Source organism: Schistocerca piceifrons, chromosome 2, assembly GCF_021461385.2.
Source record: "Schistocerca piceifrons isolate TAMUIC-IGC-003096 chromosome 2, iqSchPice1.1, whole genome shotgun sequence".
Taxonomy (NCBI): Eukaryota; Metazoa; Arthropoda; class Insecta; order Orthoptera; family Acrididae; genus Schistocerca; species Schistocerca piceifrons.
The window spans coordinates 220,243,450-220,315,538 of NC_060139.1; the positions used below are offsets into that span (position 1 = coordinate 220,243,450).

At 41.5% G+C, this 72,089-nt stretch overlaps 1 protein-coding gene across 2 annotated transcripts; it reads left to right on the plus strand.

Annotated features, from left to right (window-relative positions):
- Nucleotides 1-15,634: 15,634 nt before the first annotated feature.
- LOC124777053 (chromosome transmission fidelity protein 8 homolog) lies at nt 15,635-56,166 on the plus strand. 2 transcript variants are annotated; one of them, XM_047252321.1, is made up of 3 exons: nt 15,635-15,751; nt 38,541-38,658; nt 55,761-56,166. In XM_047252321.1, exons 1-3 carry the CDS (start codon nt 15,732-15,734, stop codon nt 55,965-55,967), a joined length of 345 nt encoding a protein of 114 aa, XP_047108277.1. In that variant the 5' UTR covers nt 15,635-15,731; the 3' UTR covers nt 55,968-56,166. The 2 variants fall into 2 exon arrangements, with proteins under 2 accessions (XP_047108277.1, XP_047108278.1); XM_047252322.1 differs by lacking the exon at nt 15,635-15,751 and adding an exon at nt 15,860-15,968.
- The last annotated feature ends 15,923 nt before the right edge of the window (nt 56,167-72,089 follow it).

Here is a 72,089-nt window from a genome sequence, read left to right on the forward strand (position 1 = left end):
GTGTTAGGCGTGTGCAATTGGAGTGATATGGGATCCCTGATACGTCTAGATACGACTCACAGCTGACGCGTACGTAAGCCCGTCACCTGGATCCATTCAAGTCCATTGTGCATTCTGACGGACTTGGGCAATTGCAGCAGGACAATGTGCCACCCCACACGTCCATAATAGCCACAGGATGGCTCCGGGCACACTCATCTGAGTTTAAACACTTCCGCTGGCCACCAAACTCCCCAGACAAGGACATTATTGAGCATATCTGGGATGGCTTGCAACGTGCTTTTCAGAAGAGATCTCCACCCCCTCATACTCTTACGAATTTATGGACAGCCCTGCAGGATTCGTGGTGTCAGTTCCCTCCAGCACTACTTCAGGCATTAGTCGATTCCATGCCACGTCATGGTGCGGCACTTCCGCGTGTTCGCGGGGGCCCTACACGATATTGGGGAGATGTGCCACTTTCTTTGGCTCTTCAGTGTACTATAGCAGCTCTTCTTCATCAAAATAATATATTAATTTTAAAACTAATTATGAAACTTCTAAGTAAATGCAATCTTATCCCTTAAAATCCTACAAGATTCCTATAAATTCCAAAACATTGTTTTACAGGGTTAGCAAACAGCCTCTTGTCACGGCCATTGGCTGTGTCGCCCTGGGCAGCGGGCAGCTTGGTCAGCACTCCCGCAAAGTGGTGCTGGTTCAAATGGTTCAAATGGCTCTGAGCACTATGGGACTTAACATCTATGGTCATCAGTCCCCTAGAACTTAGAACTACTTAAACCTAACTAACCTAAGGACAGCACACAACACCCAGCCATCACAAGGCAGAGAAAATCCCTGACCCCGCCGGGAATCGAACTCGGGAACCCGGGCGTGGGAAGCGAGAACGCAACCGCACGACCACGAGATGCGGGCAAAGTGGTGCTGACACAATCCCTGAAGCAGGACAATATGGAGCATAGGCGGCCGCGCCAACTAGTGTGAGACACACTGGAGGGTGCGGAGTCAAACTGTGGACCCCAGGACGGACGGCGGCAGCTCACAGTGGCGATGTGTGCCCGCACAGGAAGTGGCGAACAGTAACAGAGTGCCTGCAGAGGCGATGGCGGCTCGGTGGCTAGGTGGCCGAGGAACAAACCACGGTCTCCCAAGATAGGCAGCCAATAGGAGAACGAATCAAGTCAGCAGATGGCCCGCCAGTTTTTAGGCACCATGTCAGGGGCATTCGGACAGACACCAGGCCTGCAGCTAATGGAGGCAGTGTCTGTCGGTGGCAGCTTGGTGATCCATTTCTTAGTAACACCTGTCGTAGTCTTCCAATCGTAGCTTCTGACTGAATATTAACTATCTGAAATCAATAGATTTTTTTTTTCCTTCGTAGCGGGTTCCACAGCAATTAAGTTATTAAAATTAGGTCACATTTTTCATTTTTGGTATGTTTATTTCATTGGCCACGACTAGATTCTGCCTTTCACCATTCTGAGGTGATTTTCTGTATAAAGGAGAATACACTATATTACTTCCATGAATAGAAAAACTGTGATATGAATTTGTACATATTGGAACGATGTTCTGTTGCAGTAGAAAAATGTGCCATATCTATTGAAATATCTATTAAAACTTACGTTTTCTATTCGTGTTGGTCCACATACGCTGTCTTGTTGGTTTGACAGCTTCCCATTCACAACGGTGAAAATTTTAAACTTGGCTACACTCATCAGTGATGCACATAGAAACTCGATACAGTTGGGAAGTAACATCCGACCAGTTGTAGAATTGAAGGTCTATTAAACCTTTACCATGACTTCGACAAAGATAAATTTGTCTTCTTCAGAAGGAAAATTGACTCATAAAATCATATATTGACATAAACGGATGCTGAAGCCATAAGGCATTTTGTCTAGTACAATGTGCATGTCACCCACAAATATCAACAGTTAAAATGATAATTGAAGGCAGCAACCCAATGCTGTAGGGCTTTGTCTTAAAAGTTTAAAATAAAATACATGTGACATTGACCCCACCAGACATGGCACATACAAGGCTTGTGACATGAGCTGACTAAGATGTGCGGGCACTGGCGACAGGTAATTATGGTAGGTGGCGATTACTCCGTGACCGAGTGTGCACATAGCCGCACTGAGCAGCCATCTCAGCTTTTTTCTCCAGGCATAGTAGAATCGAGACACCAGGAGTGGCTGTTAAGCAACCAAGACCACTGCTCCAGTTTTTCCGTTTTGTCAGCAGGTTCATCGCCCTGGTTGTGATGTTATAGTGTAGTATTTTCTCCTTTCAGAAGCCTAGCCTGGTACTGCTGCAGTGTTAGCGTAGCCCGTATACGGCTTTTGTCCAAAGAACACCTGTTCACCCCCTTATGCTGAGTTTTCGTGGATCACCCTTGCTATGACGTCTCCTTGTAAGTCGGTCACACGAATCCGTTGTTACTCCAGGCGAGGCAATGGCACAATACGACTCCGAAGAACGCGGACTGAGCACCACCTGGGTGGCATCGCCTCTTCGGAAGCAGGGTGAGCGCAGGAAAAGGAAATGGAGACGTGTTCGTAAAGTCAGTGATTGGGCTGGCAAGGCGGAATCTTTTGAAGAGGGTTCGCCTGAGGCTCGGAATATCGCTCGCAGAAATAATGTTATGAAAAAGCATATCAAATGGCTCTGAGCACTATGGGACTCAACTGCTGTGGTCATCAGTCCCCTAGAACTTAGAACTACTTAAACCTAACTAACCTAAGGACATCACACACATCCATGCCCGAGGCAGGATTCGAACCCGCGACCGTAGCAGTCGCACGGTTCCGGACTGCGCGCCTAGAACCGCGAGACCACCGCGGCCGGCAAAAAAAAAAGCACATCTCTGGACTCGATACGCTAAAGTCGATGGAGTATTTTCGATCTTCTTTTGTAAATCGCAAGGAAGGCTCACTAAGAATTCTTGCACTTCACTTAATTTCTTCTCCTTCTGCTGTCTAGATGCATGCAAGGAAGAGGTATTTGTAACTTTAAGTAAACTGAGAATAATAAATTTTCTGATGATTTAAATAATTCGTTGTTCATTGAATTTATTTCTTATAGATAATTTATTATTCCCATTAGCATATTTTATGGTTCAGCTTACGAATTCCCCTGGGAAGTGCAAGTTTGGTGATGTGACGATTACGCTCTCCTTCCGCGTGTTATCAGGTGCGTATTTGCGTCCTCTCTTCCAGAAGCTACAGTCCAATATTATTTACAATACGAAGTCATCAGTTTCGTTAGGGAATGCGACATATTTCGTCGCATTGTGTTACATTTTAACACAGTCAATCATCACCCAACTTACCGCTGTCCTATAGAGATCTCTGCGCCTATCGTCATCACAACAGGAAAAATAATGGTAACATGCGCGGATTCAGGTATAGTGAAAGTTTACACAAATCTTCTAATTCAAAGCCAATCAGATCATTTCATCTCCCGCTGTAGCTCTTGTAGTTCTGGGTGTATCAAAAAGAATCATCCGATATGGCACGTCTATACTTCTAAAACTAATAAACATATACAACGAATTTTCTTTTTTGATGAACGGGAAACTCAAAAAGTTTTTTTCATATCTTTTCATAGATGTTCAATATGCCCCCCCCCCCCTCCCCTTGAGATGCACAGTATATATCAACGCGGTATTCAAATTGTTCCCACACTACGGTGAGCATGTCTGAGTTACAGCTTCACAGCTGCTGTAATGCGATATCCAAGTTCATTCATTGTTGTTGGTAACGGAGACACATAAACAGAGTATTTTAAAAGTTCTCACATCCAGTCAGGTCCAGTGACCTTGGAGGCCAGTAATGTGAGGATGAATCATTTTGTCCAATTCGAGCGATCCATTGTTCTGTAACCGTTTGATTTAAACACTCCCGCACTTCCACATGCCAGTGTGGCGGTGCCCCATCCTGTTGGTAAATGAAGTCGTTCGAATCAGTCTCCAACTGTGGGAAAAGAAAGTTCTCAAGCATATCGAGGTATGTGCTTTCTTTAACAGTGTTCTTGGCAAAGAAAAATGGACCATACACCTTCCGTGAAACTACACAAAACACATTAAATTTTGGAGAGTTCCTCTCATGTTTTACAACTTCATGTTGTCGTACTGTACCCCTTATTCTCACATTATGATGGTTCACCTTTCCTTTTAAATGGAATGTTGCCTCGTCACCAAGCACTAAGCGTGGAAGAAAACTATCTTCCTCCCTCTTGCCAAGAACGAAATTACAGAAATCGACACGTTGTTGTTTGTCACCTTCACGAAGAGCTTGTAGTAGCTGAATTTTGTACGGTTTCATGTGTAAACGTCGACGCAACACACGTCAGATGGACATTAATGGCATGTTGAGGTGCCGAGCTGCACGGCGAACGGATTTCTGCGGAGTCCTTGTGGAACTATGGCCGATGCGTTCGATGTCTGTGACAGACACTCGGGGACGGCCTGTCGATTTGCCTTTACACGAACAACCCGTTTCTCTGAATTGTTCATGCCATCGTCTAATGCTCTGTGTTGTAGGACGATCCGCATCATGCCTGGTACGAAAGTGACGCTGAATAGTTGTTACTAACCCACACTGTGCAGAACGTAGAACACAAAACGCTTTCTGCTGTCCCGACACCATTTTTACTAGAACTGATGTGGGTGCACACTACTACTACTACCTAGCTGGAACCACGTAAAATTCGAGAGTTTGCTCTTTCCAACAGTATGTTGTTCACGCACATATTTCAAATAACATAATAGTTATGATTTTTTTAAAATCGGGTGATTCTTTTTGATACACCCTGTATTATGCGTACATCTTTGTTGTTCATATATGTCAAAGTATATAAATGTGTCGAAATATATAGATAAACTCTCAAAATTTTACTGTCCTATAGAATTCGCTGTATGTAAGGAGCACACCCTGCCATAGCAGGGAAAACAAGGGAATCCGCGGAAAAATGTTCCTGTCGGAACACCAAAGAGGCGAATACATTCTTCTTTGATAGACTCTTACAGAAAAGCTGCCTCAGTCCTCATTTCGCCCTTACTCACCAAAAAAATTTGTCATGCAAACATATTCGCCCTTTTTTGCGTAGAAAGAGAGTAGCAGACAGACAGTGACGGTGGAAGAGAGAGGAGGCATTGCCAGTGGAAGAGAAAGAAATAGGAATTAGCGATGATGGAAGAAAAAAGTTGCAATGAAAGAGAAAGAGAGATGGATGAAGATAATCGCAGTGGTAGCTGAAGAAAGAGGGGCTATTGATGGTCAGTGGGAGGCAGTGCAGTAAGAGAGAAAGAGAAGTGGATGAACATAAAAGCAGTGGGAGGAAAAGAGAGAGGAGACAGTGGAAATGTAAAATATATATGAGTTGAAACCATACATAGGCCTAGGGTATGAACCTTCCCAGACCAGCGAACTTTAACACATATGTACGAGGATTGGAACTTAAATGAAACTACAATTAAATCAATACCATTAGCTGCTGACAGGCGTTGATATACATCAACGGGGACAGTTGAAAACATGTGCCCTGACAAGGACTCGAACGCGGGATCTCCTGCTTACATGGCAGACGCTCTATTCATCTGAGCCACCAACGGCACAGAGGATAGTGCGACTGCAGGGATTTATCGCCGGCACGCTCCCTGTGAGACACACATTCTCAACTTATAGTCCACACACTACATTCGTAGTGCCCCTGCCATTATACCCATTACTCGCGGCAGACAATCCACCGAATCTCGTAAGAGTTCAGGCAAATCGTGTGCATCCGCACTGAAGAAGATCATCAGCCGATTAGCCTTAAACGTTATGAAGATGGCAACTGTTCTTTCGGATATGTCTGAAAGAACAGATGCCATCTTCATATGGAACTTAAATAGTGGCAACTATTTATTCACAACCGTTAGAAAAGAGTTACATGTTTGCACCTGTTACTGTCCTTCAGAGTAGTCACCAGCGTTGTGTAGAATCCGTTGCCAGCGATGGGGGAGGTGTAGTATACCGTTAGCAGAGCCTGTTCTGTTGATGGTGCTAATGGAGCGGTCTACTGCCTGTTGAATCTCTGGAACTGTTCTGAAGCGAATGCCACGAAGTGGTTCCTTCAGCTTCGGAATCAAATCAAAGCCGCAAGGACTTAAGTCCGGGGAGTGTGGTGGATGGTACAGTACTTCCCATCCGGCCGGGGGGATGGTTCTAGGCGCTTCAGTCTGGAACCGCACGATCGCAGGTTCGAATCCTGCCTCGGGCATGGATGTGTGTGATGTCCTTAGGTTAGTTAGGTTTAAGTAGTTCTAAGTTCTAGGGGACTGATGACCTCAGATGTTAAGTCCCATAGTGCTCAGAGCCATTTGAACCATTTGAACAGTACTTCCCAGTCCCATCGAACGAACAGAGCAGCCCGCGCATTGTCGTGCAAAATGATGGGTAGGTTGCGCAAAAAGTGTTGCCGCTTCTTTCGCAAAGCTGGTAGCAGATTATGCTCCAAAAACGAACAGTAATACTGTGCATTGACGGTCTGCCGTGGAGGAATGTAATGCATTAGGATAACACCATAACAGTCGCACACGAGAATCACAGTAAGTTTCACTATACTGGGGCTGTGATGCACTTTTCGCGGCGACCCATAATGACGCCATTTGTTGGATTGGCGTTTCAGTTTTGGCTTGTACGATGTGGCCCATTTCTCATCCAGTGTTACGATACGGCGTAAGAAAGCCTCTGTTTCGCGCTCATAGCGCTCCAAGTGCTTTTGGCAGCGTCGTAACGCATCCATTTCTGCATTTTCGTCAAGTCATGCGGAACCCATCGTGATGCAATTTTTCGCATGCCCAGGCTTTCCTTCAGGATGCGAAGCACAATCGTATACGCTAATCTGGTTTCGTGGGCGAGCTTACGAATCGTACGGCGTCGATCACTGTCCACTAACGCGGCAACAGCATCCAGTTCTTCTTCAGAGACGCTACGATGACCTGCCCGATGCATGTCTGCCAGTTTGCCGACCTTCGTTGAAGGGTTTTACCCAACGTGCTACTGTTCTGTAGGGCAATGCCGATTCCCCGCACGCCTCTTGAAGACCTTGATGACACTGTCGTGCTGTACGACCTCTGGCTCATTCAATCATGATCCAGCTCCGTTCTTCCTATTTCGAAAACATAGTGACACCATTACGTTAGACCGCTCGCTCACAAGTGACTGTGTTTCCCTTGACTGTGCTCATGCCGGTGACGTGGGACGGACGAGTGCATTTGCTCGGAGGTAAGGTAGGTATGTCAACAACGTGTGCTATCAGCGACAATAGTTGATTCCATTGCACAGTGTCTCCTCAACACTGTTGCCACTATTTAAGTTCCAACCTACGTATAAGGGAGGGCGCACTTTGTTCCGAAATTTGAACACGTGAATATAGGAAAAAAGAAAAATACAGGGTGTACATGAAGTCTGGGAACACTTTCAAATAATTATTGCACAAGAACTAAACATTGTACTGATGTCATACATAATGCATTTTGAAGAGAAACTCTGAAAGTTTTTTTTTCTTCAAACATTCGATATGCGAACCATGCATGACACGGCAGATGTCAATACGGTAATCGAATTCTTGCCATACCCTTCCCAGCATGGCATCGTCGACTGTGGCAGTCGCTTCCCGTGTTCTCTCCCAGAGCTCTGCTACATCACGTGGTAGAGGCAGTATATATACCAAATCTTTAATGTGTCAGCACAGAAAAAAGTCACACGGAGTGAGATCTGATGATGGGGGAGGCCATTTCATGAAACAGCTGTCCCCTTCTGTAGCATGGCTGCCATGTTTGCGACTAGCGCTGACTATCGGCAAATTACCAAACTACGCTGTGGCGGTATACACGAAAAAAAAACTTTCAGGGTTTCTCTTCAAAATGACGTATATATGATATCTGTACAATGTTTGGTTCTTGTGCAATAAATAATTGGAAGTGTTCCCGGACTTGTACACCCTGTATGTTGGACCGCCCAGAATTTTTGAGCTGCCAAGGTATGGTGCAGACAGTGTCAGTGGGAAAAGAAAGACATAACGAGACAGTGTAAGTGAGAGTGGGCACAATGGCAGTGGGATTTGCAGTAAAACAATTGGAGAAAAAGGAGACAATGGGAAAGAGACATACACTGACGGAAAAAAAAATCTCAGTGCTGAGAAGAAATTGTGTAACACTAACGAAAGTTAGCACTCGTGTTTCTGTATCTCAGAGATTATGTGTATTTAAATTTCAAGTCATTCGCAAAAGAGTGGTGCTAATGGAGCGGTCTACTGCCTGTTGAATCTCTGGAACTGTTCTGAAGCGAATGCCACGAAGTGGTTCCTTCAGCTTCGGAATCAAATCAAAGCCGCAAGGACTTAAGTCCGGGGAGTGTGGTGGATGGTACAGTACTTCCCATCCGGCCGGGGGGATGGTTCTAGGCGCTTCAGTCTGGAACCGCACGATCGCAGGTTCGAATCCTGCCTCGGGCCACTATAAGGATGCAATCAGGTTGTTTTAAATGCACGCTGTAACGGTCGTGAGCGTTAGTTACCTTTGAGATTGGACATGCTGAGATGACGTTAGTCAAGAATGCCTTTAAGGAGACAAAGGCGCCATTCTCAACACTGCACTGAGTTTCAACGAGTTAGTGTAATAGGGCTACGAGAAGCTGGATGTTATTTCTACGATATTGCACAAAGACTTGGCAGGAATGTAGCCACTGTACACGATTACTGGCAGAGGTGGTTACGAAAATATACGGTCGCAGGAAGACTGGTCTCCAGGCGGCCACGTAGCTATACCGAGAGGGACGAACATCGTGTTCGGCCTAGAGCTCTGGCGCATCATACTACTTGTGCAGTAGGAATCTGAGCAGCCGTTGGTACCACAGTGACAGAACGAACTGTTACAAATCGGTTACTTCAAGGACAGTTCCGAACCAGATACCCAGTAGCGTGCATTCCACTGGCCGCAAATCATCGCCATTTGCTTCAGTGGTGTCAAGCGAGAGCTCATTTGAGGGTAGAGTAGATCTGCTGTGTTTTCCGATGAAAGCTGGTTCTGCCTCGGTGCCAGTGACGGTCGTGTGTTGATTAGAAGGAGACTAGTTGAGCACCTGCAACCAACCTGTCTGCAGCTTAGATACACTGGAGCAACACCTGGAGTTATGGTCTGAGGTCCGATTTCGTATGACAGCAGGAGCACTCTCCTTGTTATCCCACAAACCCTGACTGCAAATTTGTACGTCAGTCTGGTAATTCGACCTGTTGCACTGCCATTCATGAACAGCATTACAGGGAGTGTTTTCCAACTGGATAACGCTCGCCCACATACCGCTATTGTAACCCAATATGCTCTACAGAGTATTGACATGTGACCCGCTCGATCACCAGATCTGTCTCCAATCGAGCACATACGGAACATCATCAGATGATAACTCCAGCGTCATCCATAAACAGCATTATCCATCCCTGTATTGACCGGCCAAGTGCAATAGGCACGGAACTCCACCCCACAAACTGCCATAAGCACCTGTACAACAAATTCACGCACGTTTGCAACTCCAGCGTCATCCATAAACAGCATTAACCGTCCCTGTATCGACCAACCAAGTGCACCAGGCACGGGACATCACCCCACAAACTCACATACAGCACCGATACAAGCCAATGCATGCACGTTTGCATGTTTGTATTCAACATTCTGTCGGTTACACTAGTTATTAATGTACCAGCATTCCACATTTGAAATGACTTATCTCGCGCTTACATTAACCTGTGATAAATAATGTTAATCACTTACATATGTTACCTAGACATATGTATTCCCGAAATTTCATTACTCTACATTAATTATTTTTTGGTGTTGCTATTTTTTTCAGTCGATGTATGTAGACTGTGGCAAAGAGAGGGAGATGCTGAGTATGAAGGCTTAACTACAAAGAGGGACCTGGTAAAAGGATTTAGAATGCTCTTTGTTAAAAGAGCGCGAATATGTCCACATGGTCAAAGTTTTTGGCCAGGAAGGCGGAATGAGGAATGAACCACATTTTCTGTCAGAGTGTTTTAAAGAACATTTCACCATTTTGGGTGTCCGACAGGAGCATTTTTCCGCAGCTGATCACATATTGGAGTTAATGACATTTAACTCAGTCAGCCTACATATCACTCACAGTGCCTTTTTGCTTGACCAGAGAAACCAAGAAGCCCATTTGGGCTGAGAATGTACTGACGAACGTTGGAAAGTGAATCGAAAGACGACTCTCGATTTCTAGTTCGCGATGGTCCTAAGATACTGAAGCCACCAGATTAGAGCCTCCACTCCTGAATACAAGGTCAGGTTGCTTAAAAGTGCGTCATCATTTGTCCTAGAGTACAATGCTGTTTTGAAAAAAAAATCTAATAACGTAAAAGGCTGGTGCTATGGTGTTCATTTACTTCTCAGAAATGCACATACTACTAACATAACGTACTCACTGACATTAATCTCCATAATGAGATTTTCACTCTGCAGCGGAGTGTGCGCTGATATGAAACTTCCTGGCAGATTAAAACTGTTTGCCGGACCGAGACTCGAACTCGGGACCTTTGCCTTTCGCGGGCAAGTGCTCTACCAACTCAGCTACCCAAGCACGACTCACGCCCCGTCCTCACAGCTTTACTTCTGCCAGTACCTCGTCTCCTACCTTCCAAACTTTCCAGAAGCTCTCCTGCGAACGTTGTGAGTCGTGCTTGGATAGCTCAGTAGGTAGAGCACTTGATCGCGAAAGGCAAAGTTCCCGAGTTCAAGTCTCGGTCCGGCACACAGTTTTAATCTGCCAGGAAGTTTCATTAATCTCCATGTTTTCTAGGCTTAATGAATGATCCATTACATTTAGAACAGGGATGGCCAACCCGCAGGCCATGGGCCGCATGTAGCCCACTAAGTATCAGTGCAGCCCAAGAAGTGAGCATCTATTAACCTGTCGGTAAGAAATCTATAAAATCCACAAAATTCCATTTATGAAAAGTGATGATAAATTGAATATTTTGAATTTGGAACTCCGTCACACGTCGCTGTTCTCTCATTGGGACATCCCACTCTCTCTCTCTCTCTCTCTCTCTCTCTCCCCCTACCTCCTTTTTCCCTCCTCAGCGCCCAAATTTTTTTTCTTCCAGTGTCGCCCAGGTAAGCCAAAACGTTGGACGATCCTGATTTAGAGCGTGTCCTATATTTTCGCCATGTTCCTTTCGTCATCTTCTCACTGAATTACCAAACTGAAGCTACTGCATTCGTTCTGTCTTTTTACATCCGTGGACAGCATCACTGCACATGGGGCCGCAGATACACAAAGTGCCAGAGACGTTTGGCAGCAAAGAAGTATGCAAAAACTGAATCTGTGGTTAAATGATCACACAGTTTTAGAATATCGACATATCATTAGGAGCTGCGGTGCTTTCTTCAATAAAGTAGTAAAAATGTCTCCAGAGTGCAGCTACAGTATTTTTTTAAGTAAAACTCGCAAATACATCTGTAAAGTTTGGCTCCTATAATTGTGCCATGGCATCTCTCGCATAGCGGACGAAAACAAATGGCTTGCTCAGCAGGAAACTGTTTCCGTGGTCTCATGCAAGAAGCCTTGAAAAGCAGCAAGCTGTGTGGCTGGTCTCTTTCATTCATCATTGATAAATAATTTGACCGTAAACGAGCTGACTTAGATGGGGTCTGATAATATAAATTTTGATATGGATTAATACAGTGGCTGTATGCACTGATGTCATCTCTTCTTTTTAACATTTTCTAATTTAGTATGCTACTAGCTGTTTCAATGGCTTTTATGAGGGAGCTTCAGCATTGAGACGCGCTGAGGGTACAGGACAGGAGAGTCGCAACAGTGTGGTACTGAAGTTGATCCCCTTCGGGATGAGGGAGTGCGGCCTTTGTAGAATTGCTAGTGGGGGGGGGGGGGGCGGGAAATCGACAGATATAAGCTAGCCTGCTTGAATACTGCTCAGCAGTGTGGGATCCGTACCAGATAGGGTTGATAGAAGAGATAGAGAAGATCCAACGGAGAGCAGCGCGCTTCGTTACAGGATCATTTAGTAATCGCGAAAGCGTTACGGAGATGATAGATAAACTCCAGTGGAAGACTCTGCAGGAGAGACGCTCAGTAGCTCGGTACGGGCTTTTATTGAAGTTTCGAGAACATACCTTCACCGAAGAGTCAAGCAGTATATTGCTCCCTCCTACGTATATCTCGCGAAGAGACCATGAGGATAAAACCAGAGAGATTAGAGCCCACACAGAGGCATACCGACAGTCCTTCTTTCCACGAACAATACGAGACTGGAATAGAAGGGAGAACCGATAGAGGTACCGTCAGGTGGCTTGCGGAGTATGGACGTAGATGTAGATGTAGCCTTGCGTTGTCTTGGGGAAAATGGCCTTGGTTAGCGTCATACTGGCACCCAGTCCATTGTGCACATATCCACTTTGGACAATCAAGCTGAAAGCACTTTTTCTGGACGATGGAACTCGGCCTGGCAAGAGATGAGCGTTTCGGCTATACTAAGAAATGTGTAATCAGCTGATAAACATCTCTCGGGTGACAAAAAAGCATGGAAAAACAACTTTGGCGTGTTACAGGTTTAGAGAGAGGAAGTCTTACACAAAGTTTTATAGCTTTTCCCGTGATCTGTGATGCAAGGCTAGCTGCTGCCTCAGAGGGCACTGATTAGTGAGACTGATGTGACATCAGGAGGACGTAACACAGTTTGCGAAGTTTTAAGCAAAAGTGGGGAGATGTAATGTTGCTTCTGTAGATGGAAATACGCTATATACACGTTTTGTGCTGCTGAATTACTGGACAAGATAGTGGCAGGGGTTTTGGGCTGCTGAACAGAAGGGAAGCATCATTTTGTGTTCATTATAGATTTCTGTATTTATGAAAAGGGCGTTCATCTACAGGCTTGTAACCTGGGTCGAAAGACCAGTGGATTCCATTATTATGTTTGTTTGACAAAGGGGATAAATCAAGACGCTTGTATTATATTTTATAAAAGTAATAATTTTGGATTTATTGCTTTTAAAGATTCTTGTCTCGACATTCTGCTGTCTTTGATTATCTGAAACTATGTTATGGAAGTTAAAGATTAGAAACTGTTTTTTAAAAAAAAGTTTTGCTGCAGCAGTTCAGTTTTTAGTAGGTTTATCCTGTTAGTAATTCTTATGTTAATCTTCAGTCATTACGTTACACTAAATATGCTGTTTGTACTCGAGGTCTCTATAAAAGCAATTTGTCCTTGTGCTACATACTCAATCAATTGACTCTGTGAATAATTGTTTTAGACCCCAAGTCCTTGCTTCCATATCAACTTAAAAGTGGATTGGAAAACATTTGTATGCAAATTTGCAAGTGAGCGACTTCGCACTGCCATTATATTCACGTGGAAATGTCTGTATAAATTTGAAATAGTTCTCAATACACGATGACAAGAATCCTTGAATTTCCATTCAAGTTTTGCCATTAAACTGACTGTTTTTCTCCTTGATTTTTTCTATTAAAAAGCAATGTGTCATCCGATTATTTCGAGAGTTTTGCTAAAGAAACGTTGAGTTTTTCTCACTATCCGTTCAATTATTTAAAGTTCGTTGTGTGCATATGTGGAGCCATGACCAGTGGAGAAGAAGGCCAACTGAGAAATCAAGACTCCTTTATAAGACACAGGTAAAGCAAACTTCTAGGTGGTGAATTAGGTAACTTGCAGTCACATTGGGTCTTCTCTTTACAAATTGGTTAAGATAGCCCTCCTAATGCAACAATTTGGTAAGAACATCTTGCAGTATCAGCATGTCTGACGCAGTAATGCATCATGACAGGAGCATTTCGTATCTCATGCTAATTTATTTATTAGTTATGCAGGGGTAGGAACTGCTGTAACACTGTGAGAAGTCCATTATCTTCGTAAAAGTGATCCTCAAATGAATAAAACTACTACTCTTATTTTTATTAATACGCTAATGACACAAATTTCGAACATCCTAAACTCAAATCCATCTGTTCAGATCCATTAGTTAAACTGTGACTGGAAGAGTTTTTAGAAGGAGTCTTGATGTGGAAATGCTGCTTTGTCCACAGATGCATTGCAGAGTTTCAAGACTAGCGATAAGAGTTGAAATAATCAGATATTTCTGTGTTGCATTTAAGGAAGGTATTGGTGGTTCATGATTGTATAACGTTGGAGAGGACAGACCAAAATTTCATGGACTTGAGATGAACATAGGACTAGAAAGGAAGCTGAAAACAGAAATCAAGTTAGAGGGTTTAGAGTTTCCGATAAGGATTGAATAGTATCATTTCGATGGAAATATAGCTGACACTGATAAGAGAAGAGGGATTAAGATATAAAATTCTGTAAACGATTACATTAGTAGAGACAGAGATCAAATTCAAACAGGATGAGAGTGGGAAAAGAAATCCACATGTCCTTTACATAGAATTCTGCCTGGAATTAGTCTTGCTCAGTTTAGAGGAACCTTGGGAAATCTAAATTTGGATTGTCAGAAGACGATTTGAAGCGGAAGAAGGTTTGACGCGCATTCCTACCAATGTGTGTCCAGCACCGCAACACCCTCGTCATCCTATGTGGTAACATTGGCGAGGATATGATTGGTTGGACATAGGCTTTTTAGGTGCAGTGTATGTTGAAGGCGTGTGTGACACATCCGGTTTTAGGAATCCGTGGTTTTTCTGTTGAACAGCTACTCAGCAGGAGGGGAGGGGAGCAGAGGATATGTGTTGTCAACTACTCAATTTCTTTCTCCTGCTCCCATTATCGATAGCGCCAACAATCTGCAATAACAGTCATCTGCTGTGAGCTGTTTGACGCCAAATCACTCTGAATGAGAGCCACTTGTTCAAGAAACAAAAGGATACCTAATGAAAGTGTATAACTTTGAGAGAAGTAATGATTCAACATTAATTGTGTATAAATTCGAAAAAAACATTGTCACATGAAGTTACTCGTTAGTAGAAATTATACAAACAAAAGCAATTGCATACATTAACATTATCACAATAAAGAGAACCAAAAGCCAGTGAACTGCATTGGACGTGTTTACAAATGATACTACTTATCGAACACTTCGGACTGAATGACATTAGTGCTACTGATGTAGTTGCTTGATGGTGATAAAATAAATGGACTTTGTCAAGCGTGCATTAGTTAAAGGGCAACGGGAACTGTAGGTAGGACTGAGCACAATATTTTTATAGGTGAAAGTGGTAAAAATCGTAATAGGTGCATAACTTTAATAGTGCACTTTATTTGGATTTACCGCTAACATGCATTCCATTAGCCTTCATTGGGAAAGGGCTGAAATTTGTATTCTTTATATGGCATACAACAGTTCTACATCTATATTTGCAAAGCACTGTGAAGTCAGTGTATTTTTCCAATTTCCTTGAGAGTATATGCTTAATGTATATAAGCTCATTAAAAGATTACATCTGCTGTAACGTTGTATATGTGTTCTAAAATGTATAACACGAGACCCAAAGAGGTATATAATCGTACGTACACACAAGTGTTCCCTGTATAAAATTCACTGATTCATGCGAGTGACGAAGTTCTTTGCGCATGTAACTACTGTTCATCTTTGCTACGGCTATTCTGCATTTCCGCCAGAATTGTTTTTGGCGGGAAGTGTTCAGAAGTGTTGACGTTACTTATGAAATATGCAGATACCAGTGAAAATGTAAGTTTCTTATTATGCAGAATGCGGCTTGATTTCCTATGTTCAAATTGAAAACGTTTTATATTTAAATAAAACGAATGATCAGTATTTGAAATGAATAGCATACAAGTTGTATAGGACATCTATGTAGATGTCGCATTGTGTACGTTTACCATGTACGTAAATATTTTTCCTGGCAAAATTTACTATTGGGTCACCCTGTGCAATCTCCCATGAGGTAATAACTTAACCATTTTAGGATTTAATCATATTTGGTGTATGTCTTAATGTCTTCTTGATTTTTTTGCTGGAATCTTTACATACCTGGTAGCAATCTTAAGTGCAAAGAAGAATATCCTGACTGACCCTATTCATTAGCAAAGACCAACATGAAAATACCATTTACGCATACCACCCATATTCAACACTGCCGCGAATTGGTAAATAAAAACCATGTGTATTCCTTGAAAACTTCTTAAAATGTTTGTGGTTGACCTGTAGGTCTGATCTGTAACCAGACGAGAGCGGAAAACGGTTATCAGTCATTTTTATTAATGTATATGTAGTATCTGATAGTTAAATGTCTTTTTAGTGTAAAGAATTAGGCTCACACCTTGGGTGCACAAATAGAATGATATATCCTTATTTTGTTACTGTAAATTAAAAAGACATCGTGTATGAAATTAAATAAAACATTGCAAGCAATATTGAGACATTAATATATCTTTTTACGTATATACTGTTACACATAAACATAGATTCGGCAAAGAACAGTTTCATAAACAAATTTAAATATAAAGGAGGAAATGATATTTTAAAACAGTACCTCCATGCAGATAGCATTGTTTTTCTTGACGTCTTGATCCAAAAATGACATAAGTTCATTTAAAGGTGAGAGACAAGATCTCATAGCACTTAAAGTTTGTACAACTATGCACTGTCACTTTGTAATGATGGTACACTGGAGAAGGGGACCCAAACAGCATCTTTTCCACGGGGGCCATGAAAGGCACTGTTGTTCAGTGGGAGACATACAGTTAATCTCAACATCTTTAAATTCGTATGATATGAGTACTATCTACCAGTTTTCTGCCTCACTCTCAGCTGTCCTGACTAGGTGTTTTCATGAGGTGCCGTAGCAGCAGTGGTCACATTTGTATCAGTTGAAAGTATCGTAAAAAGCATGGCGTTAGTAACTGACTAGAAATGTGCAGTACAATCATGTTTCTAGAACTATTCTCCCTGTGCTGTAGCTCATCAAATTTGACCCTTTTTTTTCCAAGTCGAGTCATGTTTAAGTGAAGATAAGAACTATTAACTGCCAATGCCAAATATTTTTCATTATTATTTGTACTTAATACTGGTACTCAGCACAAGCAGAGGTCTGCACTATTACTTTCTACAAAGTTGTACCTTTGTAAAAAATCGCAAATTTAAAGCACAGCATGGAAAATGTTTATTTTTCATAATAAATCCACATGATGTACCCTACTTATTATACATTCTATCAGCCTGATGGCCTATGTGCTAGATGCATAAAATAGAGGTCTGTAGGTCAACCCATTACTAAGTAGTAAATCTCTGAACACAGGGGAATTGGTGGCTCAGTAATGACCAGGTACACACCCTTATGCCTTTAGACTCGAATTTGTCAGTGATAATTAGTTAGGGCAATCCTATTTGGCAGCTTTACTATTAAGGCTTGTAGGTATCCATGTAGCAAATATGAGTAAATTCTGAAATTGTCACCTTAGGCTCTATCAAAATATCAGTGAGTTTACATGGTATGAGCCCATAGATATTCTTTGTCTGTTAGTACATGTTTTTTCAGATGCGGTTTTGAGTTATGTGGTTAAGTGTTACTACTAGCAAAAATGTTCAGTGTCATGCAGATAAATACCGTTTTCATATTGAGATAATCATACTGTGAGAGAGTGGTTGCTGGAGCCTTGGGTTCACATCACAGGATGCATGTTTTTCACAGAAGGAGCAATAACATTTCTTTTTTATAAATTTGCATTCTTTGACATATATTTCGGGATTACAGAAGTGGCCAATTCCACCCATGACGGAAATGGCTATTCTAAGCGTCTCCAATATGGCACCTATGACGTCATAACACACGCACGACAACAAACATGAAAATACATGTAAATAAGACAATAATATCTCCCTCCACAAATACAGTCAAACTAACGCGACAACCGTGGGAAACTGGAGGTTTTAGGGTGAGGACAAGCTAAATACAATCATGCTCATAAATTAAGGATAGTTGCAGAATGTGGTGCCATGCAATGTGGCACTACACAAAACTGGCGTTAATAGCGTAGGCACATAGGGAACACACACGACACAGATTTGTAAGTCCATGGTATTGGAGATAAGTTGAGAAAACCGTCTCGAAACACGTGCTACAAAACGCCACTGTTTCCTGCGCATGTACCCCGACATCAATATGGGATATGATCACTGTGCACGTGTACACAGGCCGCAGAACAGGTTGACACACTCTGGATCAGATGGTCGAGCTGCTGGGGTATAGCCTCCCATTGTTGCACCAGTGCCTGTCGGACCTCCTGAAGTGTTGTAGGGTTTTGAAGATGTGCAATGTGCAGCGATATGTCGACCGAGAGCATCCCATACGTGCTCGATGGGGTTTAGGTCTGGAGATTAACTCCATTCGCCTGATATATTCTGTTTCAAGGTACTCCTCCATGATGGCAGCTCGGTGTGGCCGTGCGTTATCATCCATCAGGAGGAAGGTGGAACCCACTGCATCCCTGAAAACGTGGACATACTGGTGCAAAATGACGTTCCAATACACCTGACCTGTTACAGTTCCTGTGTCAAAGACATTCGGGGGTGTATGTGCACCAATCATAATCCCATCCCACCCCACATCATCAAACCACGACCTCCATACAGGTCCCTTTCAAGGACGTTAAGGGGTTAGTATCTGGTTCCTGGTTCACGCCAGATGAAAACTTGGCGAGAATCACTGTTCAGACTATATCTGGAACCGTCCATGAACATAACCTGGGACCTCTGTTCCAATGACCATGTGCTGTGTATTTGACACCAGGCTTTACTGACTCTCCTGTGTGGCCAGGGGTCAGTGGAATGCACCTTGCAAGTCTCCGGGCGAATTACCGTGTCTGTTCAGTCGTCTGTAGACTGTGTGTCCACATTCCAGTGGCTGCGGTGAGGTCCCGAGCAAGGCTACCTCCAGTACTATGTGGCCGTCTGCGGGCATTGATGGTGAGATATCGGTCTTCTTGTCATGTTGAACACTGTGGACATCCCGCACTGTAGTGCCTGGACACATTTCCTATCTGCTGGAATTGTTGCCATAATTGTGAGATCACACGGAGGGCCCGTGCTACGACCTGCTGTTTGACCAGCCTCCAGCTGCTCCAGTATTCTACCCCTCATAATGTCAACAATATGTGCTCTTTGAGCCAGTTTCAACTCAGTCACCATTAGCACATCTGAAAACGTCTGCACACTTACTTGCTGCACCGTACTCTGACATGCACCCACACACACCTGCGTACGTGGACTGCTGCCAGCGCCATTGTGCGACGACCGCAGGTCAAATGCACCGTATGGTCATACCCCGAGGTGATTTAAACCGGCAAACTGCCCACCAGAGCATTGTTTCAGCTTGTATCAGCATTAGCCTTAATTTATGAGCCTGAGTGTATAATAGTAAAACGCGCGTGCCCACACACACACACACACACACACACACACACACACACACACACAGAGAGAGAGAGAGAGAGAGAGAGAGAGAGAGAGAGAGAGAGAGCGCTTTTGAGGTTGCTTGTCATACAAATAGTGCCACACTTTCATTCAAAGTCAGGACCATAACTTTTTCATTTAATCAAATAGCGAAGTTTAATTTCCTTGCAAAATTGTAAATAGTCTTATAGTACATCAACTTAGAACTTAATAGTGAACCACTAAATTTCTTTTGTTTCACCTGACTTTGGAGTACATTACACCAACCCCTTTTTAATATTCATTGGCTTTCTGTTAACTCATTATTGTTTCATTCTTCCTGGTGTTGCTTTCGTTTCTTCTTCAGGGATTTGTGTTATTCATTGGTTTTGATTTTGACCCTCATTTTTTTGTCATTGGTAATGTTTTTTCGCAGCTTTACCTGTGAGCATAATTTCTGTGATTTGGAATTGTTTGACATTCTTCTGTTTCCATAAACCTCTTTTTTTATGTATGTAATAAAAAAAATTTGGTTCACAGTGTTTGGGTACATTCTGAGAATGTATCCATAATATCAATTATTCGTTTCGTAATTGTGTATGAGGGTATTTCAGTTATTTGGCAAAGGGTTTCATTTCTGATGTGGATTAGTTTGTTATGGAAATATTTCTTAATATTTTCTTTTCTTTGATCTGCAGCCTTTTATCTGGGCCATGCTTGGTGATGGTTGTGGCTGTGTATAGTGCCTGACTGTGTACAGTGCCTCCAGTTTCATTTCTGTATTATGGTGTGATTTGTGTAATTCAGCCAAATGGTTGCAACAGGATTGAACCTGACCTGGTTTTGGCTCTGACTATTGGTATCTTCATCAGAAAATTCGAAGCAATAGCCTAAAAAATTACAAAATTGTTAACATACAGGGAAACCAAAGAATAGATAATTATACTGAACAAATTTAAGACGACTATACTCAAATGTTTTGATAGATGAACAGATTTATGAGCAAAATGCTCTCATCATATAAAATAACTTATTATATATAAAAACAAAGATGAGGTGACTTACCGAACAAAAGCGCTGGCAGGTCGATAGACACACAAACAAACACAAACATACACACAAAATTCAAGCTTTCGCAACAAACTGTTGCCTCATCAGGAAAGAGGGAAGGAGAGGGGAAGACGAAAGGAAGTGGGTTTTAAGGGAGAGGGTAAGGAGTCATTCCAATCCCGGGAGCGGAAAGACTTACCTTAGGGGGAAAAAAGGACAGGTATACACTCGCACACACGCACATATCCATCCACACATACATACATGTGTGGATGGATATGTGCGTGTGTGCGAGTGTATACCTGTCCTTTTTCCCCCCTAAGGTAAGTCTTTCCGCTCCCGGGATTGGAATGACTCCTTACCCTCTCCCTTAAAACCCACTTCCTTTCGTCTTCCCCTCTCCTTCCCTCTTTCCTGATGAGGCAACAGTTTGTTGCGAAAGCTTGAATTTTGTGTGTATGTTTGTGTTTGTTTGTGTGTCTATCGACCTGCCAGTGCTTTTGTTCGGTAAGTCACCTCATCTTTGTTTTTATATATAATTTTTCCCACGTGGAATGTTTCCTTCCATTACAAAAATAACTTATTAAAATTACCTTTAAAACCATATAAAAATCACAGGTACTGGAACTGACATAACATTGGTACTTGGCAGTAAAAATTATAGCTGCTTGACGTGGCACACTACATGAGGAAAATATGCACTGGAGGTGGCCTCTGACTAAGAGTCTCACAGGCCAAAGTTGCCACAGCATGGACACAAAACAACTCATGCCGCCCTATTAACAACCAAAGAAATCAGCTGCTTACATTAAACATATATATTTTAAATAGCATATAAGTGTTCATCTCACAAGTCAACAGCTAGTTTTATGTAAAATAAAAATTTATACAGAACAACAGACTAGCTGATATTCTGTACATTTTATGTAAAAATGAATTACCATGTAATAAATAAAAAGGAGGGGGAAGAGTTTACTCTAAGGAAAAAGTGTCAATTTTAGGCACTTCTAAGTTATGGCTTTATACCATTAAAGAATTTTTATTGCATAGCTGCAGCTGTTCATTCAGAATGAAACCCTCGTCAAGGGGATGGGATCAACAGAATCGTCCGATCCCACGTGTCGGCTTTGACCCGTGACGTAAGGATATTGTCGTGTGTGACGTCATGATGGCGCGGAGTTTGGTTTGTGTGTGTGGCATGTTTGTAGATGTCGTCGTGTTGTGGTTTGTTTTGCTGTCTGGTGGTATGTTTAGGGTTTTCGTTTGTGTGGTGTAATGGGCTCAGTTTGCTTTTGCTCATTATCCAGAATTGTTAGTGTCTGCTGTGTTTGAAGTGGAATTCGTTTCAGTGAGTTAACGATTTTGTGTGAAGGTTAATTTAGTGTTGTTCGCTGTACGTCATGTGGTAATTTTAGTAAAATTAATAGGTTGTTGTTTCTGTTCAGGAATGGATATGACAGATAAAATTAACAGTGCGCAGGTCAAGGGAAGTGTTCGATCCCAATGTGTGGCTGTGTATGTTGGTATTGGTATCGGGAGATGTTTTTGAGCTATATAGGCCAAGGGAAGTGTTTGATCCTAAGTTATGGGATCGGGAGTTGCTGTTGAGCTATATAGGTCAAGGGAAGTGTCCGATTCCAGATGATATTGTTTGAGGTATTTGGGGAGTTTTGTGATGTCGGTTTTTTCGTCGTTTTGTGTGGTTTTTTGTATGGGGGTGGGTGTCTAAATTTGTTTATATTTAGTTTGTCCCCACCCAAATTGTTTATATTTAGTTTTCCCCCCACCCAAAAACACCCATTCCCCGCGCTTGTCCCGTTAGTGTCATTAGGCTTTTTGTGGAAAGTGTGTGTGTTTGTTTGTAGACGTATTGTCGTCCTCATAATGTGTACGTAACGACTTTATATACGCCATATTGGAATCGTGGTTTATAGTCGTTTCCGCCATATTTGTGACGTCATGGGTCAAAGCAGATGGGCGGGATCGGACGCTTCTGTATTTCCAGGGGATGGTGTTTGAAAATTTCTAATTCTTGAAGTATATTGAGTCTGAAGCTTTTCTGCATCCAGGATGCTGGCATGAACAGAAGCTTATTGCTTGTGATTAATAAGATCACCAAAGGACGAGTTATAAACGTTTGTACCTCCTTTATCTAGGACATGTTCTTTAAATCCTACAGCAATTGCTCATCCTAGCTGTCCTATGTAATAGGCTAGACACATGTTTCAGAAGGAATTTTATAGACACCTGATTTTTGTAAGGGAGAACGCACTGCTTTCAAATTATGAATAAGCTTCTTTTTCAACCTGTTATTAGTAGAAAACGCTATTTTACAGTCGTGATCGTGTTTGTTTTATAGGAACCGCTAAAGAAGTGCAAATAGTGGTTATTCTATTATTGGTTTTATTTTTGAAAATATTGTCCACTATGGATGGTTAGTATCCATTATTGACTGTGATAGTTTTAATCAAATTGCTCTCAGCATTGAGATTTTCGTCAGGTAAAGGAGTGGAAACAGCTCTATGAATGGAAGAATGAAAAAGCCTTTTTTGTGAGAATGAGGGGGCTGAAGTCTCCGCCACACACTGTTAGGTGGCTTGCGGAGTATGGATGTGTAGATGTAGATCCATTGACACACAGGACTGGTTATCTACTGCTCAGAGGTTGGCAATGCATCTGTTTGTGTAGCCAATGGGATGTTTCTGTGACATAACCAATGAGGGGCAGGAAGAGAGGCAGTGCATTTCTAGCTCCGTAATTGAAACCAGTGTATTAGTGAGTTTCGAGAGAAATATTTTGTGATTATGGCAGCGACTGCTATAAAGCGGACTGATTAAAGTGCTATAGTTCTGCATGGCAATGTCATCCATTGGTGCATGTCTCATGGATTAATTGCACACACATGAAAATGTATCAAATGTGGTGGTGAAATGACGATGCAATCGATCTGTTCGAGCAGACTAAATGGATCTATGTTTATTTATCAAATCGTGGGAGCAGGTAGGTAGATAAGTGTTTATTAATAATAGAGTTGCACATTCTATATATAAATAAGCATTGATCCACCCACCTTCTCCCTTGATTTAATTGAAAAACACTGAGCCAGTTACTCAGTATGCTCGCACAGAATTTAAACTGAGATCGTGACTTTTAGGCCGTGACTTGTTGTTAGTCAGCTGTCTTGTGAAGTGGTCTGAGTAGAAATTTAGCATCATTACTGTGTAGAGGATCCAATTCGCTTTGCAAAACTGCAGTGGGGTCCTCGTGTACCTTGAAAACATGATTTTCCTCAAAAACCTGTCAAATTTTTTTTTACGTACTCCTGTTTGCTAGCAACAACTAGGCCATTGCCTTTATCAGATTTCATTGTTAATGGATGATACCCACTAAGCTTTAAATTAATGCATTTAGTTAAGTTTTTGTCACAGTTATCTATACTTTGAAAATAACCCAAAGTTTTGTTTACAGTATTACACACATCATGAGCTATTCTGGCCTGGTAAGAGCTATCAGTTTTTATGCTATTGAGACCAGTTTTTAGATCTACAGTCAGATTTTGATAAGACAAATTAGTAATTAAATTACACTTTAAAACTTTTTCCAGTAAGAAAACTTCATTTGTAAAATTTATGTCAGTTCTGTTTAAAATTCTGATATAAAATTTGTACTAAGTTTTTGGGAGCTATAGCATCAAATGATTATTATTATTATTATTATTATTATTATTATTATTATTATTATTATTATTATATATACAGGCAGAAGGCAAGAAAGCTAACTTAATTTCTTTTCATGCCTAATCTGGATGATTTGCTTAATTTTTCTGAGCTGTCACTGGTGTGTGCTACATGATGTATCTATAATTTTTACTGACAAGTACCATTTTTATGTCAGTTACAGTACCTGTAATATTGATATGATCGGTGCGTTTTGCCCATAAATCTGTTCATCAGTCAGTACATGTGAGTATAGACATCTTATAATTTTGTTTGGTATAATAACCATCTATTCTTGATTTTCCTCCGTGTTAATGGTTTTGTAATTTTTTTAGGTAATTATTTTGGATTTTCGGAGAGAAGACACACCCATAGTTGCTGTAGAAATCAGGCCAAGTTAAATCTTGTTGCAACCTGTTAGCTGTAGGCCTATTATACAAATCATATTCTTGTGTGCCTGTAGAATTTTGCACAGAGTACAACTCAATCATAGATAACACTTGATGCAAGAATCATAAAAGAAGGTTGTATACATGGAAGAGACCTGATGATTCTCGAAGGTTTCAGATATATTATATAATGGTAAGACAGAGATTTAGGAACCAGGTTTTAAATTGTAAGACATTTCCAGGGGCAGATGTGGACTCTGACCACAATCTATTGGTTATGAACTGTAGATTAAAACTGAAGAAACTGCAAAAAGATGGGAATTTAAGGAGATGGGACCTTGATGAACTGACTAAACCAGAGGTTGTACAGAGTTTCAGGGAGAGCATAAGGGAACAATTGACAGGAATGGGGGAAAGGAATACAGTAGAAGAAGAATGGGTAGCTTTGAGGGATGAAATAGTGAAGGCAGCAGAGGATCAAGTAGACAAAAAGACGAGGGCTAGTAGAAATCCTTGGGTAACACAAGATATGTTGAATTTAACTGATGAAAGGAGAAAGTATAAAAATGTTGTAAATGAAGTAGGCAAAAAGGAATACGAACAATCTCAAAAATGAGATCGACAGGAAGTGCAAATTGGTTAAGCAGGGATGGCTAGAGGACAAATGTAAGGATGTAGACGCATATCTCACTAGGGGTAAGATAGATACAGCCTACAGGAAAATTAAAGAGACTTTTGGAGAAAAGAGAACAACTTGTATGAATATCAATAGCTCAGATGGAAACCCAGTTCTAAGCAAAGAATAGAAAGGTGGAAGGAATATATAGAAGGTCTGTACAAGGGTGATGTATTTGAGGACAATATTATGGAAATGGAAGAAGATGAAGATGAAATGGGAGATACGATACTGCATGAAGAGTTTGAAGGAGCACTGAAAGATCTAAGTCGAAACAAGGCCCTAGGAGTAGAGAACATTCCATTAGAACTGCTGATAGCCTTGGGAGAGCCAGTCCTGACAAAACTCTCCCATCTGGTGAGCAAACCGTATGAGACAGGCGAAATACATTCAGACTCCAAGACGAATATAGTAATTCCAATCCCAAAGAAAGCAGGTGTTGACAGATGTGAAAATTATCGACCTATCGGTTTAATAAGCCACGGCTGCAAACTACTAACACGAATTGTTTACAGACGAATGGAAAAACTGCTAGAAGCCTACCTTGGGGAAGATCAGTTTGGATTCCGTAGAAATGTTGGAACACGTGAGGCAATACTGACCTCTATGACTTATCTTAGATAATAGATTGAGGAAAGGCAATCCTATGTTTCTAGCATTTGTAGACTTCGAGAGAGCTTTTGACAATGTTGACTGGAATACTCTTTCAAATTCTGAAGGTGGCAGGAGTAAAATACTGGGAGCGAAAGGCTGTTTACAATTTGTACAGAAACCAGATGGCAGTTATAAGAGTCGAGGGGCAAGAAAGGGAAGCAGTGGCTGTGAAGGGAGTGAGACGGGGTTGTAGCCTATCCCCGATGTTTTTCAATCTGTATATTGAGCAAGCAGTAAAGGAAACAAAAGAAAAATTCGGAATAGGAATTAAAATCCATAGAGAAGAAATAAAAACTTTGAGGTTCGACGATGATGTAATTCTGTCAGAGACAGCAGAGGACCTAGAAGAGCAGCTGATCGGAATGGACAGTGTCGTGAAAGGAGGATATAAGATGAACATCAATAAAAGCAAAACACGGATAATGGAATGTAGACGAATTAAATCGGGTGGTGCTACGGGAATTAGATTAGGAATGAGACGCTTAAAGTAGTAAATGAGTTTTGCTATTTGGGGAGCATAACAACTGATGATGGTCGAAGTAGAGAGGATATAAACTGTAGAATGGCAGGGAAGGCGTTTCTGAAGAAGAGAAATTTGTTAACATCAAGTATAGATTTAGGTGTCAGGAAGTCATTTCTGAAAGTATTTGTGTGGAGTGTAGCCATGTATGGAGGTGAAACGTGGACGATAAATAGTTTAGACAAGAAGAGAATAGAAGCTTTTGTAACATGGTGCTATTGAAGAATGTTGAAGATTAGGTGGGTAGATCACATAACTATGAGGAGGTATTGAATAGAATTAGGGAGAAGAGTAATTTGTGGCTACCTTGACTAGAAGAAGGGATCGGTTGGCAAGACGTGTTCTGAGGCGTCAAGGGGTGGCCAATTTATTATTGGAGGGTAAAAATCGTATAGGGGGACCAAGAGATTAATACACTAACCAGATTCGGAAGGATGTAGGTTGCAGTAGGTACTGGGAGATGAAGAAACTTGCACAGGATAGAGTAGCATGGAGAGCTGCATCAAACCAGTCTCTGGACTGAAGACCACAACACATTCTTGTGTGGTTGCTGGCTCACTACCATGTTTCAAATTGTAGTATTGTAGTGCATGATGTGTATAAGTGTTTCTCGATTGTGCCTGTTTGCAACTTAACATGGCATCTTTGGGTAGGTAGCTTTCTATCTTTTCCTATATAATTTTAAGTATTATAGTGTCTATTTGTGTGTTTCAAGAGAGGGTATTCTTTTTGGAATGCCAGTTAAACTTTATTTTTTTCTGTATTCCATTGTGTTTTCTAAAGGACTTTACATCTGATCCATTCTCAAAGATATTTGACTTCTTTAATGATTTCTATATTTTGTTCACCCATTGTAAAATATTTCAGTGGTTGTGTTTATCATTGTTCTTTATGAAGGAGATTTTGAGACCATTTTTTGTGTGTGTGTGTGTGTGTGTGTGTGTGTGTGTGTGTGTGTGTGTGTGTGTTGTTCGAATGTCTATTCTTTGGCTTCTTGCCAGGTCTCTGCAAGGGCTAGGCAGTTTACTTTGATACCTTAGTTCTTGTTCTTAGCCGGATTCCACTATGGGACTGCGTGTTCCACTGTCTGACTACTTTTTATGGGATGTAGTTGAGTAGCAGTTAGGAGAGTCCATCTCCTAGCCATGCACTAATTTTTATCTTAAAAGGTTTAGAGTGTTCTCTAATGACTTTCACTTTGGAGTATGTGTTGGTTAGGGTTTCTCTGATTAGGTTTGTTATGTAAGTTTAGTTCTTTTAGTTTTGAGATGAGGGACTCCCAGTCCATTTAGTCATATGCTTTCTGATAGTCAGTGAAAGTGTGGGTGTATAGTTTTCCTCTTTATTTTTCGTAGGCCCTGAGGTTTTTGTGGTTAGAAATTTTGTCATGAGAGGAATCTTCCTTTCCTGAGAACTCCTAGGTATTCTCTAAGTTGATGGTCTATTAGGTGTTCTGCTCTGTTTAGTAGGACTTTAAAGAATATCCTGTAGGTTGTGTCTAGGAGTGAGATACCTTTGTAGCTTCTGGGATCTGCTTTGGACACTTTCTTATGCAGTAGGTGAATCATGGCCATCTTTCATTTATCCAAATTGTTTCAAAGATTTTTGGAGAGAGACTTCTGCAAAGTTCAGCTGTGATTTAGTTTCCTCCCGAGGCCTTATAGTTTTTGAGATTCGCTTTAGTTGATTGTAGCACGTTGACACGGTGGATGGTTACAAGGTAGGGCTGGTTGGTTTTTGAGGCACTTAAGTCCTTTTTTCTAAGAGTTCTTAACAGTTGAGGTGGTTTGTGAAATATTCTGCCAATATTTTCCACTAACTCATTACAAGCAATATTTCCGTTTTGTCTTGGAGTTGTGGGGTCGGTGGCCATGTTTGGTTATTTTCTTTTTAATTTTATGAGTACCTTTTTGTATGGTACCACAATTTGCTAGAGGTTATTATCTAATTTTTATACTTAAGAGTTCTCATGTAATCAGTCATACACATAATCAGTGGTTTTTACAGGGAAAAGCTCATTTTAACTTGTATGAGCTGCTCATGGAAATATTCTACTGATGTTTTCAAGCTGATATTTCAGATAACAATGTCTTCAGTTTTTTGCAACATCACAAGCTATCTCAAAGTTAGCTCAGCTGCATTACTCTCTCTTCAAAGTGCCTGTAACTACATTTGGCACACAGATCACTGTTACCGCATTTACTAGAATCTAAGCGCCACTTCCGGTTTTTGTAATCCAAAAAACCGCCTACGGCTTAGAATCGAGTGCAAAGTAAGCGGAAGTTCTGAAAAATGTTGGTAGGTGCCACCACAACTAACCACTGCCGTTGAATATATGTAGCGCTTCACAGGCATGCTTTGCAGGCACAAAGATAAATACTGGCGCCAAAACCTCTGCGTCAGTAAATAAATTAAAAAAAAAAAGGTGGGAGACGAGCTTTTTTCCTCCGCCACGAGTTTCAACCACTACATTTTCATACATTATCCATCGAAGTAAATACAAATTCTGTATTGTTCATCTTCGAATGTTGCAGCATTTCAATGTACTATGAAAATCCGACTGGCAAGACTGTTAGGGATGTTTGTCAATATGACCAACTCTATGTTCTGAATTTTTTCCTACCTATGAGAAGAGATGGTTGTTAATAGGAACTTTTATGAATTCTGAATCACATGCAGTATTGTCTTCACCATAAGAATAATATGAATATAAACATTTTGCCATGTATTCTTTCGTGTTTGCTGCTGTCTCATTTAAATTCCGTCTGCATAATCAACTACGAAACTAGAATGAGACAACAGCAAGCGCGGAAGAATATACATATCATGTCATATTTATATTTGTATTATTCTTACGCATAATAGTGATAGTCAGAAATGAAGCACAGCAATTGACTAGATTTTTAAATCTAAGATGACTAATTTCTGTGCAGAATTTAATGTACTAAAGAGGCGTCTGCAAAGATTTTCAAACGGAGAAAAATTTTCGCTCAACTCTCGTTCAGAACATCTTCAATCATACACAGTCTATTATTTGGTTCTTGTTGATCATTATCAAAGAAAGCAGCAGTGTAAGTAACAACAAATAGCCGGCCGCGGTGGTCTCGCGGTTCTAGGCGCGCAGTCCGGAACCGTGCGCCTGCTACGGTCGCAGGTTCGAATCCTGCCTCGGGCATGGATGTTTGTGATGTCCTTAGGTTAGTTAGGTTTAAGTAGTTCTAAGTTCTAGGGGACTGATGACCACAGCAGTTGAGTCCCATAGCGCTCAGAGCCAACAACAAATAGCAGTCTCTTGCCATTGTTTCACTAATGAGATGATTCCTCTCTATTTTTTTAATTGTAAGCGACGGTTGTACGCACAAAAGCAAACCATGCTGCGAGCAGTGACAGGCCGTCAACACTCATTATCAGAATGCAACAAACAATGCATGACACAGTACAGTAATGCATCTTCAGCTTAGAGTGACGTAAACACCTATAACAGAGAGAACGGTATTTATCAGATCAAAGAAAATTAAGCAATCAATTCAAACCAAGCGAAGCACAAGGAAAAGGAAGGGTACCCGTATAAATAAGGACGGAGCGCCTGACACACAGCAATGGCTACCTGGTAAAGCTTAACTGCTAAGCTTACGACTTGAACCAAACTACTGTAGCTGTATCTTCATTCGATCTAAATTGTGTCTCATATTACAATGGACCAACTTAGTTTCGATTTAGAAGTGCGGCCTAAAACTTTTCTCTCCCCTTGAATTTAGAGTCTCAAATTTCAGGTGCAGCTTAGATTAGGGAAATTTTTTTTTCCTTGATTTCGAGTCTCATTTTTCAGGTGCGGCTTAGATTTGAGTAAATACGGTAATAAATTTGTTTCAGAATGCTGAGATGCTATAAAAAAACTAATACAGAAGTCCCAATAAAAAGTTTCAAAGAAGTAGACAACACACTTCATAAGAGGAGGTGGGGATATTATTACAGCCAAGTACAATTTCAATGCCAAAATTCATTTTAATAAGGTTTGCTTTTGTGACCTCATTTTAGGAATTTGCAACAGTAACTTCGTGGTATTGGACAACAGCTGATGCCCTTGGGTCAGACAGAACATAAATTCTTCTGTGAGACACAAGATGCACTGTGGATGGGGAGACTGAGGATCTTTGTCTAAGATCTTTACTCTCTTTCAATTACAGGCCACATCTCCCATGTACACACATAATGTCTTTAATGTACTGGTTTCATTGCCTTGTACATAACTCGCACAAAACAAAAATGACTTTGAAACAAATACTGTACTTCATTCATGATGCGGATTTTCTGTCGCTATATCATAGAACTATTTCATATTTATCAGTGAAAATAGTTGCAGCTTTGCATAGTATTTCTATATTTGCATCTATACTCTGCAAACCACCATGAAGTGCATGGCACTGGATACATCCCATTGTACCAGTTACATTAGAGTTTCTTCCTGTTCCATTCACATATGGAGTGTGGGAAGAAAGATTGTTTGAATGCTTCTACATACAGTAATTATTCTAATCTTATCTTCACTATCTCTATATGTGCAATATGTAGGTATATTCGTAAAATCATCATTTAAAGTCTGTTTTTGGAACTTTGTTAACATAGTTCATCAGGAGAGTCTACATCTATCTTCAAGGGTCATCCAGTTGACATGATTGCTTGATAATTCATACAGTGAACAGTTTTTTTAGAACACATGTTTAAAACTGTTAAAATTAAATGTCCAATGGTCTGCTGTAGAGTATGTTTCAGAGTAACAATCATCAGTTGATAAAAAGACCATCGTCAGTTATGAGTGTCATGTCTATGTCAAGTTGTGAACTGTACTGTTTCCGATTAAAATATGCTCTTGTTGACCTATGTCAGGCAACAAAATGCCCCTTCTCTGTATACTTCCAGTATCCCCTGTTAGACCTATTTGGTACATGTCCCACACATATTTTAGAACAATTTGACGAATGATTTGTAAACTATCTCCTTCGTAGGTTCATTGCACTTGCCCACTATTCTACCAGTAAATGGAAGTGTAACATCTGCCATACCCACGATGAGTGTAAGTGATCATTCCATTTCATATCCCTAGAAAGTGTATTTGTATGAGTTGGCCGATTCCAACAGTGTCTCATTGATATTGTAGTCATAGGATACTATGTTTTTTACATTTTTGTGAAGTACACAAGTTAACATTTCTGAATATTTAGAGCACATTGCCAATCTCTGCACCACATTTTAATCTTATCAAGATCTGACTGAATATTTATGCATCTTCTTTCATTCTTTCTTCATTATAGGTACCTGCATTATCTTCAAAAAGTGTGATTTTACTGTTAATGTTGTCTGCAACGTCATTAATATACAACATGAACAGCAAGGGTCCCAACACACTTCCCTTGGACACACCCCAAGTTACTTCTAAATCTGACAGTGACTCACCATCCAAGGTAACATGCTGTGTCCTCCCTACGAAAAAGTCCTGGATCCAGTCACAAATTTCACTTGATACCCCATATGATTGTACTTTCGACAATAAATGTAGGTACTTTTCGGAAATCAAGAAACACTGCATCTACCTGATTGTGTTGATCCGAAGGTTTTAATATGCCATGCGAGAAAAATGCAAGTTGGGTTTCACACGATCGATATTTTCGAAATCCATGCTGGTTGGCATTGAGGTGGTCATTATGTTCAAGATATCTCATTATGTTTAAGCTCAGAATATGTCATAAGATTCTACAACAAATCGATGCCAAGGTTACTGGACAGTAATTTCGTGGATCACTTTTACCCTTCTTTTAGATGGATGTGACATTTGCCTTTTCCAAACATTGGGCACTGTTTTTTGTTCGAGGGTTCTACAATACATTACAGTTAGAAGAGGGACTAATTCAACTGCAAATTCAATATATAGTCTGACAGGGATTGCTTTGGGGCCTGGAGTTTTGTTAAATCTTAAAGATTTCAGCTGTTTCTCAACACCACTGACACTAATACTTATTTCTTCATCTTTTCAGTGCTACGATCATTAAATTAGGACACTTCTCCTTGGTTTTCCTTTGTAAAGGAACATTTGAAAACAGAGTTAAGCATTTCAGCTTTTGCTCTTTTTTGAAAAGTCATTTGACAATATTCTGCTACGTTGGTCATTGAAGGTATCATGCAGTGCTCTCCTGACTACCAAATGAGTTTCATTCAGCATCTCTAACTGTAGCTCCACACTTTGTTTCATACCTATTATGTAATAATCTCCCTTCAGAAGTTTCTTTGCAGTGACTGTGTACTATGGAAGTACCTTCCCATTATGAACTGTGCTGCTGGGTATATGTCTATCCAGTGTATGATCAACTATTCTTTTAAACTTGAACTATAGTTCCTCTACATGGTCCTGCCCTGTACTGATATTTTCCAGTTGCTCATTGTGGCATGGCACCAGTGACTTTTTATCTAGTTTACTGAACACACATATCTTTACACTTATTTTAGTTGTTCTTTGTACTTTGGTAATCATTGTTGCCACAACTGCATCATGGTCCAATACCATTTTCGATGTGGACATCCTCAAAGAGGTCAGGTCTGTTTGTTGCCATTAGATCCACTATATTTCAGTCATGAGCGGGGCTCCTAACTAATTGTTCCAGGTGGTTTTGAGAGAAGGTATTTAGTAATGTTTCACAGAATTTCTTATCGTTTCCACCACTAACAGAACTGTAATTTTCCCATTTTATTGTTGGATAATTAAAGTTTCCACCAATGATTACAGTGTGATCGGGAAGCTCGGGTACAAGAAAAATTTTTGTGATGTTTTTTGTTGCATCACGAGATGAGTCTGGTGGGCAAGAGGAGGATCCAGTCATGCCCACCCAGGTACTGAGTCTTGCCCAAACAATCTCAGATGCAGCTTCAGTTTCTCAGTGGATTAGAGTTGATTTGAGTTTCTTGTCTACTGTGACAAATTCACGACCTCCATTTCCCATTTGCGTAGCCTTTTGATATACACTTAAATTTTCCTCAAAAAATTTCACTGCTATCAATTTCAGGTATCGATCAGTTTTCTGTACCTAGTATTATGTGAGCTTCACTTCTCTTCAGGAGTGCTTCATTACAAATGCTTCAACAGTTAACTGTTAGAAAGTTAATTTTTTCACCTCTTTGATCTTACATTGATGACTTTGGTTTTCCTATAGCTATTGTTTTCCGGATTGGATGGAGAGTCACTGAATCTAAAAGACCCTTGTGTGCACCCCACACACAGTCAACTACGTGAATAGCAGCCTCTGATGTGTAATGCACACCTAACCCATTTACGGGAACCCTACAGTTCTCAACCCTATGCCACAAGTCCGGGAAGTTGCAGCCTAGCTTGTCACAGAACCTTCAGTGCCTCTCATTCCGTCCTTCCATTCAAATCAGAAACAAAGGGTGAGATCAATTCTGGGGACAGATGCTGCAAATTATGAGCTTCATTGAAACTCCTTGCACAAGGTTGGTCTTCTCAAACTTCTTTGCCAGTCGCTGGAATGCCCCAAGTATAACCTCGGGGCCCAGAGGGCAGGCATCATTTGTTCCATCATGTGCCACAATGTGCAGTTGGTTGCATGCTGTTCCATCAGTGGCTGCTGGAATAGCCTCTTCAGTATGCTGAACGAGGCCCCAGGAATACACACTGAGTGCATCTGGTGTCCTTTCCTGTCCCTCGCTGCCATTTCCACGGGTACTGTCATTCGCCGTACATTTGAACTGCCGATGATTAATAAACCCCTACCCTTCTGCTTTTGCCTCTTGACACCATACAAATTGGTGACAACTCTCTCAGTTTCAGCGAAACATAGCACCTCGAACTTGTTGGTTAGGGGGATGGGTACAGTGCCCTGAGTCCTCCCTGGTCCCTGTTCACCCTATATGGGATGCTTGGAACTACCATTGACATGCCACTCGCAGTCAAGTTGACGAATAATGACAGATCGTGTACTTTCTGCAGAGAAGACAGGATCTACAGAGAGGATAGTACTTGAGGTGTCTCTTGTACTGGTATCGCAGGTACACGACTTTCAGGAGCTCTTCCAACACACCAGTTCACAGCAGCTGCCAATCAATTGACAGTAGCCAGAGCAATTTCCAGCTGCTTGCAAACATCAACAAACTCATCGTGTGTTCATGAACAGTATTCACAGTGGGACTGCATTTTGGATGGTGCAATTAGTTATGGGGCAGTGAACAAATAACTTTAAATTAAGCCCAGTGATTATCTTTTGATTTGTTGAGCCAGAAAGGTGTTAATTCCCTATAAGAATTGAAGCAAATATACAAAACGTGATTTCTGTTAAGGCAGCACAAAAACCTGTAATAAAAATTACTAGTTCACTAAAACTTCCTGAAGTATATTTGTTAGCAAACTCGAAAAGAGTTTACTTACAATAAATGTAGATAATATATTTGGCTATGATTTATTAATTGGTCACTTAAAAATAAATGACAGCATTCATAGATCTCAGGTTTGTGTGTCAGTCTTTGCCTGTAAAAGGTGCCAAAATTCCTTCTAATATAGTGTGGGTTCCTCTTAGCATAAGTTTTGTCTCATATGTAAGATCTCAAATGAGGACATGGTTGCAGCATTTAAGAGTGCCAATAAATTTTATGGTGGTCTGTTTCCAAATTTTCTTCTTGTGTGGGAACAAATATGAGACACCATGATATGGAAAATACTTGAAACTTGCATCATTTTACATTATTGAATACTGCTTCATCACTTGAACACTGAGTGCCAAAAAAAAAAAAAAAATTCAACTTCAGAGGTCATGATAGGCTAAATTTTAAATTTCTGGAGGAAATCCCTGACCTTGCACGTTATTTATCTAGATGTACCCTCCCCCCACCACCACTTCCGCGTTCTCAGTGATTCCTCCAGGGGCAGATTTGCAGCTTTACGTCAGATCCCTTTTAGGCCGACTCTTGGGGGCTAACCCCCTCCCTTTTCCTCCATCTAATAAACTTCACACAATCAGAGAGACCCTCACCATGTAGCATTCTTCCTTCCACCTCTCCTGGCAGGAGTTTGCCATCTAATCCTCTACCGTATTCGTATCAACTGTACTAGGTTGACACATGGATTTTTACTCCACAATGAGCTGCCCCCAGTTTTTAGTTGCAAGTTCCCTCTCATGGTGATGCATATTATGCTGGACTGCCCCCCCCCCCCCCCCCCCCCCCCCCCCCCACATTTTGGCCCTTCACACTGAATGTGCCCTCCCACCTTCCTTGTACAGTTATCAGTGGATGGCCATTGCATTTCAGTGATTGGAGACTATTTGTATAGCATTGCCCAATGTTCTCAGCTTTCTTTGTGAAAATGGTTTGTCCTCCCAGGTTTATGTCCTTGAATTTCCCTCTGGAGTTGGAGTCCCGCAGTTAGCATTGATGGTTGTGAAGACCTTGGTGTTACCTCCACACCAACCATGTTATCCCCCTTTCTTCCCTATGGCTTGTCTGGTCTTTTCTGCCATCTTGTTTCCCCTTTCCTTGACACCCCCCCCCCCCCCCCCCCCCCCCAGTGTTCCATTGTATTGCGATCATGGAATGGTATGGGGATCGAGAAGGGTCGGTAGTGGTGCTGATGCCCAGACGTGTCCTCACTGTTTCCCTCCACTCCCCTACTGTCCTTTTCTCTTCCTGCTGCCTCGACTTTCCTCTGACCTCTTCGTGCCTGTTTTCCCTTCCCCTTGACTGAACTGCGCTGTTTGTGGGAGAGGAACAGTGGGACTGTTAGGCTGCAAATGTCTTTGAGACTGGGATAACCAAGGGAGATTACATATTTTATGTAAGAAACTTTTATTTTCAGGAATTGGAGACTATTTGTTTAGCATTGCCCAGTGTAAGAGTTCATGTGTCGATATAGTAGATAAATATCTGCATAGAGGCACAGGCTGTTTTCTAGTGTCAGAACACGTCTTTAATCAGTATGTCTGTTACAACTGGACTTGTGTTTCTACTTAAACAGTCAAACTATTGAGACACAAGGACATTTAGTAGATACATTTTACACACTGTATATCTATTTGCAACATTGGTGAGGGTATTATATATGCTTTCCTCAAGCATCCCAGCCATTGTTTTCATTCTTACACAGCATTAAAATCGATGTTTTTTTGCTAGAGTTTACTTTTTTGTGATCTGTTTGCCACAATGTGCACAACCATGTTAAACATTCATAAATTATAGAGCGCAGCAATCAGTCATCTCCCCCCCCCCCCCCCCCCCCCCCTCCCCTGACGAAATCCAGATTTCGGCTAGTGCCTAGCCATTATCACTGCACTATTTTCTTTCAAAGAACTGTGACTGATACCCGAACAACAGGGAACGGACATGCGTTGAGACTGGAAAATAGTGCATTAATAATGGCTAGGCACTAGCTGAAATCTGCATAAGACGATTGATTGCTGCACTCCATAATTTATAAATCATATCACTGTCATCATGTACACCCACGTTCCTAACGGAAGGTAACCTGACGAAGTTAAACATTTATATGACTAAAAATATTGTTTGACGTTTCACCCAACATTTTCTAAGAAATTAGTTGAGGTGTTCAGAAGTTGAATTTTACCACATTGTCTCCCCCTACTACTGGGTTCTGCTGATTAAAAATTCAGCCACTGCTAGAATTTAATCTGGCTGTGTATGAGATAGTCTGCCCTTCAGTGATCAGCATATCTGGTTGCAATGAGGAGGGTCAGGGTTCGATCTCCAATAGTGTCAGGAATTTTATTTTTTCCTTGGTGGGAGGACTGGTATGGGTGCACTTGACTTTGTGATGTCAACTTGAACTGAGGATCTATTTAAATGAATCGTAGTGGCTGCAAGGTCTCCAAACCAGCAACAGCTGGGAGATTGGTATGCTTACAGCATCTGCGAAATGTCATGCAACACATGACATGGTGGTCAATCAGTTGGTCCTTTTGACTCATATGGGCCACAGTGTGGTGCAATGCTGCCTTAGTCCTTGGGCAGCTATTGTCTTACAATTATAATTTTTGTGTGCATGATTTTTGTTTTCCTTTTGGTAATTTTAGAGTATTATGGGTGTATTGTAAGACATCTTGTCAGTTCTGTGGCTTCTAAAAATTTCCATCAAAATGATAATTGGCAGATCACACACTTTAAATTGGCCCATGAGCAGAGGATGCTGGAAGCAGAAGCTTGTGATTGGCTCATAGCACATTAGCTGTTAGGACAAGCCCCACCACCTCCTCCCAGAGCAGCCAGCTTATAGCTGTTAGAAGAAAGAACACGTAATTTATTAATGCACCTCAGAAGTTATACAGAAGTTGATAGCGAGTCACTAGAAGGACTCTTTGATTATTTTTACAAATAATATTGTCAGTCACTGCTTACAGTACTACACATGAATCAACACTAGATTCCCTATGGCCATTTACTGCTACAGTATGCAGTACTGTTACATAGCTAAGGTTGGCAATGACCACAAACATTTCAGAGTGGCACAAAGTCAGCTGAAGTGCACCCATCGGAGAGGGGCCAAGTAAAATTGTGCGATTTGTACATAAGCATACATGACCCGGTACTGTTGTTTATCTTTGGGTAATTCCCAACAGCTTTTTTATAGTAATTACATTAGTTAGCTTTGCTCTGATGGTACCTTTGGGACGTTTCTTGCTACTTTCATTGGCTTCTCATCCAGTAATAGGGCTTACTTTGCAGTGGAAAGTGCCAAGTTTTACTGTTATTTTGATTACATGTTGAATTATAAGTCCACTTAGCTCCAGGTTGGTAAGTCACGTCAAGGTCAAAGAATGGCAAGGACAGACTGCCTATTAGAAACATAAGCCTTGTAAAGTACAGTAATGTTCAAACTGACCTTTCTATTGCTGCTTTCATTCGAAGTATGTTTGCACACTACATGTTCTGGAGCAGAAATTTTGCAACTATTGATTTTGGAATTTGAATGGGCAGATGGTCTTTACTTTTAATAATTTATTGTTGATTTTGTAATCATGTGAGCTATTAGGTGTGTGTGAATGTAATCACAAAACGTATTTTTCCTTTTCAGTGCTGATGGCAGTAAACTAGGTGAATGGGCCATTATTGAGTTACAAGGAGACCTTCGGAACAGATCAAATGACACTCTACACTCTCAGTTTATTGGAGACTTGCATTACACAGAAAAGGTGAATGTAACAGGTTTAATCACTTAATTTATTAGTGTTATTACATAACAGCAAACATGCTTCTTTGTGTCATTGTCAGCCGCTTATCTCTCTAGCTTTTAATTTACATGTCATCCTCAAAGGAACACACATTTTCATAAAAGATTTTTCCTCTTTTGTTTTATAAACAGCCTCTCATGTAGAGGTGGCTAATGAGGCACTAGTTTCCTGCCAGATGTCTCCCAGCAAGACTTGCAGACTTCAGCACCGGACCACAAAACTACTCTGAAACTTAGATAGGGATGCATAGTTTATATATAATTATTTTTGGTTCTACTATTGTCGTTACAGATTTCACAGTTCATTCCAGGTTCCCGTTCACTGTTAACAACGAATTCCAATTGGGAGAAATTGTATTGTCATGTAAGACACTTTGGGTATCCAAACCAACTTCTGCAAGGGTTGGATTATAAATTGTTTAAGGGCTAAGCTGTTTGGTGTGAATCATTTGTAAGCTTATTCCATTATTCTTTTGAGTATGTCTGGACCCTTTATAAGTCTTTTGCACATCAATTTCTTAACAATCCCCCCCTCCTCACCCCGCAGATTGGCAAGTCAGTCATGTAAGTCAAAAATGATAGTGGGGAAACACCAAACCATATGATACACAATATTTAAGTTTTCCCCACTCTGAATCTACTTTTATTCAACCCTCTATTTTCTGTTGTTAAGCAAGAGGAATACTTTAATGCAAAACAGTTTTGGTTTCCCTTAATAGAATCTTATAGTACACATTTGAAGACCTTGACAAGATCAGAAAAAATGTCAACAGTGAAATTTTTGTTGGTTTGTTCTACCAGAAGTGCGTTGCTCAGATCATATATTGCTTTCTCTATAGAGAAGCTTTTATGAAATTACTATCATCATCATTATTATTATTATTATTATTATTATTACCTAGCTGCTGATCTAGTATTAATCATTATAGTTGTGAAGTATGTTCATTTTTCTGTGTGTCAGATTGGTCCTCTCTACCCAATATAATCCTTAAGTTAACATTTAGAGCCTTAAATAGCACTACTTTTAGAATATAGTCACCCTCTGTTTAATAAAATTCAAGAATTGTAATTGGCATCAAATCACATATATTCTGCTGTGAGATATGCCATTGAGACTGTAGTCAGCTGCAGTATAAGCCGTTTGAAACCCTCTGCTGAATAAGAATGGCGTTCAGATTTCTTCATGCGTAATAGTCTTCTGATATAGACGTCCACATTGCTCGTAAATATTTTCCAGTGTTATCTATACATTTTCCATTGTGTCATTCTGTTTCCTGCACCTGTATTCTTTACTCTCTAGGTGATACATATTTCTATATTTTTCAATGAGAGAGACTGTAAATCAGTTTTGAAAACTTTATTTGAATTATCAGAAGCTCCCAGTCTATTTAAAGGCATCTGTTTCTTTTATTCACTTATTGGCGTAATCGCAATAGCATTTCTTAATGTTAACAACCAGTTTGTCACTGGTAATCTTGAGACACACAGCTTCTTTTGGTGCATGTCCAGTTTATGTATTTACATAAATAAAATACAAAGATTGGTAGGAGTGTTTGTGGAGCAATGTTGGCTGCACTCATTATGAAGTTTGATGGGAGGACTTGGAGGTAAATGAACACTTGACTGTAAATATCTAATAAGGTAACAACAAACAGACAACACATTTCATAGCAATCATTTAAAAGTAATTATGCCAAATCCTGAGATGAAAAAAGTGTGAAATGCTCAATGTATTTGAAAAAATATTGGTTGTGATGCCCAAAGTTCAGACTGTTCGAGGTTACATTAAACATTGTTTTATAGTAAATGAGAAACAATCAGCATTATAGTGTAAAGTAATGTTAAAGATGTATAACGTTTGTTCATGGCCTGTCTTCAGGATATCTTCTTAACAGTTCAGTACTTGCATGAAAACTTATCATGATATCACACTCATCAGTTGTGCCAGCTCACAACCTGATTACCTATTCCAGTCTAATCTAACCAATCAGGCCAAGTAGCAGGACAGTCTCTCAATACTACTATTAGCACTGCTTAAAAGAGAGAAACTATTTTCAAAGCTGTGGCAATGGAAGTTTAAAGCTCTCTTGTAGCATGCAGTGAAAACATGAATAACATGTGGAGAACCTCCTTTTTCACCTCTCTTGAGTTATTTAAATTGATTTGATTTTTGTTGATCGCATAAGTCCTATTGTGTGTTGTTGCATGTGGAAATGGAACAAGTCAGATTTACAGGCAGATTCCATTTTCCTATATTGCCAAGAAGCATTTGACACCAAGCTCCACTGCAGATTTTTAACAAAGGTAAGATCGTACCGAATAAGTGCCCAGATATGTGAATAGCACAAAGGACCTAGTACATTGTCCTTGATGGCAGTTGTTTGTCAGAGATAAGGGTATTGTCAAGAGTGCTACAGGGAAATTATGTAATAGGACCATTATTATTCTCTGTATACGTAAATTATCTGATGGGCAGGGTGAGCAGCAGTCTGCAGCTGTTTGCTGATGATGCTGTGGTGTATGGGAAGGTGATGTCACTGAGTGACCGTAGCATGATACAAGATGAGTTGGGGAAAAAAAATCCCATGATGTTCGAAAACAGCAGTATTAGTGTGCCACATGATGATGTGGTCAGGTCGATTAAATATCTAGGCGTAACTCTGTAAAGCGATATGAAATGTGAAGAGCATGTAAGGATTGTAGTGAGGAAGGCGAATGCTTGACTCTGATTTAATGTGAGAGTTTTAGGAAAGTGTGGTTCATATGTGAAGGAGACCACATTTAGAACATAAGTGCGATCCATTCTTGCCTACTGCACAAGTTTTAGGGATCCCCACCAGGTCAGATTAAAAGAAGACATTGAAGTAACTCAGATGTGGAATGCTACATTTGTTCCTGGCATGTTCGATCAACACACAAGTGTTACGGAGGTGCTTCATGAATTCAAATGTGAATCCTTGTAGGGAAGGCAATGTTCTTTTGGAGGAACACTGTTGAGAAAATTTAGAGATCTGGCATCTGAAGCTGGTTGTAGAATACCCCCTACTGCCACCAACTTACATTTTGCGTAAGGTTAATGTTCATTCATATCAGCTTCACGATCTGGACTCCTATCTGCATTCCTTCACAATCTCAACACTTTTCTCCCATCTGATTCACCTGGGTGTCCTCCACTCAACGTGTGACCTTCCTGGACATTGACCTCCACCTGTCTGACAGCTCCGTCCACACCTCTCTGCACATTAAACCTACTAACCACCAACAGTACTTGCATTATGACAGCTGCCATTCCTTCCACATCAAAAAATCCCTCCTATATAGCATAGCCACCCATGGACACCACATCTACAGTGACAACTCCCTTGCCCAGTATGCTGAAGGCCATTCCCTTGTCACCCAGTATGTCCCTGGACTGGAGCAACTGAACCATCTTCTTTGCCAGGGCTTTGATTATCTTTAATCCTGCCTTAAAATGGACTTTCCACCCAAGAACCTTCCCACCAGTCCTAAAATTGAGTTCCATTGCCCACCAAACCTACAGAACAACTTAGTTCATCTCTTTGCCACTGGGATCTTATGCCTGTGGCAGACCAAGGTCTCAATCCATGCATGCAAAACCTCGTACTCTAGTCCTGTCACAGGCTTATCCTATCCCATCAGAGCCAGAGCAACTTGTGAAAGTAGCCATGTCATATACCAACTCTGCTGCACAAGTGCACAGCTTTTTATGTTCGTATGACTATCAAGCAGCTGTCCACCAGGATGAATGGCCTGCAGCCAAACCGTTGTCAAGAACAAAGTTGAACATCCAGTGGCACAATGTGCAACAGCATGCTCAATTTCAGTGGCTGCTTCACAACCCATGCCATCAGGATATTTCCTTTCACCACCAGCTTCTGTGAACTATGCAGATGAGAGTTGTCCTTACAACACATTTTCTGCTCCTATAAATGTTCTGGCATCACTCTCACGTAATCCACTGCCCCTCACCCTCCACCCAACAGTTCCACTTCGTGCATTTTATCGCATTCTTCCAATTCATGTCCCACATTGCCTTCAGCTTGTGCTGTTTACCACCAGCCGAAACAGGCCTGTATACCTGCTACCCGTCCCTCCATCATTCCTAGCCGGCAAACCGACTGCGTCAATCCGAGCCATCAGCCAACCTCAGCGCTTCTCCCTGTCTCCCACCTCCCTCTCCCTCTACCCACCACACACAGTCCACCTCGCTAAAAATAGTTTTGGCACTGTTACTCCAGCTAGCACCATGTAGGTACTTGTGTGTGTGTGTGTGTGTGTGTGTGTGTGTGTGTGTGTGTGTGTGTGTTAGAGAGAGAGAGAGAGAGAGAGAGAGAGAGAAGCGGGGGGGGGGGGGGAGTTTTCATTTTTCTGTGTGTACTTATCAAATATAATAATGGATGTGTCTAAAATATACCACTTTTAGCTCAATGCTTTGTGTAAATGTACAAGAGGAAACATTGACAATTTGAAATAGTACTTATCTGACCAGGTGCATGGTGTATACGTTACACCGTAGCTGCAGTTCCACGAATAACTTATTATTGCTCTTGATCTTGTTGATGCTGAAATCACTCTGACACAACTAAACAGAAGCTGAACAGTGACTAGAAAGGCATCACCAGTGAGATCGGCTCAAGACTTGGCATTCTTCTAGTAAAGTGCAAAAGGTGACTCTGGTGTATAAAATACACTAACAAGCTCACCCTAGGTTTAATTGTCATTTTCTAGTGTCACTACAAATGTTTCTGCACTGTGTGATGTTGTAGGTTGCTTCTTAATCTGATCATCTCTGCATTTTTGTCCTAGGATTTTTCTTAATTTATCTTTTTTTAATACAGAATGTTTGGTATCTGCCTTCCTGTACAGAATTAATGGTTCTCAAACATAGGTATATTCTGGTTTAATGACAGTTATGTTTGTTTTGTGTCCTTTTTTCAGTTGTTGTTTTTCCATCAACATATTATGTGCAACTTTTCTTTTTCACTTCCATTAAAACACTTACGTAATGTTAAAGCAATGAGGACAGTAGAAACAAATTAATCGAAACTGTTGTTTGTTGTATTATACAGTGTGAACAGTCGCTGTCTGCCTCTAATTCTATACTTAAAAAGTTGGCTTTTTGCGAGTCATAATCGATTTTCAAACTAATAAAAGGGTGATTGTCTTGCATGTGGTTTCTTTCTTCAGATTCTTATTTTTCTTTCTCGTCATACGTTTAAATGCAAGATTTCACTGGTAGCTCTCATAACTTTTTCTTTGCCTCCTTCCCCCAGTCATTTTCTTTCACATGTGTGAGCTGCTGGAACTAGCAAATATTAATTAACTAGATCTGAGTAGAGATGTTGAAAGACAAATCCCATTTTGGGGCAGTAAGAGACTACACGGCGACAGTAAAAGTTTATATGGGACTCCGGAAATCCGGAGCGTAGTGAAGAAGAATTAAATGATCTGCTGAACGGAATGAACAGTCTAATGAGTACACAGTATGGTTTGAGAGTAAATCGGAGAAAGATGAAAGTAATGAGAAGTAGTAGAAATGAGAAAAGCGAGAAACTTAACATCAGGATTGATGGTCACCAAGTCAATGAAGTTCAGGAATTCTGCTACCTAGGCAGTAAAATAACCAATGACGGACGGAGCAAGGAGGACATCAACAGCAGACTCGCTATGGCAAAAAAGGCATTTCTGGCCAAGAGAAGTCTACTAATATCAAATACCGGCCTTAATTTGAGGAAGAAATTTCTGAGGATGTACGTCTGGAGTACAGCATTGTATGGTAGTGAAACATGGACTGTGGGAAAACCGGAACAGAAGAGAATCAAAGCAATTGAGATGTGGTGCTATATACGAATGTTGAAAATTAGGTGGACTGATAAGGTAAGGAATGAGGTGGTTCAACGCAGAATCGGAGAGGAAAGGAATATGTGGAAAACATTGATAAGGAGAAGGGACAGGGTGATAGGACATCTGCTAAGACATGAGGGAATGACTTCCATGGTACTAGAGGGAGCTATAGAGGGCAAAAACTGTAGAGGAAGACAGAGATTGGAATACGTCGAGCAAATAATTGAGGACGTAGGTTGCAAGTGCTACTCTGAGATGAAGAGGTTAGCTCAGGAAAGGAATTCGTGGCGGGCCGCATCAAACCAGTCAGTAGACTGACGACAAAAAAAGGGTATTACTTACCATGCGAATGTGGGAAAGCGTATATTGGACAGAATATTTGCACAATTGAAGCAAGGTGCACATGAACACAAGTGGCGCACCGACCTCCAGTAGCCCACAAAATCAGCAATTGCTGAACACATTGCCTTGAAACTAACCACAAAATGAAATACAAAGACACACAAATTCTGCAAAACACATCCCACTATTGTAACTGCGTACAAGCATGTTGTCGAAATGTGGCTACATGAGAACTTCATCAACAAGAATGATGGGTTTCAATTTAGTCTAGTGTGGGCTCCGGCACTGGAAATTCACCAAATGCAGCGAAAACTGAACACCAAACATAGCGAAGTCCTTACACAGGGTCAGTGGACAGAGGAGACAAACTGGTATATATACTGCACCCACTGGCCCAGGAAGTCGGTCAACAGGAGTAACTTGATGATGATGGATGATGACATTTTATACTGTCGAAAATTCGTCCTACAATGAGCGATCAATCTGGCTGCATGTCCAAGAGACTTTCAGGCCATATGAGCTATTTCTAAATGTCATTTCTACCATAGCTTGCCTGTACTAAACAGGAATCTCTCTCCTCAAGTGTCCTCACCCCCTCTGGCTCCAAACATCCTACTCCCACCAATTACAGAACTCACGGCGACAAAAGTTGCTGTGATCAAACAGCCAAATTTGAGCATGTTAAGTGATGAGGGAGAATGTATAAACAAGTCATTTTAACATGTGGTTGACGCATTTGGGATTGCGAATTCCAAATGGATGTAACTCTGCAGGAAAATACGGAAAAGAATGACAAACTATTGAGATTCTGCTGTATCATGTAGCTAACAGAACTTTCTAGATTTTTGTTTCTAGATATTCAGATAATTGGCAAAAAGACGGGCTAAGGAAGGATGTTTTTAATTTTAGTTTGAACTTGTTTGATTTCCAAATTTCTTGCTTTGTTTGTTGAATAGCTTTACATCAGAGTACATAAATCCATTCTGAACCCAGAGTTGCTGCAAGTTCTGGAAATCGGGGAGGGAATTTCAAATGTGTCGGGGAAATCAACGGAATTTGAAGGAAAAAAAAAACTGGAAAAATCTGGCTTTTGTCTCAGTAGATGAAATGGTTTGTTTACCAAGGCATCATGCATCATCATTGGGTGGGTGCAGCTTAGTATGTGAGCTGCTTGCCTACTACGTCATTCTTATTGCTTCTTCCCTTTCTGCTGCTCCCCTCAGCTTTCAGTCAGTGCTGCCACCACTTCTTGCTGCTCTAGTCTAGTAGCTGCCGACAAGAGGCAGGGGTGTGTGAGGAGAGGGTTGTTTGGATCTGGTTATCAGAGACTGTTAACGAAGTGGCCAGAGACAGCAGTCATGTGTGCACGAGTGTCTGAATGGTTGTGTGTGCTCTTGTGTTCTGACAAAGGCTGTGGCCAAAAATTTAGTTGTGAGAGTGTGATTGTCTTTCGCATGTGCCTGTCTGCGACTCGGCGATCATCTTCACGGTGAGTTGTTACCTGTCATCATTAGTATTGATTTTCAGAGCATTCACGCAAGTTATCTGTTGCATGGATTGATCACTGCGGTCTCATTTCGTCAACATGGTGTCTGTGACTTGTAAATAGCTGGCTACACCAGTGGACTTCCATAACGGGCCAAAACCGCAGAACATTTCTGTGAGTATCTCTAACTGACTGGGCCTGCCAATTTGAAGACCATCATTTCCCACTAATGTGTAAGTCCTGCCCATTGGATCTAGTCTCACCGATCTGCCTGTAGGTGAGCTCTGTTTGTGTGTGGTGTAATGCGACAGATTTTCTTGGTTTATCTGTGGACTCAGGACTGTGGTGCTCCTTGGCAGGCCAGAACCCACGGGCAATGGATTTCAGAAATTGTGAGTGTCTCAACGCAAGAACATTGTACAGTGCGGCAGTTTGTAGACATTTTATTTATTCTAGTACATTTTGGCACTTCGATAAGAGAAAGAAAATAGTGGAGTCACTGGCAGTTTGTACACTGTGTACTCACATATTTCGTGAAGGAAAAACCACACAATACCTGTAAAATAATAGACATAACACGGTGGGCAATAACTGAGAATAACAAACATAGTAGAACTAATATTTTATTCGCAGTCACCTATAGTGTTGGTTTACACAACTCTTCCATGCCTTATACACTTCTTTCAAGAGGCCAACTTTTTTCTGAGGTTATTTCTGAAATCTGTCCTGCAATTCCAATGAAATATGTATTTTTGTCACAAAGTGTGTTTCGTTTTATTGAAATAAAATAACATCTGTGGTCTTAATGAAACACACAATATTTGACTTGCTTTCTCCATCTAAAAACAGATCATTTCAAAAGATGTTGATGTTAAGATTTTTGCTCACATGTTAAGAAATATAGAAGTCCTTGCATTTTGTGCTAACTTACGTCTTTACTTAACCATGAGATGTCAAAATTTGTCCTCTCAGGGGGCCAACAGCTCTTTGGTGGGTACGTGAGTGGTGCACATGGATCCCTGAGCTATTGCAGCCTTCATGCTTTCCCGGACTGCGTCCCCTTCCATCTTCTCCTTCCCTGTCCTTCCTTTCCCTTTGTGCCCCTTCCGTTCCTTCTCTTGGTGTTCTTCTTTATTTCGACCTGCCTTTCCTCATGACTTTGCTTTCTTACGGTTTTGGTTGGTTGCTTTTCCTCTTTGTTTCTAGCTTTTCTTTTTTGGTCCCCCTCAGGTATTTGACCTCCTTCTCTAAATTTTAAATCTGTAGTGTGAGCCAGATGGGGAAGAACTCCCTCCCTCACGTCTTCGGCATGGATTCCTCTCCCCATCCTCCTCCTCTCCCACTCCCTTTTCCCCCTTCCCCTCCCTCCCCGCCAAAGCCCTTTTGCCTCTTTGCAAGGTCACCAGCTCAGTACCTAGTACATGTGGTGGGGCTGTTATGTACCCATCTGGCTGAGTGCCCCCCCCCCCCCGCAATAGCACAGGAATCACATCGCTGGTACCTGCCTAAGGGATCTAGTGTTCTCAGATTGCTATACAACAATTCAAACAAATAACAATAGTAGTTTTATTTCTATAAAGTAATTGACAATACTTAACTTTGGAGATATGTTGGTGTTACAACTAACATGCAGTGATAGTCGTCACAGTAGGCAAAGTCTCTGCGTCGCGGTCCAGTTCCGTGTGCCATTGGCTGACCTTTCCTCACCTCCTTCTCTGGTCTTTCGTTTTTCTTCGTCGTTCGGGCACTTGCGATTATGCCAGAACAGTATCTGTGCTCTGAATGCCTCGTACAAGCCTAGGGGTGGTTGCCCATATTTTCAAGGCATCAGAACTCCCGGCAGTGACCATCCTGCCAGATGGCGATTGCTGTAGCTGGGTGGTGCCCACAAGGCAAGCCCCTATTCAGAGTTGGTGGCACCAGGGTAGATGTTTGGCACATCAAACATGTTAAACTGTCTGGCCGCTCTACTGCGGCCCCGTCTCTTCCTTAATGTAGTTCTGTCTCAGTTCCTTTCCTGCCTTTCTAGCATTACCCCCCTTGGATACGCCTTGGGAGGAGGGCCAGATGTGCTGGCTTGGGGTTAGACCTGTTCCATGGTACCTGTTCTGTACCAGGAACGACAGGGAGACTTTTGCCGCCAACAAACTTATTTTTTTTTACATATGTGCCTGCAACCATTTAGGAGACAACCCCGTGACTATTGCTCATCACAAGTCACTCAGTATGGCACAGGATGTAATTTTCTATAGAGACCTTCTCCTCGAGTTCGATGAACTTATGACGAATCTGGAGCAACATGACTTTCATTTCGTTCGGCGTGTCCAGAAAGCCACTAAGGACCATTGTGTAGACACTGGCACTTTCATCATGGCATTTCAGGGGTACCCTGCCCGAGAAGGTCGAGGTAATGGTGTACATAAGCAATGTGAAACCATACATTCCACCTCCCATGCATTGCTTCATGATTGGCCACATGTCCTCGTGATGCGATGCCACTCCCATGTGTGGTGACTGTGGCTGCCCTCTTCATGTGGGGAGCCCTTGCACCCCACTGCCTAACTGTGTAAACTGCTCCGGTGTCCATTCTCCCCACTCACTGGAGTGCCCAGTGTACGTGAAGGAAGAAAGAACTCTGGAAATAAAGACCCTAGATCGTCTCAGCTACTTTGAAGCCTGGAAGAAATTTAACAGCATTCACCCTGTAAATCTCAGTTACGCCTTCCCCTCCTCACCCCTCCCCCTCACCACCATCCTCCCCCCCTTCTGTTTCCTCACTCTTGGTGGCTCCCATCCCTTCCCCTCCCAGAACTGCTCCTCCTCTTCCTAAGCCAGGGAAAACTTCCTCTTTAGCTCCTGCTAGGGATGGGGCTCCATCTTGGAACACCCCTCCCTGGCAATCGCAGGACAGAAAGCTCAGGCCGGAGGAGAGACCGCTCAGAGGGCCCCAAAGCTGCTCACTCTCTGTCCGATCCTGACATCGCTGCCGGCTGTTCCCATACTCATAACGCCTCCTTCCTCCCTCCGATGGAGAAGAAGAAGCTGCGCAAGTCAAAGGATGATGCTTCCCCAGCTATCCAGAGGGCTTTGCCCCTCCACTTCATCCCGAATCAGACACAGTTTTTATGGATGTCACCCCATCCTCATTGGCGAAGACCACGGACCACATGACTTGACTTCCCCTCCCCTTCTTTACGACTCACCTGGGCTCTCATCCCACGATAATCCAGTGGAATCGCAATGGATATTATCCCCACCTTCCAGAAATATAATTCATTGTTGCCTCCTACTTTTCATTCTGTCTTGCTCCTCAAGAAACTCACTTTTGTGATGACCAGGCTTAAAGTTTCGTGTTATTGAGCATTCTCTCGGAACCGTGCCGGCCCCAGGATAGCTTTTGGAGGGGTCTGCACTTTGGTTCACACCAATGTCATTAGTGACAGAGCCCTCTTCATACCAACCTGGAAGCGATAGCAGTTAGAATGCAGACTGTGGCAATGACCGTTTGCAATGTCTACCTCCCTCCAGGTAGGCCAGTTCCTCATGTTGGACTGTCTACCTTAATACAGCAACTCCTGCCCCCCACATCTCCTCCTTGGGGCTTCAGTGCACACCACCCCTGTGGGGGAATACCACTTCTTTTGGGTAGGTGTCTTGTACTTGACCAACTTACTACAGACTTTGAATATAATAGAGGGAAACATTCCACGTGGGAAAAATATATCTAAAAACAAAGATGATGTGACTTACCCAACGAAAGCGCTGGCAGGTCGATAGACACACAAACAAACACAAACATTCACACAAAATTCAAGCTTTCGCAACCAACGGTTGCTTCATCAGGAAAGAGGGAAGGAGAGGGAAAGACGAAAGGATGTGGGTTTTAAGGAAGAGTGTAAGGAGTCATTCCAATCCCGGGAGCGGAAAGACTTACCTTAGGGGGGAAAAAAGGACAGGTATACATTTGCGCGCACGCACACACACACACACACACACACACACACACACACACACACACACACACACACACATCCATCCGCACATACACAGACACAAGCAGACATTTGTAAAGGCAAAGAGTTTGGGCAGAGATGTCAGTCGAGGCGGAAGTACAGAGGCAAAGATGTTGTTGAAAGACAGGTGAGGTATGAGCGGCGGCAACTTGAAATTAGCGGAGGTTGAGGCCTGGCGGATAACGAGAAGAGAGGATATACTGAAGGGCAAGTTCCCATCTCTGGAGTTCTGACAGGTTGGTTTTAGTGGGAAGTATCCAGATAACCCGGACGGTGTAACACTGTGCCAAGATGTGTTGGCCGTGCACCAAGGCATGTTTAGCCACAGGGTGATCCTCATGACCAACAAACACTGTCTGCCTGTGTCCATTCATGCGAATGGATAGTTTGTTGCTGGTCATATCCACAGACTTCGATTTGTCTCTCCTCAGTGACAGTTTCCTTACCCACTTCAGTGCCGCTCATGGAACCTTTACTGTTCTTGATCTCACAATCTCTTCCGCTGCTCTCTTGGCTTGCCAACATTGGTCACTCCCTGATGATCCTTGTTACAGTGACCACTTCGCAGTGATTTTGTCTTTCTCCTGCCGCCGCCAGGCAGACAGGACCCCACATTGGGCACTCCACAGGGCCAATTGGCCTTTTTATACGTCTGCTGTGCACTTAGATACCTCTCTCTTGAACTGCATTGATGCGGTCGTGCAGGGTATTTCTGCCACTATTCTTCGTGTTGCTGGCACTGCTGTCCCCCTATCCAAAGGTCCTGTGGCAGTTGCTGTCTAGTACTGCCAACGGGCGCTGAACCGACTTAAAACTATACCCTTCACTGACCAACCTCCTCACTTTTAAGTGTCTCTGTGCTAAGGGTCGTTACCTTAAGTGGAGTAAAAAGGAATGTTGGAAGCACAATGTTTCCTCCCCGGGGACTTGTGGCTCTTCATCACAGGTTTGGTCCAAGCTCTGTAGCCTTCCGGCCCACCAGTGACAGTCAACTGTCCAGGGGCTTATCGTCCAAGGTGCTCTGGCTGCTGATCCACTGGTCCTTGCAGAACACTTTGCAACAGTATCGGCGTCCTCTTCCTATCCTGCCACTTTTCTCTCTCAGAAACACAGAGCTGAACAGACATCCCTTCTGTTTCAACCCTTACCAAGCTGAACCCTATAATGAACCCTTCACTGAATGGGAATTCTTGCAGGCACATGACATGGCCCCAGGTCCAGATTCCATCCACAACTAGATGATCCAACACTTGGACATTACACAGAGGCAATATATACTGAGGGTCTTCAACCATGTTTGCTTCACGGGTACCTCCCCCTCACAATGACGAGACAGTGTAGTTATCCCTCTCCTTAAGCCTGGGAAGAACCCAACGTCTCTCAACAGCTACTGCCCAAGTAACCTGACGAAAGTACTTTGTAAACTGCTTGAGAGGGTGGTAGCTTCAGATTATGTTGGGTACTCGAATCTCGAGGTCTTTTCTCCCCATATCGGTGTGACTTCTGGGAAGGACAATCTCCAACTGACCATTTACTCAGATTTGAAACTGCAATCTGACTGGCTTTTACTAACAGTTGGCACCTTGTCACCGTTGTCTTTGACGTACATAAAGCATACGACATGGCTCGACGCCATCGCATTGTAGTTACCCTCCTTGATTGGGGCTTTCGCGACTCCCTTGCGATTTTTATTCATGATTTTTTTTTATCCCACCGGCTCTTCCAGGTTCCAGTTGGTACTTCACTCAGCGTCTCTCGGATTCAGGAGAATGCTATCTATATTAAGTGTCACACACTTCTTCATAGCTATCAATGGGCTTGTAACCTTTGTTGGCCCTCAGGTTACCCAGCATTGTATGTCAATGATTTTTACATCTGGTGCAGCTCCCACTCAGTAGTGTCTGCTGAGTGCCAACTACTAGACGCCATCCAATGGCTCTGTGTGTGGGCTGTCTCACGTGGTTTCCAATTTTCTCCATCAAAATCGTGGGTTATGCATTTTTGTCATCAATTCATTTTACACCCTATTCTAGAACTTCATTTAGGTGACCAGCTTATAGATGTTACAGCACAGTTCTGTTTCTTGGGCCTTTTTTTTGTGAAAAGTTCACGTGGCTAACCCATATTTGCCGCCTGAAGGCAACATGCATGCGGAAGCTTAATGCTATCTGCTTCCTGGCGCACACATCTTGAGGTGTGGACCATGCTACTCTTCTCCATCTTCACAATACTCTGATCTTGTCCAGACTAGATTATAGAAGTCAAGTATATGGCTCAGTGGCTCCTTCCGCTCTGAAAATACTTGATCCTGTTGGTTCCTTTCACACTAGTCCCATTGACAGTCTCCTCACAGAAGTGGGGATTCTCCACTCTACTAATATGATGAAGCCATTCGCAGATTCCCTGACCGTCCTGCATACCCTGTCATTTTTGCAAGCTAGGGACGTCTCCCTCCTGATCACTGCCCATGGGTGGGATAGCCGGTTGGAATGCATCTCACTTCCCTCTGTTCAGGATCTCCATCTCCATTCCCTGAAATGCGTACTGTGTATTTCCTCTCAGACCCCCCCTTGGATGGTGCTTAGACCACGGATTAGGACCAACCTATTCCAGTGTCCTAAGGTCTCTTCTGTTGCCCCTATGGTCTTCCGGCCTTTAGTACTTTCCATCCTGGCAGAGTTCTAGGGTGCTATTGTCTTCTACACTGATGGTTCTAAGAAGATAGATAAAGTGGGATACACTTTCACGTCTCCTACTGGCTTAGAACATTTATTGCTGGGATCATGTAATGTGTTAACAGCAGAGCTGCTAGCTATTACCAAGATCCTCCATTTTGTTACTCAGGCCTCCCTCCACAGTTTTTAATATGTACTGACTCATTTAGCAGCCTGCTGCTCTCATCATCTTTTGGTCTCTGCTTTCCATGACCTTCTCTCCTTCTTTGGCCATGCTGCCTGCTCAGTTATCTTTCTCTGAGTCCCAAGTAACGTCGGTATCCCAGGGAATGAACGGGCTGACTGTGTGGCTAGATAAGCTGATACTCGCGCTCCATTCCTTTTTGTAACTCCAGCTGCGGATATGCATATCTATGTCACATCTCTCTTTGCACAAAACTGGAATGACATTTGGTGCGAAACTGCTCTTAGTAGTAAACTCCACACAATCAGGGCGACTGCTGCACTTTCGTGCTCTTCCTTCCCCTCTTCTCAGAAGGAGTCCACTTCTTTATGCCGTCTACGTGTTGGCCATACCAGGCTTACCCACTGTGTCCTCCTGTGTAACGAACCACCCCAACAATATGGTTGGGGAGCCAGATTGCTGATATCCCACATCGGTAGAATGTCCCCTTCGTGCTAAGTATAGTCCTCCTTAATTTCAGTATTAGCAGATATTTCATGGATGATTGAACGGTCCTCAGTTTCCTCTGTGAAAGTGGTTATTTCCAGGTATAAGGTTTTGCTTTACTCCTGGAGCAGAGGCAGTGTGATTGTGATTGGGGACTCTCTTCACCTTTTCTCTATCTGGGACCCTGTGACCACTCCGCCATGGAAAGATCATTCTTTTTATCCATTTTTAGATTTGGTCTAACCTTCTATGCCTTTTACTGTGAGTGTTTTAACTTCTTTGTTTTATTGTTTGACTTCCCTCACTGGATCCATCCACTTTTAGCTGACCCGCTTTCCTCTGTGAGTAACTTTGGAGTTGTGGGACTGATGGTCTCGCTGTTTGGCTTCATAAACCCTCTCAATTCATCAATAACTGTCAAAATTTGTCAGGGAGAAATGCTAAAATGTGTCTATAAATCATGGAATTTCGCTTGGAGAAACTAGTGGCATCCCTGGAACCTCAACAAGGAGGCAGAGTATGTATGAAAATTGTTTGTGTGTCTTATATTGTGACCTTATACATGACAGTTCAAGTGAACTGACTTTCACTACCTGTGGGGGAAAAATGGATTAAATGTATTAGGAAATGACTGTAAGAATTCTAAGAGCCTCTGCAAGATGTACACAATGTTCTTATTGCTCAACTCTGCTAAATAAACTCCCTTTTTGCTTGAAGTTTTCTGCCCTGTAAGACAACAAGGAGTAAAAACATGCAAAAATAAGCCAACACACATGTCTTTAGGTCAACACAATGACAGATACTACTAAGAGTAAAACTTGGTGGGTTCAGCTGTTTGCTTGTGTTGGCTCCACTTCATTTTTTATCCATTTGGATCTTACAAAATTTCACATAGCATGTTAGTGTATCACCTGGTGCATAATATGAGACGTAGTGGACCTAAAACTGTTGGCCACTTGTAGGCATCTAATAATAAAATACCAACAGCCATTGTTTTGGTTTTATTTGTTGTCAACCAGTTTCGGCATTACATTATGTCATCTTCAGGCCTGCATATATCGAGTAACCCTTGTGTCGTGAAATGCAGCAATGTTAACTGGTATTGTGAAGATCTTTTTTTCCCATGGGCATGTGCGCTCCTTGCACAGTTGTCAGCAACTCGAGGAACACACGTGCTCATGACCAGTTGACTTTACTGCATTGGTTCCCAACATGAGGGTTACTTGATGTATGCAGGCCAGAAATGACGTAATGTAATACCGAAACTGGTTGCCCAAAAAATAAAACCAAAATAACGATTGTTGGTATTTTATTATTGGAAATAGACCAGCCAAAGTCCTGCCCTCCGTACATAGGCTGGAGCTACATTTACTTGTAAGCATGTCCAGCCTGTGTTGTCATTCAGCACCCTCCCTCTTTCTCCTCCTGGCAAACATGCCTGAACCAATTTCTTTCACTTCTCCGAGAAGGATCCTATACTTCTACTGAAGTCTAGCAGTGTGTTTCTCTGTCAGTATTGTATTTGAGTACTGTCATTTTCCTTAACATATTTTCAAAATTCCAACTATATCCCTATACTAATGGAAATATTGTGAAAAGGATAGATTGCTACTCACCATATACTCAGACAGGCACAACAAAATGACCGTCAAACAGATAAGCTTTGAGGAAAAAAAAAAAAATATCCATTTTCACTGTGGTTTTCATTTCGCAACCAGTGGGCCTTACTTTCCGAAGAGCCCTTGTATAATGAACAGTCTAAATCCTTGCACTCATTGTACACTTTTGTGGGTTTAGGTTTGTAATTTTAACAGCCGTCATAAATTGTATTCTCATGTTTATGATTAAAACTTTAGATTTACATTCTTGGTAGTTTAATGGGCATTAGGCGAAGTCTAAGGCATGGTTTTGTGTCTTGTGCCTAGCACACAAAGTCTATACAAATAAAATGACCAAGAATTTAAATACCAGCTGTGAAAGCCTGCTTTGTATGACTGATTTTTTTTAATACAGGGAGCCCCTGTTCTAATAGTTGGCCACCATATCCTTTACGGCAAGGAACAAGCACTGGAGAAACCATTTATTGTGGCAGAGCGTGTCAGGCACAAGTCAGAAGATAGCACCAGAACAGAGTACCTTGTGCGTGCTGTTGTAAAAAGAAAACTTCTCTTCAAGTCACGCCCAAAACCCATTATTGCAACAGTAAATAAATCTGTTTGAACATTATGAAGAATGGTTTGAAATGTGTTGACTGTATATTTTATTTTGTGTGTACCATATATTGTGTAGATTATTTAATACGCCCACCCAACCCTTACGTACAGAACTGTCTCTAAAGTTTTTTGATAGTACATGTTGTAAATATTTTGAAGAAAACTACAATAAACATGATAAAAATTAAAAGGAGTGTTTATCATTATCCATTGTTTTATTCAGTAACTTTCTAAAGCAAATTTTATTAATCTTGATGGACTTCAGTCGTTGAAAAATGCCAATGTCATCTTATGCAGTTGCAGATACATCTGTAAATATATGTTACATATGTGATATGATTACAGAACCATCAACATAAATGCTAGTAGAACTTAAAGGTATCAAATTACTTAATATCTGCATATTTGTATTCAATAATAAGAAATTAAATTTCAATATGAATGTATTTCAGTCCCCAGTCGATTTATGTTCTTACTGAAAATAGTCTGCAGTAGTGGTGGCAGCAGTATGCATATATTTTGCTCTCATGTATCTGAGGAGTTGTAATAGTCAATGTATAGCTGAAAGACACACAGATTTTTCACGAGAATGACATTATCATGTGGGCCAATGACAATGATACAACCGCAGAGTAATTTACAGTAGTAGTGGTTTACAAAGATTTTGGACATACCTTGGTATTGCAATTTAAGAGCAACAAAAATAAAGTAATTCGCATATACAGATGTACAGGTCTAGAAAGATAAGAATGAGGCAGGTAAGGCCATAGCCTTAACGTAGAAACATTCATGGTCTTTGCCTGAAATAATTTAGGGAAAACATAAAACTGTAGTCAGGATGGCTGGATGAAGTGCCTCCACCCTCCCGTATACAAGGCCACTTTGTTTAAGGCAGTGCTACCTCATTCGGTTTACACCCAGTGTACACAATAGGGCATTTGACTGTTTTCTGGAAATTGTCTTAATTGATTAATTATGTCATTTTATGCTCCTAACAAGCTTTTTTCCCACTTGAATTTCAGTATTCTTTTATAAAAATGGAAATGAAATTCCATTCGAATCATGCGATGACTGACATCACTGGCTAGCTCATTGCTCCAACTGTCATAATGCTAATTCACATTGATGTATTGTTTTGTGATTTACATTTCGGAAAAGAGTTAAAAATGACATTTAGTACCATATTGTACAAATAACTTGTAAAACAGATGAAAAATTGTTTTTGAGTGTTCCAGAGAATGAGAATATGTGTAAAATGTGGTGGCACTGTACCGGCGAATTGCCATCGCTTCGATGCACAAGTTCACGAACTTAATTAAAAATGTGTTGCACTGTAAAGCTAACATTAACTTACCTTCGAAATATGCTCTCCCTCTGTTGCAACTAAGGATAGCATCATTCAATGAAATTAAACTCTTAGTGAATATTGTCATTTTAGCCAACTTCAACTGAGTTGTTTGGACGGTACAATATCAAATTTTATAAGATCTTGTTCATAGATTACTGGTTCGAATCTTAACCCAAAAGAGCATTTTAACTTACTTGTAAAACGACAATCCTCTCATATGAAAACCAAATCACAATTACAAAACCTCATTACACCAATCAGAAACAGAATGTTCTTGTGTTTTCCTTGCTGTTCACATGCTTTTACATTTGCAATCACTGTTCACAGATGTCATGTTCAAAAAGATATATTTAGGTAATGTGATCCTACTCTTTTTACAGTATTAGAAAAAATGTTTTTATCTTTGTACTGTCCAGTTAGCATCCTTATTGTTTAAACTTTTGCAGTTTCATTACTTACATAAAGATGAAATAAGTCTGCTGCAAACGGTAACGTTAGTTTACTCACAAACATGTGTGTCACCTTCTTGTTGTAGACACTTTATACACTCCTGGAAATGGAAAAAAGAACACATTGACACCGGTGTGTCAGACCCACCATACTTGCTCCGGACACTGCGAGAGGGCTGTACAAGCAATGATCACACGCACGGCGCAGCGGACACACCAGGAACCGCGGTGTTGGCCGTCGAATGGCGCTAGCTGCGCAGCATTTGTGCACCGCCGCCGTCAGTGTCAGCCAGTTTGCCGTGGCATACGGAGCTCCATCGCAGTCTTTAACACTGGTAGCATGCCGCGACAGCGTGGACGTGAACCGTATGTGCAGTTGACGGACTTTGAGCGAGGGCGTATAGTGGGCATGCGGGAGGCCGGGTGGACGTACCGCCGAATTGCTCAACACGTGGGGCGTGAGGTCTCCACAGTACATCGATGTTGTCGCCAGTGGTCGGCGGAAGGTGCACGCGCCCGTCGACATGGGACCGGACCGCAGCGACGCACGGATGCACGCCAAGACCGTAGGATCCTACGCAGTGCCGTAGGGGACCGCACCGCCACTTCCCAGCAAATTAGGGACACTGTTGCTCCTGGGGTATCGGCGAGGACCATTCTCAACCGTTTCCATGAAGCTGGGCTACGGTCCCGCACACCGTTAGGCCGTCTTCCGCTCACGCCCCAACATCGTGCAGCCCGCCTCCAGTGGTGTCGCGACAGGCGTGAATGGAAGGACGAATGGAGACGTGTCGTCTTCAGCGATGAGAGTCGCTTCTGCCTTGGTGCCAATGATGGTCGTATGCGTGTTTGGCGCCGTGCAGGTGAGCGCCACAATCAGGACTGCGTACGACCGAGGCACACAGGGCCAACACCCGGCATCATGGTGTGGGGAGCGACCTCCTACACTGGCCGTACACCACTGGTGATCGTCGAGGGGACACTGAATAGTGCACGGTACATCCAAACCGTCATCGAACCCATCGTTCTACCATTCCTAGACCGGCAAGGGAACTTGCTGTTCCAACAGGACAATGCACGTCCGCATGTATCCCGTGCCACCCAACGTGCTCTAGAAGGTGTAAGTCAACTACCCTGGCCAGCAAGATCTCCGGATCTGTCCCCCATTGAGCATGTTTGGGACTGGATGAAGCGTCGTCTCACGCGGTCTGCACGTCCAGCACGAACGTTGGTCCAACTGAGGCGCCAGGTGGAAATGGCATGGCAAGCCGTTCCACAGGACTACATCCAACATCTCTACGATCGTCTCCATGGGAGAATAGCAGCCTGCATTGCTGCTAAAGGTGGATATACACTGTACTAGTGCCGACATTGTGCATGCTCTGTTGCCTGTGTCTATGTGCCTGTGGTTCTGTCAGTGTGATCATGTGATGTATCTGACCCCAGGAATGTGTCAATAAAGTTTCCCGTTCCTGGGACAATGAATTCACGGTGTTCTTATTTCAATTTCCAGGAGTGTATATCTCCATATAACCTCATCGTTGTACACCTCATTGTACTGTGGGTGTATGGTAATACAGGGTGTATACGACCCGGGAGATCCGGGAAAAACCCGGGAATTTTTTAGAATTGCGGGAATTTTTCATTATTTTTGTTTTTTTTTGTTACATTTTTGTAACTTTGACTAGTAAGAACCAATACTCTAACATAGAATATTACTGTATCTCACTACTGCAGAATAATACTGCAGCAATAAAACACGAACAAGAGAAAAAAACGAAAGTAAAACCTAAGTTGCAAAGGAAATGCACCATATACAGGAACAAAACACAGTGCTCACAGAAGCGTCTGCCAACAGCAAAATGTGTCAAAGCCTTTAGGAAGACTATGCAATGTTTCATAACAACAAATAGTCTCCGATGAGCGTGACGTCACAACTGTTTACATTGGATTCGTTTGAGCGGTTGCGAGCGAGCTTATGCGCATGTGCAATTGAGTCGCGTATGAGCAGTACCTTCTCCCGCTTCTGGCTGCAGAAGTTTGGCAGTTAGCTGTATAAGCAACAGCAGTAAGCAGCCAGATGCTATCCGGAAAAATGTTACTGGTGTACCTAAGCTGGCAGATTCACATAAGCGCAGCATGCCCGTCACTGGGGGAGGGGCACCAAATTCATATTATTGAGGACAAAGATCTTGTTTCATAAAGCGCCTAGCATCCAGCAATTACTCATATGATTTTCAACGCATCCCTGTTGGTTTTTGAACATTTTTGATCAAAGTCTAAGTTGATTTGTGAATGAATCGTAAGTTGATTTTTGCATGCGTGCATAGTGTACATGATGCCTCTGCCAGGGAAATCCCCGCCGCATCTAGGAATAAACTTTCCTGCAGACAAAAGGACGGGTCTATATGAGCTGAGCAAATAATGCCGAAAGGGTGGATGACAGTCGCTGTTTATGTGGTTGACTGGGTTTGCAGGTGATCAGCGTTGTTATAATTACTAGCGAGTTCTATAGATTCAGACTACCAGAGTGGAAATAAACGACTAACAGGAATAACAGGCTATTAAGATTACGTATTGTCTTCTCCGTGTATTCAAGAAAATGAAATTTTGACAGAACATTTTTGGCCAGACCGGTACACTACTAAGGACTAGTTATACAGTCCCCGGCTAGCAGCCGCTAAAGTTCTATACTGGGAAACGTGTTGTATGAACAGTTAATAACGCCTAACCGGAGAACGAATGCGGGATAACTAAACCGGTGATTGTGGCAGGGTTAGTGAAGTTAACCAGAGAATAAATTTTGACACTGGCAGGAAGAGTTACAGAATTAGTGATGACAAGATTGTTTGTTAGAACGAGGAAGGAGAAGAAACGGAGAACCTCACAAATTATGGAAGAATATGATGATTCCAAATTTATATAAAAATTTCATACTACTACTTTTCGATCTCATGCTTCAGAAGCTAGAGAGTATGAATGAAATGTGAAACTATTTCCTAACATAAAACCTTTTGCTTGTAGTAGACCTAATAGGCATTTGATATTGGTACTTCGTGAATTATATTCTGTCGTGTTATAAAAATGACCATTTGTGCCAAAACAGTCTCGTTTATTTGATGTGTGTAACAATTGCTGCAATATTAGGCAGGCCTATTTCATTTTATCTAGCAGACAGTGACAAAATACACGTAATCAGATTGGAAAACCACACCAGTCTTTGGTACTATTTGTATTAACAGCTTTTCTGCGTTTTTTCATGTAGCAAAACGTTGACGAACTTTGATGGTGTAATAGATTCTTTCCCACAAAGGAAAGTGTGTGAGAGAGAGAGAGAGAGAGAGAGAGAGAGAGAGAGAGAGAGAGAGAGACTAGTACTTAAGGATTGAAGAAATGTGTACTGTCTTGCTTGTCTCTTGTATTTACTCATTTTGTGTATCCTATATTTAATTTTATGTCACACAGAACAGCAAGTTATTAGCTAATAGGCAGTAAAGACTGAAAATTTTCTGAAGAGTTCTTGTCCTGCTGGTTACAAATAATACCATACACTGCTAATTGGAGGTTTTTCAAAAGAGGGGCCTGATGTCAAACCAGCCACTGGGAGCAGGAGAGGCACCACAGCATATTTTAATTTTCACTGACCTGAATATAGTTTGATGGCACCCATTACAAAATATTACACATTTGAATTCCACAGAGCGAAATACAGAGACATGCGATGGACGAATTCTGTGAAGAGGCATAGTACCACGCTTTGGCACACTTAAGACCAAATAACATGTATTACGTTCCCTCGATCATATATGTTTTATGTATCAGACCCTTCAGAAAGATGTGCACTACAATATGAAGATATTTTTGAAAAGTTGATTTTTTAAATTTTTGGCGTCCTACCTCAAACACTCGAGAGAGAGGGAGCGCCACTTTCTAATATTGTCCCGGTTCGGAAATCTCGTAGACCTGGACCTGATGCACAGAGCAGTCTGAGTTGTAGTGGGAAGGTGGTAGTCTCCACGTGACCCATTTATTTCTCTCACGTCAAATGAAAACAAAACGGATTTCTGTGGTTGGGAGCTATCAAGTGAATTAAAACACATTCACGTAATTACGGAAGGCTAAAATAAGTTATTTGTTTCAGATTTTATTTTGTTTCTACCTTTCTGATAGTCAAGCGTTAATCCCCTTGCAGAACAATGAAGTTATCTTTGCGGTCTGTTAAAAAAATTTGAATTTTATTAATCTTTTCTGCAGAGGCAGTCAATTTATTTGAAACTAAGTGTTTAATTCCACACTATTGGCTAGTTTCAACTGTTCGCTACATTTCAAGTTCACATTTTCATCGTCTAGCACGTATTTCATTATGCCATAATAAAGAGCCAAACATGAGATAATACGGTACTGGTACTCCAAGAAAATTTACATCTGAATCTGGACATACGAATGTGCACTTTAAGCCAAATTATGTATTTTAGTAGGGTTCACAAAATTCCCATGCTCTTGGAGTATCCTCTAATGTCTTGTTTCTTTTATGACATAATTTAAGATCTTTTAATGTTTTACGCGTACGAACATACGGGCTTCCTGTGTCCTCGTAGCTGCGCAAGGGCGGCGACGCCTGTCATCTGGCCCAACTACTGATACGAATCTATTTCTAACAGGTCGTGGGAAAATATTCCGAATGGTTGTTTGAAAAGCATTACTTTCAAGTAAAGTGAATTTCCTTTTACACAAGATGAACTCTGTCTGCCAATGTCCGATGAATTTTTTAAATCACAGAGCGTTTGACTCTCATTCAAAATTCAAATCTGTGAGAACGACCATTTAAAATATTTTCGAGCCCAGAAGCTCAGACAGTTGTTAAAAATTTTACTGGCACATTTGTGTGATGTATCTTAAAGCATAACACTTGCAAAAAATATCAACATTATGTGTGAAAGCTTAGCTTCTCTTGCAGCTTATTAATCTTAGAGGCCAATATTATAGGCTGCGTGAAGGCTTTCCCTTTCTTTTAGCAACGCTATGTATATTAATTTTAACCATTACCTTTCACTATTTGTGTGTTCGCACTACTTAACAGTGATGTTGCTATTGGCTACCTACATCACGTGTCCTTGGTTCTGAATATCGGCTGGCGAGATCGCTTTTCATGAGCTACGACTGGCTTACAAAAGCGCAACGCAATCTAGATTTCAATCTTTCAGAAAGTAACATGCGGTGTTTGGTGGAATTAGAATTTATACTTTTGTAATACGAAATATGCAGTGTACATGTTGCTGCACATCAGACATCTTTCCAAAACGTGTTTTTTCCCCATGAGTTTCGTTTTCTAAAGTGCTGGGAAATTCTACCGCTGGTGTATAAAACCACAACCATTGAAAGGACTGATAATTTTTACAGTTCCGAGGAAAAGTATACTGTTACTAAACACGGAAAAAGTTTATTTTCATCCAGGAGAAAGTGTATTTTTAACTGGGAAATCCGGGAAAAATCTAGGAATTTTTTTTTCCTCGTCCACATATACACCCTGTAATATCTTTCCAAAAAACTGAATTGTTTGTTCAAAAAGTAAATGCATTTATCCTCTGTTTTCTGTTTCTCAGAGTAAGACTAACGCAAAGCTGTATATAATACATGCCAGAGTCGAAACAACTGCTACAAACTTAGTAGTAAACCTGTTGCAGATTAGTTGCACACATCCTGCCACATGTGTAAATTTTGGTGATTTGCATAGCAGTCTGCTGGGCATCTTTCGAAAAAGGGTTTATGTTCTACAGCTACATCTACATGGACACTCTGCAAATCACATTTAAGTGCCTGGCAGAGGGTTCATCGAACCACCTTCACAATTCTCTATTATCCCAATCTCGTATAGTGCACGGAAAGAATGAACACCTATATCTTTCTGTGCAAGCTCTGATTTCCCTTATTTTATCATGGTGGTGATTCCTTCCTATGTAGGTCGGTGTCAATAAAATATTCTCGCATTCAGAGGAGAAAGTTGGTGATTGGAATTTCGTGAGAAGATTCCGTCGCAACGAAAAACGCCTTTCTTTTAATGATTTCCAGCCCAAATCCTGTATCATTTCTGTGACACTCTCTCCCATATTTAGCGATAATACAAAATGTGATGCCTTTCTTTGAACTTTTTTGATGTACTCAGCCAGTCCTATCTGGTAAGGATCCCACGCCACACAGCAGTATTCTAAGTGAGGGCGGAGAGGCGTAGTGTAGGCAGTCTCCTTAGTAGGTGTGTTACATTTTCTAAGTATTCTGCCAGTAAAACGCAGTTAATGAGAATTTTAAGTGTATCTTTTTTATTCTTCAATGCTATTGATGAGTTAGTTTAATTCGGGTCTCGAGTGTAGCATATTTTTTGTTCGTTTAGTTTGCTGTTTATGTGGAACTTATGTGTACTTAAAAATTGTATAAACTGCATTGCTATGGTTCATGGTGGCTTCACCACTGCAGGTTTCTTGTAAAGTGAGTAAACCAGCATAGCCACCAACATAAGGGTCATGCAGAAAATTCTAATTTACCACTTTTTTTCATAAGTGCATGCAGCATATTTTCCTGGCTCTAGGTCCGATGTTAACATATCTCATTCTCTACTGGCACTAGTTTTGCCCAGAAAAGATTATGCATATTTTGAAACACTCTTGACCTGAATTTTGTTTTATCAGTTATCAAAAATGATTATTTTCTCTCATTTCTGCAAGGGTTTGCCCTTGTATAAACCTCTGTTCTTGCGATTTTTTTCGTTTGGTTTCTTCTTTACTGATGAAAGCAAATTTAATACCTTCAGTGCAGAAATGAAACAGATCTACAGGTGTAGAAATATGCCTATTAACTGGCACTTGAGGGATTACTCTTGGTGCTAATCACTTTGTTGTACCTCAAGTCCAATTGCAAGGCGACTTTCTATGACTTGTAGCAAAAAAAAAAAAAAAAAAAAAAAAAAATTCATTCTGTTGTCATTCCAAAGTCTTTTATTGTAGCACAAACTGAGAAAATTTTTTGAAAGTTTTGTGTTGGTTGTTGAGCGATCAATGAAATAAGGGGTGTGGGAAATGTGAACCACTTGAGTTCTTACATATTTTATCAGCTCCTTGATAAAAACATGAGCAGTAATTGTTTCACGTCCTAGTCAGTTAATGACAATGCAAAAACTAATAGACTCCATGTCCTGATTTTTGAGGAATACAAACAGTTTGATGGAATGATGCTTGACTACTTTTCCCATGGAAACCTTGCCCTGCATCCTGAATGATAAATTAGTAATTTTCAGTAAAATTCATTACGATAAAAAGCTCAATCTACCTTAAGATCAAATGTAAGTTCTTTAGGACGCCAACTTTGACATTTGGCAAGGGAATGGTATGGGTACATATGCAATAATTTCCTGTGGATAATTTTGTATGAAATTGCTAGCTAGTGCAACTGCACAATGGAATGATGTCAATTAAAATTTGTGTTGTACCAGAGCTTGAACCTGGATTTCCCACTTTACATGAGCAGTTGCCTTACCATTAAGCTATCTGAGTACGAGTCATGGCCAGACCCAAACTTCCATGTGTCATCAATCATTTGTCCATAACCTGTGCTTGTACATCCATTATGTATATTCCCATACAGGTGAGACATTTTACATCAAAGTCTCTTGCCCAGTGTCAGCAGATAAATACGATATTGCAGTGCCTATGTTAGCCTGTATTACGATGTAATGTTTCTTTAGACATGCATGTGTGCTTCTGTCGGCACCAGGCAAGTGACTTTGATGTAAAATGTCTTGTCTGTATGGGAATATACATACTGAATGTACGAATAAGGTTGTAGGCGAATGGTTGTGACATTTGGAAATTTGGGTCTTGCCGAGAGTTGTGCTCAGATAGCCTAATGGTAAGGCAACCACTCATGATAAGCGCAGGAAATCCAGGTTTGAGAACCAGTCTGGCACAAATGTTCATTGTCGTCATATTTGCAACTGCGAATACATCCCTTGCACTATGGAATGTGGGACGGAGTGAGTGTCAGCTGCCTCATTGAAATATGAAAGAAAGAGTTTGTGAAATGGTGTAGACACTGTGGCTTAGTCAGTAGTGTCTTAAAAATTGCCACATACCTGCTAAGTCGCTGTGTCTACACTTATATTATTGTTCCCAGTAGAAAAAAAATATTATTTTCCTTTTTACATATAACACTGTGCAGTTTAGCAGGAGGCCCATCAGTCTGGCGACATTCGTCCACATAATAATATTTCTAGCAGGGCTCGTACAGAAAGAAACACATCATTTTTAAACACCTGAGACAGCAAGTTAAATCTATGTGAAATGTCACATAGCAAAGGTACAAGCTGTGTAGGAAATGAGTAATCTACACCAGCCATGGGAAACCTGTAGTGCCCTATGAGCCTGATACCATACTTCCATCAGCTCAAGGGCCATGTCATCACGTGAGATGACAGCAGTGCTCCTAGCTCATAAAGGCAAAACTATAGTGTCCATGAAATTGTTTATGAGGTAACGCATCGATATGAATGGCACCCCTTTCCCAATGTCCACACCAACAAATTATGCTGCAAAACGTACGTTTTTCAGAGTACATTCATTTTATGTTCACCCAATATTCAAATATTTATATTTATTTGTGCATCCTTAACATTGTATCTTTACTTATGGTGTTTTATAATAGCTGTCTAAAAACTTCTGTCGCAAAATTCTGCAAAGCCATTAATTAAGAAACAATGTTCACGCCATGTAAATCCTTGTAAACACGTGAAGATGGATTGCATACAGTGGCACAATCGCCATCGTCGTGGAAACCATAATCTTCTGGCTGAATTGTTGTAACATATTCAGGAATATCCAGAACCGAAGTTGTGCAGTTACTGTTCTCCCTCAATTGAGAGGTAATGGCAGACCCGTTAGCAGGCATACACTCAACTGTTCTCAGATTACACCATCGCTCCACATAACCTTGTTCATTTCGAGGACGAACTGGCTGTAGAGGCAACTATATTCGTATTTTATAATGTGATGATAATTTTAAAAAACGTTGATACAATGCTGCAAATATTGTATATTAACAGCATTTGATAAATAGTTCACCCAGTCATGAGAAAACCGGCAAAGGTTGAAGATGTGGATATGCACAGTAGGTGAGCTCAAAAAGCAGCTACATGACATGATAAATATTTTGTTTAAACGACACCGGTTATAAACGTCAGTGTCGGTATGACGTTGGGTTGGTTGGTTTGTTTGTGGAGATTGAAGGGACCCGACTACAAAGGCCATCTATGACATTGGATTGAGGGTTTCTTTCTGGTGGTTGTTTTTGAGAATTCACGATTTTGTGTGATGCGTAAGTGGTATTAACCGTTGATCAGTGGTTTCGAATGTGTGATACGTCAATGCAGACTTTTTCCACGGTATGTTCACTCGCGATTAGTAATGCTGTGAGATCATATTGACTTCCTTGGAAGAATTAAAATATTTAATAGCAGAGTGTGCACACATCTGCAGGTACAGACGTTTAAGAATACTGTCAACAAAAATTACTCTAGAAAGTGTACTGTAAAGAGTAATGATGTGCACCTTACGTTCATGCTGTGATGAACGCGTTACTCAACCACTTCACGGTGCAGTTTCTGCAAGGAGAGAATCATTGGAGACATAAAAATTTTAGCTGGAAGGTGTTTGCCTAATATTTTATTGGGTTATTCTTGGAAGAGAGATCCAGGAACGAATTACACACATTGCAACTAATATGGTACTAAGCAATTTTGTCAAAAACAAATGAATCAAGTAACGTCAAAACCATGCCTGCAGCTAAATGAAAGAGAGAAACAAATTTTGAGCAAGAGGTGAAATAAAGTTCACATTTCACAGAGGCAATGTTTATTTAAGAGCAAGTATCGAAAATATACATAAACTGGTACATAATTTGTTACAAGAATGGCTTAGCCTAAGATTTTTTTCTATGTATCTTTTATGTATCTATTTTGTAAATAAAACCAACGATACATTGTTTGTCTTTCCCTACACAATGTCATTCCTTTTTTATTGATGTTAATCCTTGTAAATCAAGGATGTATAATTACATTTTTGAAGTGAAACATCATATGATAATGCATACTGTTAGTGATCTCGAGTTGTTCTGTATACGTTATTTTTCGCATGTTGATGTTGTTATGACAAATATTCAGTTGTCAGACACCAAGCAGTTTGCTGACAATGCTATTTGCGTTAAGTTGGATTTGTGCTCTACATTAGGAATGTTATGGCTTCTACACACCTGTCCAAAGAAGAAAAAGTGTAGAAGCCATATCGTTGAGAAAAGAATGCGAATTGTTTTACTTTTTGTATCATCTCAGGGCCATCCAAATTGCTTAATACACCATCGCAATTTCATGAGCAGAAAAAACACTGGAACGTCGTTACAAAACTATCTACAGTATGAATTTTTCTGCAAAATGACAGTGAATGGTGGCTGAACTGAAGGCTGCTTTTAGGGAGAAAAACTAAGTTAAAGGTAATGAGAGTGATGACAAAATCTTTTTATGGTCGACATTACCAATTATTTGAATTCATTAAATGTTTTAACCCAAGGGGAGAAAAATCTGGTAACATATGTTGCAGACAATTTGACACTATAAAAAAAAAAGTAAGCTTATGGACAAATGAGCTTCTAGTTTGTGACATTTCCAGTAACTCAAATCAACCATTTGAGGGCAAGATGTGACAGATTACATTTCAGTAACTGAAACATTTTATCATGAATTCTCAAAGATTCCAAGACATTGCATGACTGAAGACAAATTTCGATTTATTTGTCAGACCATTGTTGCTTTTGGCTGCTAATGCACCTCATAATTTTGAAATTGAGCTGATGAACACTCAGTGCAGCACCCAGCTCAACAACCTATTTGTCCAATCCAGTAATTTACAAGACTGTCATAAAATGTTGCCCCCAGAGCAATATCTGTGGCCGTGCAAAGAAGCCCATACAGATATTTCAATGCTTGGTTCAAAACAGGTGTGCAAAAGTTTTTTTACTGTGATAAAATTGACATCCCACCAATGTTAGGGTTTAACAGGTTTTGATCTGTGTAACTCCATGTGTTTGTACACTATGTGATCAAAAGTATCCAGACATCTGGCTGAAAATGACTTAAAAGTTCGTGGCGCCCTTCATTGGTAATTCTGGAATTCAATATGGTGTTGGCCCACCCTTAGCCTAGATGAAAGCTTCCAGTCTCTCGGGCACACGTTCAGTCAGGTGCTGGAAGGTTTCTTGAGGAATGGCAGCCCATTCTTCATGGAATGCTGCACTGAGGAGAGGTATCGATGTCGGTTGGTAGGCCTGGCACGAAGTTGGCGTTCCAAAACATCCCAAAGGTTTTCTATAGGATTCAGGTCAGGACTCTGTGCTGGCCAGTCCATTACAGGGATGCTATCGTAGTGTAACCACTCTGCCACAGGCCGTGCATTATGAACAGATGCTCGATCGTGTTGAAAGATGCAGTTGTCATACCCAAATTGCTCAACAGTGGGAAGCAAGATGGTGCTTAAAACATCAATGTAGGCCTGTGCTGTGGTAGGGCCGCACAAAACAACAAGGGGTGCAAGCCCCCTCCACGAAAAACACGACCATACCATAACACCACCGCCTCCAAATTTTACTATTGGCACTACACACACTGGCAGATGATGTTCACCACGCATTCGCTATACCCAAACCCTGCCATTGTGTACCGTGATTCGTCATTCCACACAACGTTTTTCCAATGTTCAATCGTCCAATCTTTACTCTCTTTACACCAAGCAAGGTGTCGTTTGGCATTTACTGGCGTGATGTGTGGCTTATGAGCAGCTGCTCAGCCATGAAATCCAAGTTTTCTCACTTCCCGCCTAACTCTCATAATATCTGCAGTGGATCCTGATGCAGTTTGGAATTACTGTGTGATGGTCTGGACAGATGTCTGCCTATTACACATTACGACTCTCTTCAACTGTCAGCGATCTTTCTCAGTCAACAGATGAGGTTGGCCTGTACGGTTTTGTGCTTTATGTTTCCCTTGACGTTTCCACTTCACTATCACATCAGAAACAGTGGACCTAGGGATGTTTAGGAGTGTGTAAATCTTGTGTAGAGACATATGACACAAGTGACACCCAATCACCTGACCATGTTCAAAGTCTGTGGGTTCCACGGATCACCCCATTCTGCTCTTTCCCGATGTCTAATGACTACTGAGGTCGCTGATATGGATACCGGGCAGTAGGTGGCAGTACAATGCACCTAATATGAAAAACATATGTTTCAGGGGGTGTCTGGATCACATAGTGTATCATGAACTGTAGTTCCAGATATGTCATATATTAAAATAGAAATGTTTATAAATATGTAAGCATTTCAAATTAATGTTAAATGCCTGTATGTAGATCTGCTCATCTATTAGCACTATGCAATGTATTTATTTAGTCAAGCAATAGAAGTGACTGTTGGGCAGAAAAATAAAAAGTTGAAAATAGACTCTTGCTTATAAATTCATGCTTCAATATTCGCCTCTTATAAGTAGTTGCGCTGTGTTGCAAACATGTCTTCCTAACTTTACCATGCTTGCAACCTTCAGCATATAGCCATCTTAATCTCACACCTGCTCAGGATAGAGCAGTGTTGGGGGAAGCCAGAACATAGAGCGGACTCGTCTACACTTGCAGGGTGCAAGCGTGCTCTGGGAGTGCAAATCTTGGCCAGGCCTGCTACCATATGGCTGGCAAGACGAGCGATATGACGGTTGGTTGGTTGGTTTGTAGATTAAAGGGACCAAACTGTAAAGTCAACAGTCCCTTTTTCCTTAGTCACACAAGTCTCGGATTAAAACCGTACCCCAAAAGTACCCTATCGTCTGAAATTCGGGAAAGGAACTAAATGCATAAAACTATGTGTGTAACCACACTGAAGCAGAAAACCAAAGGGTCAAGCCAAAATGGAAAACATGAACTAAAGGAAAAGAAGGTGATAAAAGAATATAACAACCAGCCTTGGCTGGTTGATTGCAAGAATAAAAAAAGTATGATCCAGTCACTGTGCAACACACTAAAATCTGCAGCCAAGAAACACAAGGCAAGAGAAACACAGAAGCTGAAAATGCGGACACCACGTTGAACAGGCAGCTCCAGATGGAGTGAGGAAGAATGGAAGTAGAGTGGGGGCCTGAAAGTTGAGGCTAAGCTGACCAGCCATAAATAGAATGTTAAAAACCCCCTTTCATGGATAAAACTTAGAACTATATTAGCTGTTGTGGCATTGTCACCTGAAATCAAAGGGAGGATGTCAGGGAGATTATGACGGACGGCTAATTTTGAGAATCCAACAAGATGTGGACGACTGTCAAGTGAGAACCGCAGCGACACTGGGGTGGCTCCTCGCAACAGAGGAGATAACTATGAGTCAGATAAGTATGGCCAATGAGGAGCCAGCAAAGGACAATGGAGTCCCTGCAAGTGGTTTGCATGAGTGACCTCCACACATTTGTTGCTTCCTTCATAGCATGTAATTTATTGGCACAGTCAGGGTGTGCCATTCGGTATTCCAGATCCCATAAACCTTACAGCGTAACACCAATCAGCGATTGGTTTCTGTTGTGCCAATCTCCAGAGTCAGTTTACTGGTAGCCTGTTTGGCGAGCCTGTCAGCTAGTTCAAAATGGATCAAATTGCTCCAAGCACTATGAGACTTGACATCTGAGGTCATCAGTCCCCTAGACGTAGAACTACTTAAACATAACTAATCTAAGGACATCACACGCATCCGTGACCGAGGCAGGATTCGAACCTGCGACCGTTGCAGCAGTGTGGTTCCAGACTGAAGTGCCTAGAACCGCTCGGCCACAGCGGCCGGACCAGCAAGGTCATTTCCCAGGATTCTTTCATGGCCTAGGGTTCAGATGAAGGTCACCGAACGTCTACGCTGTTCGAGGACGTAAACAAGACTCGTGGATACTCGTTACTAAAGGATGGTGAGGCCAACACTGGTCGAGAGCTTGTAGGCTGCTTAAGGAGTCACTGAACATGAGGAAGGGCTCGTCAGTGCAACAGCGCATATGATGAAGAGCGCGAGAGATGGCTACCAACTCTGCAGTGAAAACATTGCAGCCATACAGTAAGGAGTGCTGTTCAGTATGCTCAGCGTGAACAAAAGCGAAGCTAGCGTGACCATCGAGCCATCAGTGTAGACTATCTCTGAGTCCTTGAAGGCGCCAAGAATAGAGAAAAATTGGCGGCGGAAGGCCAATTGTTTGTTTGTGCACTTTGTTTTGGCTTCAATA

Bases quoted from the DNA above. Each gene is read 5' to 3' on its own strand.
- LOC124777053 (XM_047252321.1), top strand. From the start codon at position 15,732: ATGCAGATACCAGTGAAAAT. The intron at 15,752-38,540 runs GTAAGTTTCTTA...TTTCCTTTTCAG, and splicing joins ATGCAGATACCAGTGAAAAT to TGCTGATGGCAGTAAACTAG. The intron at 38,659-55,760 runs GTGAATGTAACA...TTTTTAATACAG, and splicing joins ACTTGCATTACACAGAAAAG to GGAGCCCCTGTTCTAATAGT.